Consider the following 68,285-nt stretch of genomic DNA (forward strand, 5'->3'; position numbering starts at 1 on the left):
GTCTGCATCGATTACCGCAGACTGAATGATGCCACGAGGAAAGACCACTTTCCTCTACCTTTCATTGATCAGATGTTGGAGCGTTTGGCGGGTCAGCAGTACTACTGCTTCTTAGTTGGTTTCTCCGGGTACTTTCAGATTCCTATTGCTCCCGATGACCAGGAGAAAACCACATTTACCTGCCCATACGGTACGTTTGCCTATCGACGTATGCCGTTCGGACTGTGTAAAGCTCCAGCCACATTTCAGAGGTGCATGGTGGCTATATTTCATGACATGATCGAGGACTCCATGGAGGTGTTCATGGACGATTTTTCTGTATTTGGGAGCTCTTTCGATCGGTGTCTCTCTAACCTTGAAAGGATGTTGGCCCGATGCGTTGACACCAACCTAGTTCTTAACTGGGAGAAGTGTCACTTCATGGTACGCGAGGGCATCGTTTTGGGGCATCATATTTCGAGTGCTGGGATAGAGGTCGACCGAGCGAAGGTCGATACCATCTCTAATCTTCCCCCGCCCACTTTCGTGAGATCCATCCGGAGTTTTCTGGGTCATGCTGGGTTCTATCGCAGGTTCATTAAAGATTTTTCTAATATTTCGAGACCCATGACCAAACTTTTGGAGAAGGATGCCCCGTTTGTGTTTTCTGAGCAGTGTGTCGAGGCGTTTGATCTTTTAAAAGACAAACTCGTTAACGCCCCGATCATCATTTCTCCCGATTGGTCGCTTCCTTTTGAGTTGATGTGTGATGCGAGCGACTTCGCAGTCGGAGCGGTTCTTGGACAGCGGAAGGATAAACACTTCCATCCGATTTACTATGCTAGCCGGACCCTGAATGGTGCACAGGAGAGTTACACCACCATCGAGAAAGAGCTTTTAGCTGTGGTGTTTGCATTTGATAAATTCAGGTCCTATCTTGTTCTGTCCAAGATGATTGTGTACACGGATCATTCTGCGATTTGTTATCTCTTTAGCAAACAGGATGCTAAGCCACGTCTTATCCGTTGGATCCTTTTGCTTCAAGAGTTTGATATTGAAATCCGTGATAAAAAGGGGGCCGAGAATGTGGCGGCCGATCATCTTTCGCGTCTTGAGGGAGCTGAGTTGGGAGAGCCGGGGGTCAGGATTAATGACCACTTTCCGACAGAGAGTATTATGTTTGTTTCGGCTCAGGATGAGGGTTTACCATGGTTCGCCGACTTCGTGAACTATCTTGCGGACGAGTTCTACCCGAAGATGTCTTACCAGCAAAAGAAGAAATTCTTTGCTGATGTTAAGTTTTACCTGTGGGACGACCCGTATCTCTTTCGTATTGGTGCTGACCAGTTGATTAGGAGGTGTGTTGATGTTAAGGAGGGACGGCAGATTTTGAGCCATTGCCATTTTGGACTGACAGGAGGTCACCACGGTGCGAGTTTGACGGCGAAGAAGGTGTTTGATTGTGGTTTTTATTGGCCTTCGAATTTTAAAGATGCGCACGCGTTTGTGAGGAGTTGTGATCGTTGCCAGCGGGTCGGCAACATCTCGTCGCAAAATGAAATGCCCCAGAATGCTATTCAGGTTTGTGAGGTTTTCGATGTGTGGGGCATTGATTTCATGGGACCGTTTCCATCTTCGCGTGGGAACAAGTATATACTCGTGGCGGTTGATTATGTCTCGAAGTGGGTTGAGGCCAAAGCCTTACCAACTAATGATGCCCGAGTTGTACTCCGTTTTCTCAAGAGCCTTTTTGCTCGTTTTGGTGTCCTGAAGGCGTTGATCAGTGATAGAGGAACTCACTTCTGCAATGTGCAGATGGAGAAGGCGTTGCGTCGCTATGGGGTCACCCATCGGCTTGCAACCGCCTACCACCCACAGACTAGTGGGCAAGTAGAAGTGAGTAATCGGGGGATCAAACGTATTCTTGAGAAAACGGTTGGTTCGAATCGTCGGGATTGGTCCGACAAGTTAGATGATGCGTTGTGGGCCTTCCGTACAGCCTACAAAACTCCGACCGGTTCCACACCGTTAGATGATTTATGGGAAGGCCTGCCACCTGCCTGTTGAGTTAGAGCACGGTGCTTCTTGGGCCCTACAAAGGGTCAACTTTGATATGTCTGCCGCAGAGAGCACTCGTTTCCACCAGTTGCATGAGTTAGAGGAGCTGAGAGATCACGCCTACGCCCAGTTGTTCAGGTATAAAGAGCGGACGAAGGAACTGCACGATAGGAAGTTAAAAGGTAACAAGAAGTTCAAGTGTGGGGATTTGGTTTTATTGTATAACTCCCGGTTGAGGTTATTCCCGGGAAAGTTGAGATCCCGATGGTCGGGACCGTTCACGGTCACTGAGGTCTTCCCGTACGGCACTGTCGAGATAGAGGATAAAGGCGGGAAGTTTAAGGTGAACGGTCACAGACAGAAGCACTACATAGCCGGTGACTGATCAGACGGTCGAGGTATTCTACCTTGATGCGCTCTATGAGACGTAGACGTGATGGATGCACCACTCGGGAGACTGCCCGAGTTGTAGAGTTTGTATTTTTGTTATATGTTTGTGCTATCTGTTTTATTTGTTTTGTCTATTTCAGGATGTTCCAAGATGAAACCGCTCGTACTCAATCTCCATTCGAGTCGGTCGATTTAAGGGGTGTTTCATTGAAAAAAAATAAAAAATAAAAAATAAATAAAAATTATAAAACCAAAAACACAAAAATATGTTTATTTGTTTATGTTTTTGTTTTCCGTGTTGTACGCCGCTACATGCCAGCGAGTTTGAGTTCTGCAGGTTATATTATGCGCATGGTAGCTACGATGGCGTTGTGGAACAGGTTCTCCCGAGGTTGCGGCCGCGAATGAAACGCTATACGGTCATTTGGACACTACTCAGCTGTTGAAGATTTTGCACACAAACTAGGGGAGTAACCCGTTCTTTGTTTTAGTCTTGTATACTTTATTTTTATTTTCTCTTTTAATTTTATTTTTATTTTATTTCTTTTCCTTATACTCATTGAGGACGATTTCGTTCTAAGTGTGGGGATGGGGTTTATTTTACTTAGTTGTAGAAAAAAATTTTGTTAAAAAAAATAATAATAATAAGAAACAAAAATTAAAAATTTGAAAAATTTTGAAAAAATAGTCCCTTGAAATTTGTTTTCTCTATGTTAAACAGGAAATGATATTATTACCGAGTAGTGGTTATTTTATAACTTCTTGGTGTTTTCAATATATATATATATATAATAAATAAGAACAGTGTCCATTAGACCCGCACGTAATGTATGATAACCGAACGGTTTAGACTCAGTAATCGTGTGTCGGTAGGCTCAGCTTTTAAGAATGAAAGGGCGGTTTGGTTGTTGACCTAATTGAACCTTTTAAATGGCCTGACTTTAGTGGGAAACATCTTAGGGGTTTTGTTTGTTTAACTAAGCTCGTGACAGGACTGGAATGAAAAGTCGGGTCATACTCAAGCCTCGAGTCACATGATCGTCTGTATATTATTTGTATAATCTTTTGTATATGTGTTTATTCCTGTGAAGCTCCGTACTTTGTTGTGCGGTGGCGCAGACCTGAACGTTGATGCTAGCAGAAGACAGTTTTGCCCGGCCCTCTGTTGCGCGGTGGCGCAGGTCTGAGCCTTGATGCATTTCTATAGTTTCGTCCAACATGGTGTATATATAAAAAAATATATTTTAAATCAAAACCACCATGAAGGAAACTACTGTCGGTCGATCTTGACCAAGCTAGAGTTTATAGGTTGTATATGAGTTGAAATGTTTAATCATGTGGCAAAAGGTTTAAGTCAAGTTGGGGTGGCTCGGCCCGGTAAAACCATAATGGAATTGGTGAAGTGGCAGCATGGCTTTTAGGTGTGGGTTCCACTTAGTCATACAAATTAATAGAATTGTCACGCCTTATTTTCCTCGGTAAGTATTAAGGGCATGGGTTTAAAGTGGACAGCAATACCGGCAATCGACCTGATCTAGCTTATTAGATGAAAGTTGGAAGAAATATTTGGGTAACGGGTCATTTATTCTAATACTTTAAAAAGAAAAAAAATATATTAATAATAATAATAAATAAAGCCAAGAGTTATCGGTTGAACTCGGATATGATCCTGTGTAGAACTCTTTTTCAGGGACGAAAAAGTCTTAAGTGTGGGGATATTTGATGTGTTGTAAAACACACGTATTTTCCGCACCTTTTATCTACGTAATATATTATATTTTATGTGTTTTAACTCGTTTTATATAGGTTTTACATAAGTTTGTTCATATTGTAGGTTATGGGTTACAAGGAAGAAGAAACCGAGCTTTTCGAGCATTCTACGAGCCTTTTACGCATACAAGTTCAAGACAAAGCTCAAGGCCCGGCCCGTATGCATCATAGAGGCCCAAATCTTACATTATAATATAATATATAAAAAATTAAAAAACCCTAGGGCTGTGAACAGGTTCCGATCGGCAGGCAGCAAGGGGAAAAGAAAAGGAGAAAAGTTTTGTGGAACTAGGGTTGGAGCTTGTGGCGGCTAGGGAAGGAAGAAGACTCAAGAATCAAGCCTCGGGATCATTCATCATCAGTTTTTACAGCCAAGGAGCAGCCCGGAAACATCCATATCCTTACATCTTTTTCATTGTTCATACACTTTGATTTTCTTGTTTAATTGTTGATTTGTTTTGCAATTGATTGAGAGATTGAATTGTTATTGATTATTGTTAATCATTGGATGATTGTTAAGATGTTTGGTATGAGATTAATGATGTGTTTATTAATTGTTTGCTGCTGTCCAAACATGATTCTCGGCTAAACTTGTCAGTTCTACCTAGGAATGATGATTCTTGTTAGTGTTTGATAGGTTTTATGGATTGTTTGATTGATAGACTTGAATTGTTATTGTAAAGTTTGATTTAGACATGAAATAGGTTGTGTTTAAGGGCTGGAAATTTTAGTGATTCATTGCATAAACCCCGTGTGTTGATTGATTAGTTTTGTATTGATTGATCGGTGCATTGTTTGATTCTAGACTTTGTGTTTAGGGTTTGTTTGCGGTAGGTACCACCGTAGGGTTTTGTTGCGTGATTATTTGGATTAAGTACAGCGGTTAAACACCTTCTTTGAGACCGAGAGGTGATAGGAAGTTAGGGCCGTCTCATTATCTTTGCATGCTAGAATAAGAATTGCGCGAGAGCGAGTTCGTTTCTTGTCAGGTTTAGGTGTTTGAGCGACTAGTTGATCTATTTTGGTTTAAGTTGAATTGTTCCTCTATCCTTGGTTGTGTAGTATTCATTGCCATTAGGGTCGAGTGTTGGTGAGACCGAGAGGTGATCCTTCATTAGAACACGTTAGCAATTTTTTCCCGGTTTGGTCGTTTTAGCCGATTTTGAGTAGTTTTAGGCTTGTTGAGTGAGACCGAGAGGTAATCCAGTGAGCCCGAGCGATCTCTAGTCGTGTCATCTTTAGAGACCGGTGTCTTGAAGTCATTCAATCCATTAGCTTGTTAGGCCTACAATTTGATTCAGACCTAGGTAGACGTTTTTCTCCAACCAAAGTTAACACAGTTAGTTCCCCGTTAAGTTTTCTATTTTAGGTAACTTTTGTCAGTCAGTCTAGTTAGTTCTGTTAAGTAATCAAAAATCAAAAATTAATATATTATTATTCTAAGGTAGGTCTCATCTAGGGTTAGTAATCGTTAGCGTCTTACGTGTCCACGTGTTCGATACTCGGACTTCCTAGGTCTATACTACTTGCGATCGGTACACTTGCCGGTTGTGTGTAGTTTTAGGATTTTCGTTTTAATATTAAAGCTTAGTTGTGAGGGTCATTATAGATAGGGTTATTAGACACACATCAGTTTGCTACTGTCTAATTATGTTGGTGCATTTTGTGACCGTCGCTATGCAATTCTGACCAGCGGAACGCCACAGGCGAAGTTAGCACAACTTCGCCTTAGGCGAAGTTAGAACAACTTCGCCAACGGCGAAGTTGTAACAACTTCTGCCTTAGGCGAAGTTATCACAACTTCGCCTTAGGCGAAGTTAGCACAACTTCGCCTACTGAAGCCCAGGCCCGAGAATGTTTGGTCTATATATTGTTGTGTCATGTTTAGTTTTAGATTAATCTAGAAATCAGTGTGTGTTTGAGCAGCTTGTTTATTGAGAGAGAGTAAGAGACTAGAGTCGTGTGAGACGACCCGAGGTAGAGCTCACCTCGGGTCAGTCGTGTTTTCTGTTTTTGTTACGGTATGTAACGTGATTATTTTATATATGAATCTGCAGATTTGTTTATCCCGTTCTAGTATTTGTTTGTGTATTTGATCGTGTTCGTGTTTGTGTTATTCGTCTGTACACCATAAACGAGTCTAGGAGGATTCCGCACTCCTAGACCTCGTGCGGATCTCGTATCGATCGGCGACGCCCCCGGGGGGACCAACAAGTGGTATCAGAGCCTTAGGCTCTTACGCTATGGTTCGAGATCTGCGTTTTGGTGTTTTTGGCACGTTTCTGTGCGTTTCTGGCCGAACAGTTCTTCAGGCGAAGTTATTGTTCATCAGGCGAAGTTGCCGTCACTGTTCGTAGGGTTTCAGCGAAGATATAAGGTCAGGCGAAGTTATGAACATGCGAAGTTGACTTTAGGCGAAGTTGACTTCTCGGCGAAGTTATGGCCAGGTGAAGTTATAGCCAGGCGATGTTAACTTTCGGCGAAGTTAACGAGATTAAAAAAAAAAAAAGTATTTTGGAATTTTCCGTCTGTATGGCCAGTGTACACGATTATTGTGAGACCGAAGATGTTGTTCCGTCAACGAGTGATCTTGTTATCTTTTGGTTTTACGTGTGAACAAATACGTGTCAACTCTGATTTGGAGTTGAGGTTGTGAATGGGTTATTGTTTGTAACTGGATATTGACACATATTCGGGTGTTTGTGGGCAAGGAAATTGTTGTTGTTCGTGGTGACCAACCGAAGAAAGTCAAATTGAACTGAAGGTTTTTCGTCATTACTGGATTGCGGTCAGAGCATATTATTTATGTTATTTTCAAGGCGTTCGAGAATTGGATCCTGAAACGTGATGCTGATTTATTAGAGTGAAGATTATGGAACAAGTTGGATTTAACCGGGAATTAAAGTGTTTATGTTCCTGATCTTTATCCCTGGTGATTGAAGATGCTTCAGATTTTTTAATGGTCATGTGTTAGATTCTGTCAGGGTGGTTTTGTGATGAAATTGATCACTTGAAGTTGAGTAGTTGAAGATTAAACCTTATCATATGCCGACGAGTTGGTGAAGTTGTGGAGGATGCCCAACTTCATGTATTGGTGAAGTCAGATGGACTCACGTGATTGGTTGAGATGATCTATTGGCACGGGGATGCATGCATTACAAAGACCTCAATCGTTATAGTCGGAGAAGCTTACACTGAAGGGGAGATCTGATATGGAAGACGCTGGGTGATTGGTAGATTTGTGAAGCTACAGGACAGTTTAAGACACGGCTGGTTGACTGCAAACAGAAGATCATCAGTTAAGAGGGAGTCTGTTGGTGCATGTTTTGTAACAGATGATCTTTCGTGTTTTGTTAGAATTGAGAGCAACGGTCAAAGGGGAGACTGTTGGTGCATTTTGTGACCGTCGCTATGCAATTCTGACCAGCGGAACGCCACAGGCGAAGTTGTAACAACTTCTGCCTTAGGCGAAGTTATCACAACTTCGCCTTAGGCGAAGTTAGCACAACTTCGCCTACTGAAGCCCAGGCCCGAGAATGTTTGGTCTATATATTGTTGTGTCATGTTTAGTTTTAGATTAATCTAGAAATCAGTGTGTGTTTGAGCAGCTTGTTTATTGAGAGAGAGTAAGAGACTAGAGTCGTGTGAGACGACCCGAGGTAGAGCTCACCTCGGGTCAGTCGTGTTTTCTGTTTTTGTTACGGTATGTAACGTGATTATTTTATATATGAATCTGCAGATTTGTTTATCCCGTTCTAGTATTTGTTTGTGTATTTGATCGTGTTCGTGTTTGTGTTATTCGTCTGTACACCATAAACGAGTCTAGGAGGATTCCGCACTCCTAGACCTCGTGCGGATCTCGTATCGATCGGCGACGCCCCCGGGGGGACCAACAAGTGGTATCAGAGCCTTAGGCTCTTACGCTATGGTTCGAGATCTGCGTTTTGGTGTTTTTGGCACGTTTCTGTGCGTTTCTGGCCGAACAGTTCTTCAGGCGAAGTTATTGTTCATCAGGCGAAGTTGCCGTCACTGTTCGTAGGGTTTCAGCGAAGATATAAGGTCAGGCGAAGTTATGAACATGCGAAGTTGACTTTAGGCGAAGTTGACTTCTCGGCGAAGTTATGGCCAGGTGAAGTTATAGCCAGGCGATGTTAACTTTCGGCGAAGTTAACGAGATTAAAAAAAAAAAGTATTTTGGAATTTTCCGTCTGTATGGCCAGTGTACACGATTATTGTGAGACCGAAGATGTTGTTCCGTCAACGACTGATCTTGTTATCTTTTGGTTTTACGTGTGAACAAATACGTGTCAACTCTGATTTGGAGTTGAGGTTGTGAATGGGTTATTGTTTGTAACTGGATATTGACACATATTCGGGTGTTTGTGGGCAAGGAAATTGTTGTTGTTCGTGGTGACCAACCGAAGAAAGTCAAATTGAACTGAAGGTTTTTCGTCATTACTGGATTGCGGTCAGAGCATATTATTTATGTTATTTTCAAGGCGTTCGAGAATTGGATCCTGAAACGTGATGCTGATTTATTAGAGTGAAGATTCTGGAACAAGTTGGATTTAACCGGGAATTAAAGTGTTTATGTTCCTGATCTTTATCCCTGGTGATTGAAGATGCTTCAGATTTTTTAATGGTCATGTGTTAGATTCTGTCAGGGTGGTTTTGTGATGAAATTGATCACTTGAAGTTGAGTAGTTGAAGATTAAACCTTATCATATGCCGACGAGTTGGTGAAGTTGTGGAGGATGCCCAACTTCATGTATTGGTGAAGTCAGATGGACTCACGTGATTGGTTGAGATGATCTATTGGCACGGGGATGCATGCATTACAAAGACCTCAATCGTTATAGTCGGAGAAGCTTACACTGAAGGGGAGATCTGATATGGAAGACGCTGGGTGATTGGTAGATTTGTGAAGCTACAGGACAGTTTAAGACACGGCTGGTTGACTGCAAACAGAAGATCATCAGTTAAGAGGGAGTCTGTTGGTGCATGTTTTGTAACAGATGATCTTTCGTGTTTTGTTAGAATTGAGAGCAACGGTCAAAGGGGAGACTGTTGGTGCATTTTGTGACCGTCGCTATGCAATTCTGACCAGCGGAACGCCACAGGCGAAGTTAGCACAACTTCGCCTTAGGCGAAGTTAGAACAACTTCGCCAACGGCGAAGTTGTAACAACTTCTGCCTTAGGCGAAGTTATCACAACTTCGCCTTAGGCGAAGTTAGCACAACTTCGCCTACTGAAGCCCAGGCCCGAGAATGTTTGGTCTATATATTGTTGTGTCATGTTTAGTTTTAGATTAATCTAGAAATCAGTGTGTGTTTGAGCAGCTTGTTTATTGAGAGAGAGTAAGAGACTAGAGTCGTGTGAGACGACCCGAGGTAGAGCTCACCTCGGGTCAGTCGTGTTTTCTGTTTTTGTTACGGTATGTAACGTGATTATTTTATATATGAATCTGCAGATTTGTTTATCCCGTTCTAGTATTTGTTTGTGTATTTGATCGTGTTCGTGTTTGTGTTATTCGTCTGTACACCATAAACGAGTCTAGGAGGATTCCGCACTCCTAGACCTCGTGCGGATCTCGTATCGATCGGCGACGCCCCCGGGGGGACCAACAAGTGGTATCAGAGCCTTAGGCTCTTACGATATGGTTCGAGATCTGCGTTTTGGTGTTTTTGGCACGTTTCTGTGCGTTTCTGGCCGAACAGTTCTTCAGGCGAAGTTATTGTTCATCAGGCGAAGTTGCCGTCACTGTTCGTAGGGTTTCAGCGAAGATATAAGGTCAGGCGAAGTTATGAACATGCGAAGTTGACTTTAGGCGAAGTTGACTTCTCGGCGAAGTTATGGCCAGGTGAAGTTATAGCCAGGCGATGTTAACTTTCGGCGAAGTTAACGAGATTAAAAAAAAAAAGTATTTTGGAATTTTCCGTCTGTATGGCCAGTGTACACGATTATTGTGAGACCGAAGATGTTGTTCCGTCAACGAGTGATCTTGTTATCTTTTGGTTTTACGTGTGAACAAATACGTGTCAACTCTGATTTGGAGTTGAGGTTGTGAATGGGTTATTGTTTGTAACTGGATATTGACACATATTCGGGTGTTTGTGGGCAAGGAAATTGTTGTTGTTCGTGGTGACCAACCGAAGAAAGTCAAATTGAACTGAAGGTTTTTCGTCATTACTGGATTGCGGTCAGAGCATATTATTTATGTTATTTTCAAGGCGTTCGAGAATTGGATCCTGAAACGTGATGCTGATTTATTAGAGTGAAGATTCTGGAACAAGTTGGATTTAACCGGGAATTAAAGTGTTTATGTTCCTGATCTTTATCCCTGGTGATTGAAGATGCTTCAGATTTTTTAATGGTCATGTGTTAGATTCTGTCAGGGTGGTTTTGTGATGAAATTGATCACTTGAAGTTGAGTAGTTGAAGATTAAACCTTATCATATGCCGACGAGTTGGTGAAGTTGTGGAGGATGCCCAACTTCATGTATTGGTGAAGTCAGATGGACTCACGTGATTGGTTGAGATGATCTATTGGCACGGGGATGCATGCATTACAAAGACCTCAATCGTTATAGTCGGAGAAGCTTACACTGAAGGGGAGATCTGATATGGAAGACGCTGGGTGATTGGTAGATTTGTGAAGCTACAGGACAGTTTAAGACACGGCTGGTTGACTGCAAACAGAAGATCATCAGTTAAGAGGGAGTCTGTTGGTGCATGTTTTGTAACAGATGATCTTTCGTGTTTTGTTAGAATTGAGAGCAACGGTCAAAGGGGAGACTGTTGGTGCATTTTGTGACCGTCGCTATGCAATTCTGACCAGCGGAACGCCACAGGCGAAGTTGTAACAACTTCTGCCTTAGGCGAAGTTATCACAACTTCGCCTTAGGCGAAGTTAGCACAACTTCGCCTACTGAAGCCCAGGCCCGAGAATGTTTGGTCTATATATTGTTGTGTCATGTTTAGTTTTAGATTAATCTAGAAATCAGTGTGTGTTTGAGCAGCTTGTTTATTGAGAGAGAGTAAGAGACTAGAGTCGTGTGAGACGACCCGAGGTAGAGCTCACCTCGGGTCAGTCGTGTTTTCTGTTTTTGTTACGGTATGTAACGTGATTATTTTATATATGAATCTGCAGATTTGTTTATCCCGTTCTAGTATTTGTTTGTGTATTTGATCGTGTTCGTGTTTGTGTTATTCGTCTGTACACCATAAACGAGTCTAGGAGGATTCCGCACTCCTAGACCTCGTGCGGATCTCGTATCGATCGGCGACGCCCCCGGGGGGACCAACAAGTGGTATCAGAGCCTTAGGCTCTTACGCTATGGTTCGAGATCTGCGTTTTGGTGTTTTTGGCACGTTTCTGTGCGTTTCTGGCCGAACAGTTCTTCAGGCGAAGTTATTGTTCATCAGGCGAAGTTGCCGTCACTGTTCGTAGGGTTTCAGCGAAGATATAAGGTCAGGCGAAGTTATGAACATGCGAAGTTGACTTTAGGCGAAGTTGACTTCTCGGCGAAGTTATGGCCAGGTGAAGTTATAGCCAGGCGATGTTAACTTTCGGCGAAGTTAACGAGATTAAAAAAAAAAAGTATTTTGGAATTTTCCGTCTGTATGGCCAGTGTACACGATTATTGTGAGACCGAAGATGTTGTTCCGTCAACGACTGATCTTGTTATCTTTTGGTTTTACGTGTGAACAAATACGTGTCAACTCTGATTTGGAGTTGAGGTTGTGAATGGGTTATTGTTTGTAACTGGATATTGACACATATTCGGGTGTTTGTGGGCAAGGAAATTGTTGTTGTTCGTGGTGACCAACCGAAGAAAGTCAAATTGAACTGAAGGTTTTTCGTCATTACTGGATTGCGGTCAGAGCATATTATTTATGTTATTTTCAAGGCGTTCGAGAATTGGATCCTGAAACGTGATGCTGATTTATTAGAGTGAAGATTCTGGAACAAGTTGGATTTAACCGGGAATTAAAGTGTTTATGTTCCTGATCTTTATCCCTGGTGATTGAAGATGCTTCAGATTTTTTAATGGTCATGTGTTAGATTCTGTCAGGGTGGTTTTGTGATGAAATTGATCACTTGAAGTTGAGTAGTTGAAGATTAAACCTTATCATATGCCGACGAGTTGGTGAAGTTGTGGAGGATGCCCAACTTCATGTATTGGTGAAGTCAGATGGACTCACGTGATTGGTTGAGATGATCTATTGGCACGGGGATGCATGCATTACAAAGACCTCAATCGTTATAGTCGGAGAAGCTTACACTGAAGGGGAGATCTGATATGGAAGACGCTGGGTGATTGGTAGATTTGTGAAGCTACAGGACAGTTTAAGACACGGCTGGTTGACTGCAAACAGAAGATCATCAGTTAAGAGGGAGTCTGTTGGTGCATGTTTTGTAACAGATGATCTTTCGTGTTTTGTTAGAATTGAGAGCAACGGTCAAAGGGGAGACTGTTGGTGCATTTTGTGACCGTCGCTATGCAATTCTGACCAGCGGAACGCCACAGGCGAAGTTAGCACAACTTCGCCTTAGGCGAAGTTAGAACAACTTCGCCAACGGCGAAGTTGTAACAACTTCTGCCTTAGGCGAAGTTATCACAACTTCGCCTTAGGCGAAGTTAGCACAACTTCGCCTACTGAAGCCCAGGCCCGAGAATGTTTGGTCTATATATTGTTGTGTCATGTTTAGTTTTAGATTAATCTAGAAATCAGTGTGTGTTTGAGCAGCTTGTTTATTGAGAGAGAGTAAGAGACTAGAGTCGTGTGAGACGACCCGAGGTAGAGCTCACCTCGGGTCAGTCGTGTTTTCTGTTTTTGTTACGGTATGTAACGTGATTATTTTATATATGAATCTGCAGATTTGTTTATCCCGTTCTAGTATTTGTTTGTGTATTTGATCGTGTTCGTGTTTGTGTTATTCGTCTGTACACCATAAACGAGTCTAGGAGGATTCCGCACTCCTAGACCTCGTGCGGATCTCGTATCGATCGGCGATGCCCCCGGGGGGACCAACAAATTATGATTCTCGGCTAAACTTGCTAGTTCTACCTAGGAATGATGATTATTGTTAGTGTTTGATAGGTTTTATGGATTGTTTGATTAATAAACCTTAATTACTATTGTAAAGTTTGATTTAGACATGAAATAAGTTGTGTTTAAGGGCTGGAAATTTTGGTGAATTATTGCATAAACCCCGTGTGTCGGTTAATTAGTTTTGTGTTGATTGATCGGTGCATTGTTTGATTCTAGACTTTGTGTTTAGGGTTTGTTTGCGATAGGTACAACCGTAGGGTTTTGTTGCATAATTTATTGGATTAAGTACAGCGGTTAAACACCTTCTTTGGGACCGAGAGGTGATAAGAAGTTAGGGTTGTCTCGTTGCCTTTGGATACTAGAATAAAGATTGCGCGAGAGCGAGTTCGTTTCTTGTTAGGTTTTAGGTGTTTTGAGCGACTAGTTGATCTACTTTGGTTTAAGTTGAATTGTTCCTCTATCCTTGGTTGTGTAGTATTCATTGCCATTAGGGTCGAGTGTTGGTGAGACCGAGAGGTGCAATTGTTTCCCGGTTTAGCCGTTTTAGCCGATTTTGAGTAGTTTAGGCTTGTTGAGTGAGACCGAGAGGTGATCCAGTGAGCCCGAGCGATCCTTAGTCGTGTCATCTTTAGGGACCAGTGTCTTGAAGTCACTCAATCCATTAGCTTGTTAGGCCTACAATTTGATTCAGACCTTGGTAGACGTTTTTCTCCATCCTAAGTTAACACAGTTAGTTTTTCGTTAAGTTTTCTATTTTTGGTAAGTTTTGTTAGTTAGTCCAGTTAGTTCAGTTAAGTTAAAAGAAATCAAAAATCAATATAATATTATTCTAAGGTAGGTCTTGTCTAGGGTTAGTAATCGTTAGCGTCTTACGTGTCCACGTGTTCGATACTCGGACTTTCTAGGTCTATACTACTTGCGATCGGTACACTTGCCGGTTGTGTGTGGTTTTAGGATTCGTTTTAATATTAAAGCTTAGTTGTGAGGGTCATTATTATAGGGTTATTAGACACACATCACTCTGTTTGTGCCTTTTAGGCCACCTTTGTGCCTTTAAGCCACCTTTTGGGCTCTATTTATGTCTTTTACCTTCCATTTATGCCTTTTCGGTTCCATTTATGACTTCGGCTTCATTTATGCCTTTTAGGCTCCGTTTATGCCTTTGGGGCACCATTTATGTCTATATGGGCTCATTCCAGTCTTCTTTTACCATTTATGCCTTTATGGGTTCCATTTATGCCTTTCGGGATTCATTTATACCTTTTCGGTTCCATTTGTGACTACAGCTTCATTTATGCCTTTTAGGCTCCATTTATGCCTTTTGGACACCGTTTATGTCTTTATGGCTTCATTTATGCCATTTGGGCTCTGTTTGAGCATTTTAGGCCACCTTGGTGCCTTTAAGCCACCTTTTGGGCTCTATTTATGCCTTTTTCATTCCATTTATGCCTTTTCGGTTCCATCGTAGCCTATACGACCGCATAGGCCTATACGAGCCGTATAGACATATGAGGGTGGTGTAGGAGGATCACATCCCTTTATATTATGTTTATGAAGTGCATGGCCGTCTCCGAGAATGTGAAAAAATTTGGGGCCAAAGGCGAAAAAAAAATTTGGGCCTTAAATTAGTTGGGTAATTGAGTTTAAGCATTAAAAATACATATTTTTTTCACAAAAAATATATATAATTTTTTTAAAAACATTCGAGCCTATCGGGGTGTCTAGGTGGGGTCAGTCGACCACCCGACCCTGCCTCATAGCCGGCCTTGATGAAGTGTTCGTTTATATTTTTAACGAACGACAAAAAAGAACATGAACGTTTTCTTATATATTAAACGAACGAACCTGAACATAAATATTCGTTCCATTAACCGTTCATGAATGCTTAAAATGAATTATATATTAAACGGATCATATATATTCATATTCTTTATCTTTCTGATTTTGTAAGCAAAAGATAGAAACCATGACGAAATCTAATAAAATAAGTGATTTTATATTATAATAACAATAATAAATAAAAAACTAAATATGTCATAATCATTATATTAGTTTGTGCCGACCAAAAAGATATGCATTAAGCATTATTTAATCAACCGTGGATTTTACTTTATACCATAACCACGAGGGTTCCTACGTGCAACGAAGTAACAATAATTTTATTTACACCTGGTTATGAAGGGTAACTCAGTAGAAAAAGGTGACTTCATACGTCTGCGGTCTTAAGACAGCATCGGGCAGTCCAAGTATTTTCCCACTGTCCGAAGGCCCTCGAGCTTGATTAGGGGTGATGTGTAAGAGATTAAGAGGGACCGGGAGTGACTATGGCCACTGCCATTTTTTTGCTTTGTAAGGTATATATTCACCATTTTGTTTGAAAACTTTTTAGGTATTGAACACGTTCATTCCCATGGTATTAGGTCCGTCACTTCGGTTACTACTGTGGCTAAGCTCAAGCTTTACCATTGAACTTGATACCTTATGGGCTGTATTGTTATACAAAGGCGTATAATATATAAAAACAGATGAAATGTTTTATGTTATTAATTTTTTTTGTTATTTTTTTATATTTTAAAATTTTTAATTTTTAATTATTATTATTATATATATAAGATAAATATTGGTGCCTAGTGGCGCAAAACCCTCATGGAGCCACGTGGCAGCAAGCATGTGTCATGTCATCCAGTATTATTTTTTCCTTTAAAAATGTAATTTTAATTTTGTTTTAGTTTCGATACTTTAACGAATGTAACTGAAACCGACCCAATTTACGTCGATTCTCCTCCTAAACATCCGGAGTTACCGACCGAATAACATTGTTTTAAATATGTTATTTATTTATATCATAAGCTATACGAGTATTCAACGCATTCACTAATTTAACTTTGGGTTTCCCCACTATCATAACGAAGCTAACCAATACCATCCGACTTCGTGTTGCTTTGATCATAAACCGTATTTATTTATTTATTTTTATTATTATTATAAGCCATACGAGTCACAAGTATCGTAATATCGTTGCTGTTTCCTACGCTGACAAATTAATTTTTTTCAATCTAGTATCAACACATTAATAAACTTAATCTATAACAACTGAATACACGTTAACACACCGCCACGACATGTCGAGTACAAGCCAAATTACATTAATTTGTCTTTTAAACCAAAAACAATTTATTGGATCCTCAAAGAAAGAGAAATGAAATAGAGAGTTGGGCTCCATTTTCACCTTTATTATTATTATTATTATTATTATTAAATCTCAAGCTTTTAACCTGAAAATTATCTCTCTCACTTGCATACCATGTCCATATTTGTGCCAGAAAGCCCAGGTATATTCTCTCTCCCTATATAATATTATAATTTATACATATAAATATACATGTATATATTTATATATGTATAGATCTTCTGTCAACACCACCTGATTCTTCAGTGCTCTGACTTTAGATTATATAATTGATGACTTCTTCAATCTTTTAATGTTACCACATGTTGCTATTTGACAAAAGCCTACTGGCATTATGAAATTTATATTTTTCTGTATCAGTTTGCTGACACATAATTGCTAAAGAGCCTAAAGTTGTAACTTTTTGTTCAAATTTTGGTGGTTTAAGGCTTTTTATGATCTGGGATTTGTTACCAGTTTATGTTTCACATTTCTTTTAGGTAAGTTAGTAGATCATGATCTTGGTTTCATTTCAGATCTACAAATAATAGTAATACTATTCTGTTTTTTTTTTTTATGTTTTTTGTTTTTTTTTATTTTTTATTTTTTATTTTTTTAGATCTATGGATATGTTTCTGATTATATGAACTAAAGGGTGTTACTGTTTTGGGTTATCTTGAAATATTTTCTTGAAAAGTTGTAAAATTTTGTTGTAAAATAAGATGACAGCAGTCAATATTTGATTTTCTAGGAAAGGGTAAAGTTTATAATTTAAGATGAGTTATCTTTCATACATATTTTCTTGAAAAGTTGTAAAATTTTGTTGTAAAACAAGATGACAAGAATCAATATTTGATTTTCTTGAAAAGGGTAAAAATTATGATTTTCTTGAAAAAGGGTAAAAATTATATTTCATACATATTTTCTTGAAAAATTGAAACTTTCCCTTATGAGATGAGATTATAGTATTATACTAATGAGTATTATTAGCTTTTCTTGAAAAGTTTGGTTTTTTTCTTATTGTTAGATGAGACCAGTCAGATCATAGCTTTTCTTGAAATATTTTCTTGAAAAGATGTAAAATTTTCATATAAAATAAGATGACAGCAATCAGTATTTGATTTTCTTGCAAAATTCAAAATTTCTCATTTTTGAATTTTGACAAGGATTAGCTTTTCTTGAAGTAGTGACATTATGATTGAAATTGTTTTTGATTGAGGTGATCATTTTGCTCAATAAATGGTGTTTAATATGACAATTAATTTTAATAAATTTTCCAAATTTGTTAATTATGAATATGAATTTGTTTTCACCTTTATAATCTCTGCTTATTTTGCTAATAATGAATTAATGATTCTGATATATGTTGCATTTCAGGCTTATTATTGGCTGCAAATTCAACCATTTCTACTATGCTCAAACAGATTCTTGCGAAACTCCCCCGTAAATCATCAAAACCGAATCAAAATCATTCAGACGGAAGCAATGCGACTGCAACCGCTGATCCAACCAACAATGGCAGCTTCACAAACACTTGTAATGTCATTTCAAGTAAATTAAATGTTGTTAAAAAGATGTCATCATCTATATTCCCAACATCCAATGGTGATATGATGCAGCCTCATATACCCTTTAAAGATGTCCAAAACTCGGAAAAATCGAAACTTTTGATTGTTAAGTTGAATCTTTGCTCGGTTATATACGATTTTAATGATCAAGATAAAGAAAGTGCTGAAAAAGATAAGAAACGCGAGCTTTTAGCCGAGATTCTTGAGTTTCTTGTCTCGGATTCGATAAAACTCACCGAGCCCGCCATGTCAGCGATCTGTAAAACATGTGGGGACGATCTTTTTCGCGAGCTTCCTCCTAAAAACTCGAACTTGCCACGTGGCGATTCGGAAGATGAAGACCCGTGGTTTGATCCATCATGGTCACATTTACAACTTGTTTATGAAATACTCCTTAGATTTGTTAGTTTAACGTCCCTCGACCCGAAAGTTGCTAAACAGTATGTTGATCGCGCGTTCTTGTTAAAGTTATTAAATCTTTTCGACTCTGATGACCCACGTGAACGCGAGTGTTTGAAGTCGGTTTTACATAGGATTTATGGCAAGTTCATGGTTCATCGATCGTTTATTCGGATGGCAGTCAGTAATATTATCTACCGGTTCGTGTTTGAAACCGAAAAGCATAACGGGATTGCTGAACTGTTGGAGATTTTTGGGAGTGTGATTAGTGGGTTTGCGTTACCGTTAAAGAAAGAACATAAAATGTTTTTGTCACGGGTTTTGATTCCGCTTCATAAACCGAAATCTCTGGGTAGTTATCATCATCAGTTAACGTATTGCGTCGGGCAGTTTATAGAAAAAGAACCCAAACTTACGAGTGTTGTGATAAACGGGCTGTTAAAATATTGGCCTGTTATCAGTAGTAAGAAGCAGTTGATGTTTTTAAGCGAGTTGGAAGAGTTGCTCGAGTTGATCCGGACCGATGAGTTTGAAAAGATCATGGTTCCGTTGTTTCAGCGTATAAGTTGTTGTCTAGATAGCTACCATTTTCAGGTACTTAGTTATTTTTTTGTAAAATACTTTAGTTATCAGTTTGTGCATAATGTGTACGGGTGAACCCGTCTTAGTAAAACTGGTCGTGTTTGGGTTGAGGCTGTTTAGTAAAACGGATCGTGTTCGAGTTGACCTGTTTAACCTGTTTAGTTAAATAGGTCAACCTACCAACCTGTTTACTTAAATAGGTCGGCCCACTGGTTCGTTTAGCCTGTTTTTCTTTTTACAACTCACCAACATGATTAACACATTTACAGTTTGATATTGCCTGTCAAGCCGTTAAAATATGGGTCGCGTTCGGGTTGACCCATACAACTTGCCAACCTGACAGGCTGACACGATTGACACCATAATGGGTGAATTGGCCCGACTGCCCTAAACTTTTTGTGTTATAATCCAAACTTGTTTTTGAAGTGATGACTCGTTTAACCTTGGTTTAATTAGTTTAGCTGGACTATGACTATGAATCCAATAGTGCCAAGTGGCAATTTCGACCAGTTAACTTATAAACGGGCCAACGTGTCAAGAGTTGCAGATAGTGTACTTTTAGTAAATCTTACTAACTATTTATTGGCAGAAATGCAAATTTTGTCCTTTAAACATAGCTGATTTATGGATCAGGTCGTTTAAAAAGTTTACTTTCAGGCGTTGTCCTTTATATATGACACCTTTTCTTTGCTTTTCGTCCTTTACATTAACGAACGTTAAGTTTTTCTGTTAAAGCACCTCATGAACATTGCACATGAGGGCATTTTAGTCTTTTACCTCTATTAATTTATTTATGACTAAAAATAAATAGATATACTATAGGGGTAAAAAGACTAAAATGCCCTCATATGCTCTGCACATGAGGTGATTTAACACAAAAACTTAACGTTCGTTAGTGTAAAGGACGAAAAGCAAAGAAAGTTGTCATATAAAGGACACCGCTTGAAAGTAAACTTTTTAAAGGACCTAATCCATAAATCAGCTATGTTTAAAGGACAACATTTGTATTTCTGTCGTTTCGTCACGTCATGTTTTGCGTGTGTTTGGGATTACTTATTAAAACTACTAATCAATGGTAATAATAATAATATTCAGGTGGCCGAACGAGCGCACTTTTTATGGAACAACGAGCACATCCACCATCTAATAATGTGCAACCGCCAAGTGATCATGCCAATCGTCTTCTCATCACTACAACACAACTCAAGCAACCATTGGAACCGCACGGTGCTCAACCTAACACAGAACGTCTTAAAAATGTTCAACGACGTTGACGAACCACTAGTGGTTTCATGTCAAAGCAAGTTCGAGGACGACAAGTCAGCCGCTAGTGTGACGGCTGACAGGCGGCGGTTAACATGGGAGCACCTTGAAACTGCCGCCACCACAACCGCCACATGTGTTGTGTCATGCTAATGCTAATGGTTTGCATTATTGTGTATTTGTAGTTTTGAGAGTGTTGGTGTAATGTTATGTGTGCATATTAATGGTGTTGTGTCAATTAGTTTGTAACATAGTGGGCATGACTATTGACATAAATGTATGTCACATGGGGCAACATATAACATGATTGATGTGTTGTCATATGACAATTGTCTCCTCTTACATATCTCAAGACACCTTTTTCTTTTTCTCTTTATGGTTTCATTATTATTACTGATTGTCCTATACAAGGACACTGTTTTCTGTATAGTGTTATCATATTTCATTATTGGATATGTATCAAGTTTATTTGTCACCAATACTAAGTTAATACATAATGTAAATAAAAAAAATAAAATACAGTGTTGTATTTTAATTTTTTTTTTTGGTCAAATTACCAATAATTTTATTGCTTCTATAATATATGATTGTTTATTTTAAACAAAATGTAAAACAAGCCATTATTTTATATAATATAGTTAACAAGTTTGGTGTTGTAAAACCCCTGTTGGGTCACTTGGCAAGTTGGCGGCACCATGTTGGTATTATTTTTATTTTCTTTTTGTTTTGTTTTAGTTTCGGTCGTAATGAAAGTAACGAAAACCTACCGAATGTGATTTTTTTTTATTATTTTGTTTTAGTTAAGGTACCGTGCCGAATGCGACGGAACCGATTGAATTTGTAGAGACTCACCGCGTTGTTTTAGTTCTAGTACCATAACGAAAACCGACCGAATGCTGATTTTTGTTTTTTAGTTACGGTACCATAATGAACAGGACGAAAACCAACTAAAATCGCGTAGACTCAACCGCCTCAAAGCCCGGGATTGATAACGATCTGGTTTTACAAATGATCGAGGTTTACCGACCGAAGCCACGCCGTTGGTCCACCCCAATTTTTATACTTTTTTTGTTTAATTTTGTCTTAGTTCTGATACAATATCACACGTAACTGAAACCGACCGAATTCGCGTCGACATACTATGTCAACGTTTGTGTTTTACCAACTTGCCCGGCACAACGCGCCGGGAAAACACTAGTTTCAAACAAAATGTAAAGTAATAGTGATTTTTACTGCAGCTAGGGGTTGTATGGTAGCCACTAGCCTCTTATTAATTCTATTAAAAGGCTATATTAGAATCATTCAGCATTAAATGTGTTTTGGTTCATCAGAATGACACATATGAATCAGTTAACAAACATCTTAGGGTGTTTGGGATTCCTTAATATATCTCTTTACAACTTTTTAGGATAAGTTAATAAGTCAAAACATTGTGACTTATTATCTTACAACATAAGCAATCCTAACACCCCATAAGTTTCAAAATTACTTTGAATGGAAATTTTACCCCCTTGTCCATTCACATGTGTTTATACCATTAGTCTGCCATTCACGCACCACCTCCTCTTCCACCAATCACCAGCACGTCGGTGCACTGAATACTTACTGACTCAAGTCCCTTAACCATCAATGTTTGTTACTGGCTTAGCACTTACTGGTGCAGATGTTGTCAAAAAGCCCTGTTAAGTGTCATGTCAAAAATACGCAAAGTTACTCAGCTTTTGGATAATAATAATAATAATAATAATAATAATAATAATAATAATAATAATAATGCATATTTCTTTTAATAATAATAATCACTTGCAATCAAATTTATATTATTATTGTTAGTTCTTATTTGATTTCATTATTAATTTAAAAACCAAAGGAATTAGAGCTGCACAAATATGGCATTTTCAAGAAATCGGGTATTTGATTAGGTAAAGGTGAAACTGGTTCCGGCGAGTCCAGGGCTTCAGGTAGGTGTGCAAACGAGCCGAGCTGCTCGTGAGCCATTCGAGATCAGCTCATTAAAATGCTCGATCGAGCCGAGCTTAAGCTCGAGCTTAAAAGTAAGCTTGTTTAATAAACGAGCCTGAGCGCGAGCTTCACTAATCAAGCTCGAGCCGACTTGCGAGCCTGTCATTTATATAATTTTTAAAAATATATATTTAATAATTATTAATATATATATATATATATATAATGTTATGAAAAAATAAATAAAAACAACTAAATATTATATATTATTTAATACATAAAATTACAATAGAAAAAATATATAAAAATAATTATAATTATATAAAAATAATTGATATATAGTAAACGAGCCGAGCCCGAGCTGAGTTTGAGCTTGAAAATCTACTCACAAGCCGAGCTCAAGCTTTGCAAAATTAAGCTTGAAACGATCCTAGTAGAGCTCAGACTTGGCTCGGCTTGACTCGTTTACACCCCTAACTCCAGGTACGATTCTTCTGAGGAACCGGCCTCTAAAGACTAAAAGTATAAGGAGTGAATATTATTTGGTTTGGGCCCAAGTGTTTGAAACACAAATTACCGGCCCAACGGCCCATTAACGAAACAGGCGTAAAACCCAAAATCTCTTCATCCCTGTGGCAGTAATTTGCCGCAGCTCCGTCATTTCAAACCACCAGGTACTGTCATCCACGGCGGCACGTGCCTAGATCTTCTAATCACGTGCCTGTAGTATTAGGTTAGGGTTTGTTTGTTCAGTTTATAGCTCTGATTTGGTTAATTGAGGCTTCGTATTTGTTGTTGATTGATTGTGTGCAGAAAGTTACCAAATTACTTATTGTATAGCCGAAAATCGAACCTAAACCAAACCGGTTTTGAAACCGATTATGTAAAAACCGTAGGTTCGGAACCGGTTTGTAATGTTTCTCCACCAAAACCGATCATTAACAGGTTTTGACTTTTGTTGACCAAACCGAACCGGTTTTGAGTTTTAAACCGATCTATGTTGGGGCTGTGCACGGTTCGGTTCGCTTCGGTTATTAGCCTAAACCGAAACTGATGTCATCGGTTAAATGAACTGTCCACGAGTGGAGCCAGGGTGGTTTAGAGCTTGAGCTTGAAAATTGAAATTAAACAAGGCAACTCAGCTAGGATCGAGCTCGATTTTGAAGTTAAACGAGCTTAAGATCGAGCCAACGAGCTCGGTTACAAAATTGATCCAACTCAGCTTAGGTTGTTTCTAATCAAGTTCTTTTAGCTAGTTTTCTTTTATCGAGCGAGCCACGAGCCCGAGCTTTTTGAATAGCTCCAGTAGTTTATTCAGTTAGTTTGTTGGTTTTCAGTTCGGTTAATAATCAAAACCAAAACTTGGGCTAAAATTTTTGCTTAGAAATACTTGAAATGAAGGTATGAAAGCTAGAAATATATGAAAATATGAATGGTTCGATTCAGTTAATTTGGTATTTGGTTAATTTCAGCTCCTTGTTGTCGGTTTTTGGTTCTGTTTCAGTTAGCAGTTTAGTTATTGTAAGTTGTTGGCAATGTTATTGTAAGTATAGCTTGTGTAATTAGGTATATTCAGTTTGGATTGAACTGTCTTATTAGAAAAATGGTATTAACTCTTAAGTTAGGGTGCATTATAATTTATAAGTAATTAAGTATTGATTTAGTCTTTCTCGTATAGGGTAATGACGAGCCAAGTTGTGCATAGTGAGTAATTTAGATTACCTTCTAGTGACTCAAAAATGATTTTACATTTAGTTCTACCAGTTAGTCTATGGTGTTTTGAGTATTAATTTGGGAACTCTATAATTCGCATTAGCATTTTATATAGTTTGTCAAGTAATTTGATTTCTCATGAGGTATTAAGTTGGTTGAGTCTGCAACTTATTATCTTTTGAGGTTTCGTTGGCCGTATTAAGTTTCGCACACTGGTGAAAAAATTGTTAAAAATTTGCATGTTTTTACTGATCTATCTGAATTAGGGTTTCTGCTTTTTATTTTATTGTTCTACTTAAAATTAGGGTTTATAAGTTCTATTAGAGTTGGCACTGCCTATTTAGTTTTCTTTCTGAATCTTGGGCTTTGATTCAGACATCATTAATGATAATATATTAATCATCTGGAGTGTTTTTCTATACTGGTTTTCAGTTTTGTGAAATGATTGTTTGTTAGTTTTGCATCATTACATTCTTTTCTTTTGAAAGCCTCTCTTTGAAAGTCTGAAGATTATCTATTCAAAATCAAAGCTAAAGCTCTGTCATCCAAACAGTTTTCTTTTAATGAGAGCTTTTTAATTCAAAAACAAAAGTTGTGCTGAAACTTTGAAGTATTTTCCCGGTCAGGAGATTTTATAATTCTTGTTTGGAGTACAAATTTGATTAAATCTCAGTCGTTAACAAACTTGAGATACTACTATTACTATATTTAATTTGTATCATGTTTTTGTATAAAGTACTTATATCTGAATAGTTATATTGAAATTGATAGTTTTTGGCTAATCCGAACCCGATAAAAGTCATTTTTGCATCTGGCACTTGTGCTGAATAGAACGGTAACATGGCGATTTTTGACATTGAAACTGGTCATTCAGTACAAAACAGATAGCGATTGTTCATTAACGACTTAATCCAGAATAAATACCATATAACCCTCAGTTTTACATTTTTTTTTTGCAGAAAACTAGTTCTTTGCACGAGAGTCAGCTAATGGGTTACATGTAGACCAGTTTAAAACTAAATGCGCGATCATTAAGCTTAAAAAATGAGTTTGTTTATAAGGCTTAGGCATCATTTACCCTATGGACTCTGTTCAAAATCCATGCATTCTCCAGTTATTGCACTCAATTCCATAAAGTCAACAGGTTTGACCAGAATGTTCAGTCAACCTGCAAAACAAGAGGAACAAGAAGAAGTAGAGATTGACCAAAGGACACTCCCAACAGATTATGACCCTGCAACATTTGACTCGACCAAGCACCACAGCCCGCCAACCGAACGCGTATGGAGACTTGTAGATGAAATGTCATCACTCACATTAGTTGAAGTAGCTGAACTTTCTTCAATAATGATGAAAAAGATGGGTATGAAATCGGCACCAGGAGCCGCCACGGGTGTGGCTGCAAAAGGTCAAACTGGAGCGAAGGAAGAGGCAAAGCCCGAAAAGTCTGTTTTTGAACTGAAACTCGAGTCGTTTGGAGACGGCTCAAAGATCAAGATTATTAAAGAAGTTAGAAGTGTTACTGATCTTGGACTTAAAGAAGCGAAAGATTTAGTTGAAAAAGCGCCCGTTGTTTTCAAGAAAGGCGTGACTAAAGAAGAAGCCGAACAAATAATCGAGAAAATGAAAGCCGTTGGTGCCAAAGTTGTGATGGAGTAAACATCAAATGCAAAAAAGAATGAAAAAAGATTAAAAAAGGTGAAAGCTTTGGCATCTTTTTATGCATTTAAGGTATAATTCAATCTTTAAATCTCATTTTCTTGTAGGATTTATTGAAAAAAATGGGTGGGTTTTGTTAGTTTTAGGCATTTAGCTGCATACTTACACTTATGCATGTTAATGAACCATTTTCAAGTGGTTTAAGTTTGGGCTTGCTTTTATGTTATTGTTATTTTGAGATGTATGCTAATTGCTAAGAACACAAATTTAATAATTATGATACTCTTTTTGATGCTAATGATTTGGGTCTTCATATGGATCATGAGATGGTTCCAAACATTGTTACCTATGTGTTTTGTTACAAGCAATTATATGATTCTTTTGATGCTATTTCATGTGTTGAAATTAGTGTTGCAGTGTTTGATAAATGTGATTATGGCTCTTTAAGAGCTAAAATGAATAGATTATGATGAATATGTAAAAAGTTGCTACAATAATCTGAGTTAATGTGACTAGAGGTGAAGAAAAACCCTGACCACGGAACTGGACCGAAAAAGAAATCTAGAACAGGGTTTTTCTATACCCGGGTTTTTACTACCCGAACTCGTACCTGACCCTACCCGGAACTGGACCCAATTTGTATCCGGTAATACCCGAAAACAGGAACCAGGTTTGTATCCGGTAATACCGAAAACAGGAGCCGGGTTTTTCTAATACCTGAAATTGGGTTTTTCAGATACCCAATCTATACCTGAATTTACCTAAGAAATATCTGAAAAATATATGAAAAATATCCTAAAAAGGTGCTACCTCTTAAAAAACTCAATCTATAACCGAAAATACTCTTAAAAAAGCCTGAAAAAACTGAAAAATAGGGTTTTTTGACTTTTTCAATACCCGGAAATATGGTATTCAAATGCCCGGTTTTAGAATACCTGGTTCTGTACCCGACCTGAACCTGGTGCATAGGGTATAGAGACAATATCCGAAACCGAATCTGACCCGGGTATTGCCCCAATACCTAATTTTTCAGTACCCAATCATACCCGAACCTGGTTTAATACCCGGAACCGGGTATTAGAAAACCAGATTTGTGCATCTCTAGATGAGACCCCTTTCCATTGAAAACACATAAATTTACAAGATATGATAAAAGTAAGGTGGCAAAACAAACCCAAATGGGTTGTTTTGGGTCAGTTTGGATAATTTTTAAAATTGAGATAGGTCATGATGGATCAAAAGAATTTTACAAGAAGGTCAGGATGGGTTAGATAGATGCTAGTGACTTTTGGTTATGGGTTAGAATGAGTTTGTTTATGGGTTAGAATAGACTAAAACAAGCTTTATTCAATTTTATTTCAAACAAAACCCACGCAACCGAATAGCAACCGATAAATCAAAACCGAAACCATTGAAACTATACATATACCGAAACTGACCGAAATGAAAAAAAGCAAAACTGAAGCGAAAAAAGAAACCGAAAAAAACCGAACCTGAGCCGAGACGAAACCGAGTTTTTTTTATGAACGAGAAAGACGGAAGAAACATTTTAGTTGTTTTATTTTTTGCGTTTTCGATTTATATTTTGAGTTATTATTTTTTTTATTAATCTTTTTGAGGGGTTTTTAAACCCTTTGTATTTTAGCATTTGTTTAGTTCAAGATGGGTTAACTTTACCCAGCTTGACCCATACTCATCCTAAAACAAATAAAACCGACAAATCAAAGCCGAACAAAAACTGAAAACATTGAAACCGAATAGATACGAAACGAAAAAAAGCAAAAATGAACCGAGTTTTTTTTATGAACGAGGAAGACTGGAGAAACATTTTAGTTGTTTTACTTTTTGCGTTTTCGATTTATATTTTGAGTTATTATTTTTTTATTAATTTTTTTGAATATTTTTTTGAGGGGTTTTTAAAACCCATTGCATTTCAACATTTACTTGGGTCAAGCCCATACCTATCCTAACCCTCTATTTTAAAAATCCATCTTGACCTATACCCATTCTGACCCAAACCCATTCTAAGCCATCACCCAAATCCAATCCAACCCACTCTTATTGTCACCTCTAGATAAAAGGTATAGATGGTTAAGATTTGCGATCCTAAAAGTTTGCTCATTGACAATGTTTCTGAGTGAATCATGCATGGAGCGTCATACGATTAAAATCCTGTCTCAAGAATGCTTATTATCAATTTAGAAAGTATATCGTTACTTCACCAAAAATGGTTAAAAAAAATTGAGATGTCTCATTAAATAACAATTATTTAATGAGATTGTTGTAAAAATAACTTTTATAAATTAACTTTACTTTATTGCATTAAGGGTTAGGTTCAAATAAAAAGTTTGATTTTTTTAAGAAGGCTAGTAAGGAGGGTATTTTAGTCTAACACTTAAAAAAACACAATTTGTAAAAAAAGTTTGAAAAAACACAACGGAAAACAATATGAAAAACACAATATAAAAAACACAATGGAAAAAAACACTATAAAAAAACACAATGATAAAACACAATAAAAAACACAATTGTATGACACAATGTAAAAAACACAATGAAAAATACTATTGTATAACACAATTTTGTAAAACACAATTTGTAAAAAACCCACTAATTTTTTTTTATTTTTTATATTACAATATTGTACTCATATTAAAGATAAAAAGAGACTCGTTATTATGGTGAATTTGCTTTTCAATAAAAACGTAGTAATAAAAAATTATGGACGTTTTAAAATGATGGGAGAATTTGGCATGTGCCTTGCATGTGGAGAGAGAAAGTCAACAAATGAGTTATTCCTTTTATGTCATTTCCCTTATTTTCACACTTGATTTCCACCTAAACTAAACTCAACCCTCCATGTTAAAAATCAATGAACAAAATTACTTCATATCCTTCCTACAAAAACTATACTTCCTATTATAACCTAACCCTTGCATTCAGTATTTATAAACATATAAATTTCATAAAATACAATAAAGGTATAATATAAAAGAACAGTTTTATTATTTTTTTTACATTATGGTGTTATATTAACAAGAAAACTAGCAACTACTAGTTCCCAACAAATCGAATTTACATCAACTATTCCAATCGACTACCAATTTATTCGATTTTGAATCCATTTATAGGAAACTTTTTGGTTTTATGTTCTCCACAATTTATCTCAAACACGTGTTAATTGATATATCTAATGTATCAATTCAAGTTGAACAACATGTTTCTTACTACAATATAAATATAAATCAAATCCTACAAATCTTTACTCAACTACTCAAGGATCAAACATGGCAAATTTGAGGTTGAATCTTGTGGTGGTTACCACCATCATGGTGGCATATACGCTCCTCTCCCCTGTCGCTTCTATTAAGTCTAAATATGTAGTCGGTGCTCAGGGGTGGATCGTGCCACCAAATCCTGATTATTATGAAGAATGGAAGAGAGGAAAGAAGTTCGTCGTACGTGATGAATTCTGGTTCAAGTTTGAAGACGGACAACATACCATCAGAGAAGTAGAAAATAAGGTTGCGTATGACACATGCAACGCCACAGGCTCCGGGGTGGTCAGTGACGAGCATACTATGGGTATCACCATGTTGTCACCTGGTGTTTTCTATTACATTTGCAAACTTCGTTGTGAAAAGGGTCAGAAAGTAATAATTGAAATAAATGAAAAGGTGTAGTTTGCAATTTTATAAAATCGATATGATATAATATGATATGATATGATAATATGTTTTGTAGTCTTTTATTACATAAAGAAAAACAATTTAATGTTTGAATCATCCATCTATCTATAATCTATAATAATATATATAAATGAAACCTTTAACAGCTCTCTGGTTGCTTTCTAAATTCTCTCAAGCTACCAGATTGCTTTATTGTGAATGCAGGCTTCTCATGCATTTTACCCGAATTCATGGGTATGGGTCTCATCAAACCCAAATAGCTTTTAAACGGGTTATAACAAATATTTGATATTAAAAATCCTATAAAATAGGGATATACTAAAAATTAATATCTGATTTTTTTAAAAAGATATTATTTATAATTAAGAAACAATTTATAGTAAAAAAATACACGGGTTATGGGTCTCCAAACCCATATAGCTTTTAAACAGGTTATAGCATCTCATTTATTTGTGAAACCATTTTATAATCAAACCCTAAGTATATTATTAATTCTCTTACGATAAATAAAATAAAATAAATATATATATATATGTATATATAAATATTATAAACGAAAAAAACTAACCCCATAATACGGGGATAAAACCTAGTGTAAACATATTTAAACTCTTTGTTATTATATTATATCCAAGGGTTAGGTTCAAATAAGAAGTTTGATTTTCCTAAAAAGGCTAGGAATGAGGGTATTTTAGTCTAACACTTAAATATCAAAACCCACTTAATTTAATTTCAAAAACTCACTTACATTAATTTCAAAAACCCACTTACATAAACCCCAACTACATACTTACTCTCTACAACCACCACCACTCCACCGCCTACCGCCACCACAACCGTCACCCACCGCCACCACCTCGCCGGAAAAGTCCGGAAAAACACAATGGAAAACACTATGAAAAACACAATGGAAAAAAACACAATTGTATGACACAATGTAAAAATATCATGGAAAAAACACAATGAAAAAAAAAAACACAATGTAAAATACTGTTGTATAACACAATTTTGTAAAACACAATTTGTAAAAAACCGACTAATTTTTTTTTAATTTTTATATTACAATATGGTACTCATATAAAAGATAAAAAGACACTCGTTATTATGGTGAATTTGTTTTTCAATAAAAACGTCGTAAAAAAAGTTATGGACGTTTTAAAATGATGAGGAAATATGGCATGTGCCTTGCATGTGAAGAGAGAAAATCAAGAAATGTGTTATTCCTTTTATGCCCTTTACCTTGTGTTCACACTTGATTTCCTCCTAAACTAATCTCAACCCTTCATATTCAAAATCAATAGACAAGATTACTTCTTATCCTTCCTACAAAAACTATACTTCCTATTATAACCTAACTCTTGTATCCAAAATCAAAACATACTTTGATCTTAATAAGTTATAATTTTAAATATTTTTTTATTGAATATAAACTTTTTGAAATTTGAATATATTTTGAATCTACTTTAATTTCATATCTTTTTCAACAAACAAGCCTAAAATCATAGATCTTTGAGTCTCCCTTATATATATGCATACACCAGCATTAAGGGAAATCCTTTATGCAAGTTCCTTCGATATCAAACATACGTCGAACAACTATCTAATGAGCAAACTCGATACGGTAGGAAAGTTTTCTGCTGCAAAAATTAAATTAAGAATCAAATAGTATACAAATGATGAAACTTAATCTGCAGCGGGCGGGAAACTGTCCTTAAAACCGTATTGAATTTGTTTATTCGACAGTTGTTGAAACTTCTAAACGGAATCCGGATTGGTAGCATCATTGGTTCTACCAAACGTACATGATTGTTATAATCAGTAAATGAACCTTGTATAACTACAGCTGTAATATGCAATTAGTAAATTAAGATCATAATGAATTCATGGTAGCTATGCTAATTATGAAAGATGTAATAGAAGACGGAATATTACATGTTGTAGTACCATTAGTGTCGCACCCGGAAATTATTTTTTTGGGATTTGAAATTTTTTGAGTCGATTGACTATCGCCAAATACCGTTATTTTTTTTCATTTGATTCGATAGGGTCAGGTCACATATAACAAAAAGATGAAACCCAAAATTTTTGGTCCGACTTTTATTTTGAGAAAATGTTCCATCACATTCGTATTTCCTAATTAAATTTATAAATTTAAACTCAAATCAACCGTTTTGTTAAGGGTGGTTTTGATCAGGGTGTATACGGGCACAACATTCGATGTTATATGCTATTTTGTTCAAATAACGTGTGAACCCGATGGTTAGTAAATTCGGTTCCCCCATCGCTTTGAAAGATTTTGTTTTTCCTTGAAAACTGAGTTTGGCAAAGGCTAGAAAAACCGATAAAGCATTATAGAACTCCGATTTGGCTCGTAAAGAGTAGAGCCACGTGAATCTTAAAAAATTATCTATATATAAAGGACGCATAATATATATAACCATCAATCGAGTTGATTGGTGAGGGTCCCCATAAATAACAATGTATAAGTTCCAATGGTGCTGAGACTAGTTGTTATGTCGAGTTAAGTTTAACAAAGAAAAAGAGACCAAGACCGCTAGCTTAGTCTCCAGATTCCAGTCGTGTGTCTTTGTTTGTTTGTTTGTTTGTTTATTGATCTAGCTAGCCAACTAAAACCTTCATCATACATTCATACCACATCAAAATCAAATACATCATGTAATTAATAAGAAACATGTATCTTACAAATAAACTAGAAAAGGAGAACAGTTATATATTACAACCAATGACTTGAACAGTTGAACTTATTTTACAAATCAACTAGAAATCAAAATACAACGTACATTAATTCGATCTCGTAGTCCACCGGAATCATATTAGCTTCGCCCTGTGATTCATAATCAATTGTTATATATGTATAATAGGAAATCAATATTAGAGAAGAATCTAGCTAAATGAACTTACTTCAATGCATGCGGAATGGATATGATTCAGGGTCTCCAAGACACGCACACCATTTATCGATAAGTGGCAAGTCGTTTGGAGCAATATGTGGAACATGCCTGGAAGGGTCTTGAAGGGTTTTGATAATCTCCTTAGTCTCCCCTAGAAGTTGGGCTGCAGCTTTGACACTTGCCTCTCTTTTCTCTATCACACTAGTATGGACTTTCATTGCTATAACTTGGGGTAGGTTGGTGAGACATGCAGCCATGATGTCAGCGATCCTTGATGACAATTCGTCAAAGAGTTTTGTGTGGCTTTCCTTATAATCGATAATGCTTTGAGCGATATGATACATTGAGTTGGCACAAATAGTTATGCTTGTCCTTCCCTCTCCTTCGATATTCTTCTTGCTTTTAGCATTGTCCAAGAACAATTGAACAATTTGTGGTGGTGTATTCCCTCGAGAAGCAATATCTTTCAACCTGATTTCTAACCATGTGTGGCGGAAATCAACGTCTTCCCACAACGTTTTAGCAGCCTTCTGAACGCTTTTATAGTCGTCCGTAGCATTGGGGTTTTCTTCTACATGTGTGATGTATATAAGACCTTCCCTCACACTTTTCAACAAGCTTTTAACTTCTCCCTTCTCGATGTTAGGAAGAGTAACCGCAATGGTTGTTAAGGTTACCACCGCTAGGCTCCAGCAATCAGGTTGATCATTATCGTCATACAGCTTTTTAACTCCCTGAAAATCTTTAGTTGATCTTTTAGTAATTAGATTCATAAGATTTTCGGGCTGCTTTTTTTCGCTCTTTTTGAGCAATTGGTTGAAAGATTTTGAAAGACCTTTCAATATGGTCACAGCAAGTTCGTTTTCATCTTCGAGTTGCAAAACAAATTTGCGTTGTTCAACGGTTTCGTTACTTTCCACCGATGAACAAAACAAGGCCTGTATTGGCCACGCCAAACAACGCAAAAATTGTGTTAACAAGAAAAAGTTCAACGCTATTATCTTGCATACTACCACAACTAGCACCTGAAGTATTATACAAATGTTGAGAGCTAGATTTCTCAAATTCTTGTTGACCACCTTGAGTGTATGGCTTCCAAATGAGAGTGAAATACCACCATATTTCAAGTCATGTAACTTCTGAGTCCAGTATTTCTCTACTTTAAAGACCTTTAAATGGTTAAACACGCTTTTGAACGTTAGCTTAAAGCTTAGCGATGCCAAACATCTAAAAAGCGGCGCAACTGTACCAAGTATGATTCCCACAAATTGTACTATGAGAATCACTAACGTTGACCACTTATAATCTGAATCATAGTTGTCAGACTTTATTTCTGGAATTGCCCAAATCATAATAAGAAGATGAAAGATGACGGATAAAAAGCATATTACCCCCGAAGCAGCGGTTGTCGCAGAGCAAGCTTGAATAAATTGGGGGTTGCTACTTCCTGCCATGATCCAGTAGTTGCTCACATGCTGATGTAGCTTCTCAACTGTCAATTGATCATTTTCAATTGATTTCGAAGCTTCTTTATGTTGTTGTTTGTATTTCGATTCTATAATCTCTTTGGATCTTAGAATCGCTAAAGATGAACATACATATATTATCAACAACAAGAGTAACAAAGCCACATAAATTGCCGCTACTGTGGTATAGAAAAAGAAATCTAAGATGACCTTTAACTAATCAGGGTTAAGATCTTGTGAAGTTAATCGCGTAGAAATAGAACGAAGATTAGTGGGAACTTTCCCAACAACACCAGTATCAATTTCGATGCAAACATTGACCACCAAGGTGATTACTAGAACACCCAAAGCTGTGACGTTTGCCAAAAGCTCGGCGTTGTCCATTGTTGCTAAGCAAGGCAATAAATTGGCCATCATGGTGCACATAAAGGCCAGGCTTCCGAGCTTTGCGGCTTGGTCCACATCGCCAGGCATGCTACCACTTAGATCCACGGGCAACTTCATTGCGACAGCTATCACCGTGAGAGAAAAAGCATTGATAGAAAAGTACTTGCACCGAAACAATAGCTTTTTCCTTCTTAAGCCACACAATAAGTCAGCCACCATTGCAAGGATGCAACACAGAGATGCTACAGCGATGTACATCCCAATCGTTGTCATTGGTTCGGCGTATGTGTCCTCCAAATCTAACTTTAATATGGATTTTTCGTAATTCTTCAACTCGGTTATAGTACCATTAGAAGTATTGGTATGCAATAGTTGATCCATAAGATCGTGATAAACAATCGTTTTGTTGAAAGCCGCCTTTTCGTTGGAAACCATAATTGTTGCATTCATGGCTCCCCGGAACACAAAACTGATGATTTGATGGTTGATCAAGTTGGGATTAGTTGTGAAAAAGGGCTTAATTGTGTTGTTTGTAGTATGTATGTCAAACCATGCATGCATGTATATATAGAGTCCAAAGAATTAACAAAGAAGGATTTAACAAGATAATTAATTAAGGGAACATCACTAAAATATGTGTTTGAAGAAGACATTTAGCAATTCTAACAACCATGTGACTGCCAACTTCAAGATTACAACTTGTTTGTTTTTTAGTTCATGTGTTAATATTCACATTTTAGAGTTAAATATTTACATAAAAAAAATTGTGTCATTTGTTATTTCTAATTTGGGTTCACATATTAGTGTTAATATTTGCATAAAAGAAGTTGTGCCACTTTTTATTTCTAATTTGTGTTCCTTCATGTGTCTTTGAAACCCCTTAAAAGGTCCCTACTAAAGCATAAATTCTTTTCACAATTATTATCTTTATAATTTTATTGATTGTAAGTTGGGATGTAGGTTTTATCAACTGTTTGGCTATGAAAAGAGTATCTAGTGTTGTGGAACTGATGAGGTTGTCTCCTAAGGCTTCGGGACCCTTAATGCGAGCTTCTTTTGCTTTACTCATTATTGTGAGTTGCAAAGTTGTTCGGTCTGAGAACGTGCCAACCTATGTATGTAGAGAAAGTTGCTTTTATTTTTGACAATGGCCTTCGAGGGGCGATTGAGGACATTGTGGTTTGTGGGGATCCATTCTTCGGGGTTCTCCAATGGAGGTTGACATCACTTCCGTCCCATTTTTGGGGTTGGGTTTATGTTCGGTCGAGGATATATCTAGATATGCTTTTGTGGCTTCGAGAGCATAATTATGGAGTTTACAGGACCACATTCTTCGGGGCGATGATATTGATGGGTTGAACTCTGATTATGGATACGCGATGAATCGTTTACGTACTTCACTTGTGTGAAGCATTACAATGATTTATTAAGAAAATTGTTTACATGCTATGAAACAACCATTTTGACAAATTACCCAGCTTGCCTGATTTACCACCATTAATAGCCAACAGGCTATGAAACAGTAACTGAAAGTCAAATCTAGTTCTCTTCAACTTTAGGTATTCGTGTCAGTAATGATTAATGATTTACCACCATTAATGATTAATCATCTTAAACAAAAAAAAAGTGATTTATAATTTCATTAAAAAAAAGAGACAATTCTACGTGTCGTCACCATGCTTATGTCATCACCTTTAATAGCTCTGTTAATATATTCCCTACAGTTGGGATGCAAACTACATTTATAGAACTAATTAGTTATATAAACATATAAAAATATATGCATATACAATGAGAGACTGGATCAAATAGAAAATATGTTTTGTGTGAGAATGGTAAGAACCAATCATATGTGAATAAATAGAAGTTATTAATTAAATAGAAAAGGGTATTATAGTAATTATCAAATCCAATTCATTCCATTTTCATGCAGCATGATCGGAATCAATTATAAACTTAGTTTTTCCTCTTATTGCTGCAACAAAAGAAAAACAAGTTGATGCCATCAACACAACTTATTTTATTAAAATAAACACACAAATAAGAACCACAACGCATCATACAAAATTTTCAACCAACACATAAATTTGAACATCAACACATTAATATCAACACAAATTTACGAAAACAACACAATTGTTTACGACATCTACACTTCACTAAATTCATCATTAGCATCACCAACAATACTATTTAAACATCACCATTAACATATACACAGATCTTAAAAACATAAAAATCATCAACGCCAACAGCGACAATTTGAACATCAAAGCATAATTCAGAGCACCAACAAGAACAATATAAGAATGTCTAACATAAATTTAAATAGAAATAAATAAATAAATAAAATCTAACAATACCAACACATTTATGTTTAACAACACCAATTTTATGAGCATAATACATCTATGATGAATACCAACACCTTATCTAACATCGCAAACCAACAAAAAAAAAATTAAATTCAAGTTATACGTTCATCATCAAGACATACCAAATTAAGATCCAATTACAACTTCGACATACAACATCATCGACAAAACATGCGATTAAACAAGCAATTGGGTTTTTAAAAAAAATCGAAGGCTAAATGTACATGCACCGTCGACAATTTTGTCATTCGCCATCACCGTTTCACCACCAATCACGCTACAATTTTAGTTTTTTTTCTTTTTCCAAATTAACTATAATCAACACTTAATTAAGGGTCTCACGAGTTGGAATTCCATGGATTATCTTCGAATTCATCATCTTAAGGTTCAACTGGGGAGTTTGTACTGGTTTAGGAGAGGTTATAAGAGTGTGACTGATTTTGTGGGTTTTTTTTTTTTTAAGCAGAACTCTTTACATTTTTACCCTTCTAGCCCACATTTTCTAAAAAGAAATCAATATTGTTTAGTTGACAAAATCTAATCCATTGGATTTTAAATTGAATGGTCAAGATTGTTTCTTACTATTCTCACATAACACATGTTTTCTATAGTATCCATCCTCTATACAATGAAACATAAAAATCTAGACACATATATCCTCTTCCTAATTCTCCTTATTACATATTTTCCCAATGCTAAACCTTTAATTACATATTTCTCATTCCTAAGTTATATATATTACATATCTCCTTATTTCATTAAAATTAGCTTACGAATTAACCATTTTACCCTTAATGAACTAATGCCCTTCTGGCGGTGCACGCATATAATGTATATATGTGTGAACTCTCGGGTGGGCAAAAGTAAAATTGCACTAATTTTGACGTTATTTTACTAATCTCATGAAAATAACGTTAAAAGTGGGGGAAGGTTAATCAGGCATCATGTGGTGGCGTTGATAGCCGAAAGACAAGGGCACATGCATCAATCAGCCGGTGTCCCGATGATTGAGTGCTATGTGCCTTATGTCCAAGGCTTGATGCAAAACTACTATCGAGCCGGGGGTCTCATCGGAAGCAGCCTCTCTATCCCTATGGGGTAGAGGTAAGGTTGTCTACATCTTACCCTCCTCAGACCCTACCATAGCATTGCTATTGGTGGGATATACTGAGTACGATGATGATGATGATGACCCTTAATGAACTACTTTACATATATCCCCATTTTAATAGTAACAATTACATATATCCCAAATTTAAACCCAAACCGAGTCGGTTTTAAGACGAACATATGCGATCCAACGCCGGAAGGAAAAATAGACATACTAGACAAAAAACCGAGAAAAAGAAACCCGATGTTTGGACATTACTGCGATCCAACGCCGGAAGAATGGAAGCCGCTGATGTTTGTAAGTTACTGAGCGATGGAACACCGGATGAATGGAAGCCGATGCCGTTGTTTGTCTGATGTTTGGTTTTTCATTAGAGTATTGTCAATTGAAAAGGGTAAAAGGGTAATTGCATATAAGAAGGGAAAATATGTAAATAAATATTTAGCTTTGGAAATATATGTAATAATGGAAGTTAAGAAGGGAATATATGTAAAAATCCCAAATTCAAAAGAGTTTTTTCGGATCTATTATTTTAATTTTTAATAGTTCAACCGATAACCTTTAAATTTAGGGCTATATCCAATAAATATTCACGGTAGACTTCCTGGTGCAAGCTTGTTTGGTGCATAATCACTTAAAAGAAGGTATACACAACTGCCAAAAATATATAGTGAAGCATAACTAGGCGTGCAATTGTGTAGTAATTCAAAATGTGATTTGCCATTTAGTAAAGTAGTGGGTGGCCAATTAATGATATATAACCCACAAAAACACCAATACGATTTTGGTAATTTGGCATTAAATAACTTAGCCAACCCAATTTCCACAATGTGTCGTTGTTTCCATTCAACTCGGCCGTTTTGTTTAGGGGTGTACGGGCACGACATAACGTGCTATTTTGTTGGAATAATGTGTGAACCCGATGATTAGTCAATTCAGTTCCCCCATCACTTTGAAAGATTTTGGTTTTTCTCGAAAACCGAGTTTGGCAAAGGGTAGAAAACCCGACAAAGCATTATAAACTCTGATTTGGCTCGTAAAGAGTAGAGCCACGTGAATCTTGAAAAATTTTCTATAAAGGCCGCATAATATATATAACCATCATTCAATTTGATTGGTGAGGGTCCCCATCTAACATTCGTTACCTTTCAAACTCGAAAACCCGACCCATTTTGAATTTTTATTTTGTTATATATATATATATATATATATATATATATATATATATATAGATATATATATATATATATATATTATTCTCAAGTTTCGTGTCGTATATCATTCGTCAACGTTTATTTGAATTTGAATTTGCACTTATATTTTGTGTTTAACGTTATTCGTTAATATATTATTCACGATGAGTTACATTTATCCATAGCTCATTTTCTGTTCATTTGTTCAATTCACGAAATTCCGGGATTTAATTTCTTAATTAAATGAGCTTCAAACAATACGAGTATAATATAACAAAACAATTCTAGTATATTAACAAATCATTCGAAGTTTGGGATCCAGTTTGTAAACTTTGTTTTAATTTCTAATCTTTAAAACATCTTTGATACATTTACAAAGTTCAGGGACTAACTTGTGATTTCACTTATAAAGAATCTAAGAAACTTGGGGGGGGGGGGGGGGGATAGTGTAAAATAATTTAAAATATAATATTAAAATGAAAACCCAGCCCCTACCCACCCCTGCCCCGTCTTTCCGACGTGTTCTCCGGCCGGCAACCCGGTACACTCTGGTGACCACCAAAGACGCCATTTAACGCGTAAACTAAATTAAGTAACGGCCAGAAAAGGTATTATACTATAAAGGAAACACGTTTAAAGCATCAATAAATGTCAATCAATCCCTAACTGCCGTATAATTGACCGGAAATCTCGTAAAGTTCCAATAATGAGCAATTAACCTGTTACGCTCCAATTGAACCTATAAATAGGACACTAACCTTCATCTATACCCATCCCAAACATCAATTCAACATAAAATACTCTCTACAACTCGTGTTAATCCGTCCAACCGTCGTTCGTCGCCTTTCCTTAACTATCCCAGGCAAGTAATACATGTTTTATGATCATACTTAACCAGCAAACAAAACCCCTAACTCCAATTGATCGAATATGGAACCAGTTTCTGAATTTGGGGTTCTAGGGTTTGAAGAAGATGAACTGCATATATTATATAAATATTTTTGTCTCCATATATTTACTAAGTGGAATGGTAGCCCAACTGGTTAAGCTGTGTGTATGATATATGAGAGTCAGCTAATATGGTTTTTGATATATATATTTTTAATCTTTATCTTACTATGTAAAACTATATGATATTTAATAAATTAATTAAAAATTATCATAAATCAAATAAAATTATTTTAAAACAAATAAAAATTTTATATATTAAAAATAAATTATATTTCCCCATTTTCCATGCAAAACCGACTTCCAAACTCGTTAAAACCGTTCGTTAACCTTAAACTCGTTAATATAATATTATATTATTATTGCATTCGTTAATCTTTATAATACACCGACATAATCGTTTATGATAAAACTTATACCCTTAAAATCCATATCCCATAAATATTAAAGTTCACTTATTAATAATAAATTATTAATTAAATAATATGTAAATAACATTGTTTGTTAATCCATTTAAAATTAGTTTATATCATGATTCATAATTCGTTAAACTTTATTTCGTCAGCTTAATATTCGTTAAAACCAGTAAGATTTAGACTAATATTAAAATAACCCATGCCTTAAAATAATAAAATAACACATGTTCCCAACAAATAATAAACTTTAATATCTCGTGGGATTAGTCTTTAAATTTCGTATTTATTTCATTTATAGTTCGTGACGTTTGACCGCTTCGGTTACGCTATTATGCTTTCGGTTTCCATTGCAATGTTTATCTTCAATTTCAATGTGAGTTTCTCACAACCCCCTTTTAAACGTTTTCATATTTTGGGGTGGCATATGTAATTATTATCAAACTTCAAGATTTATAATTTTGCTTACAAACTACAATTCATATCATGGACTTGTGTGCTTACTTGCTTATTTGTTTTATACGTGGATTTCTAGTGGATGTCTCAATAAGTATGATCATACGCCCCCCTTTGCACTCAGGTCCATTTGTATTGAGTGGAAAAGGGACCTCATATCCGAGTACGTTGGTAGCCCCAACTGGAAAGGACATTCATTTGTTCTTTACACTCAGGTCCATTGCATCGAGTGTAAAGAACCCTTATGTGCTCATTTCACAAGTTTCATGGAATTGTATGATTTTTATATATTATATCAAACTGTGGGAATCTCACCAGCTATGTTCGTAGCTGACTTTATTTTATACATATGTTACATGAATAGAGATACGAGGATGAAAGTTAGAAGACACATAGCATACTTATAGGATATTCAAAGAAAACTTATCTTTTTGTTTATTTATTTGTTACAACTTGTATTATTTGATAAATTTGTGTTACATGAATATTTAAATGAAATAATGTTTTTATGGTCACCTAATAGTGTCACGTGTATTTGGGCAATATGTACGTCACACTCAAGCGTTTCCGCTTTAGCCGGGGTGTTACACCCCATAATCATAATGTATAAGTTCCAATGGTGCTGAGACCGGTTGTTATGTCGAGTTAAGTTTAACAAAGAAAAAGAGACCAAGACGGGCTAGCTTAGTCTCCAAATTCTGTTTGTGTGTGTTTATTTGTTTATCGATCTAGCTAGCCAACTAAAACCTTCATCATAGCAGACTAAAAATTAAAAACACATCATACTACTATACAAATGTTGATAGCTAGATTTCTCAAATTCTTGTTGACCACCTTGAGTGTATGACTTCAAAATGAGAGTGAAATACCACCATATATCAGTCATGTAACTTATGAGTCCAGCATTTCTCTACTTTAAAGACCTTAAAATGGTTTAAAACGTTTTTAAAATCAGCTTAAAGCTTAATTAGGGAAGCAAAACATCTAAAAACGGCGCAACTGTACCAGGTATGACCCCCACAAATTGTACTATGAGAATCACTAACGTTGACCGCTTATAATGTGAGTTATAGTTGTCTGGCTTTATTTCGGTCGTCTTCATCTAATAAGAAGGGAAAATTACTAAAATATGTGTTTGACGAAGAAATTTAGCAATTCTAACAACCTTATTACTAACTACCTCAATATTACAACTTGTATTTTACAATTCTAACAACCTTATTCACATTTTAGTATTAAATATTTACATAAAAGAGTTGTCACTTGTTATTTCATTAAGAAAGGAGACAATTCTAGGTCGTCGTCACCATGCTTATGTCATCACCTTTAATAGCTCTGTTAATATATACCCTACAGTTGGGGAGCAAAATACATTTATAGAACTAATTAGTTATATAAACATATAAAAATATATGCATATACAATGAAACATAAAAATCTAGGCACACAAAATTCAAAAGAGTTTTTCCGGATCTATGATTTTAATTTTTAATAGTTCAACCCAGCATGTCGAGTGACATATACACGGGAGGTGCATCCATGCATGGGTCCACACAACGATAACCTTTAAATTTAGGGCTATATCCAATAAATATGCACGGTAGACTTCCTGGTGCAAGCTTGTTTGGTGCATAGTCACGTAAAAGAAGGTACACATGACTGCCAAAAGTATGTAGTGAAGCATAACTAGGCGTGCAATTGTATAGTAATTCAAAATGTGATCTGCCATTTAGTAAAGTAGTGGGTAGCCGATTAATGATATATACCCACGAATATGCATCAACCCAGTAAGACGTTGGTAATTTGGCATTAAATAACTTAGCCAAGCCAGTTTCGACAATGTGTCGTTGTTTCTGTTCAACTCGACTGTTTTGTTTAGGGGTGTACGGGCACGACGTAATGTGCTATTTTGTTCGAATAATGTGTAAACCCGATGGTTAGTAAATTCAGTTCCCCCATCACTTTGAAAAGATTTTGGTTTTTCTTGAAAACTGAGTTTGGCAGAGGGTAGAAAAACCGACAAAGCATTATAAAACTCCGATTTGGCTAGTAAAGAGTAGAGCCACGTGAAGCTTAAAAAACTATCTATAAAGGCCGCATAATATATATAACCATCAATCGATTTGATTGGTGAGGGTCCCCATAAATAACAATGTATAAGTTCCAATAGTGTTGAGGCCGGTTGTCATGTCGAGTTAAGTTTAACAAAGAAAAAAAGACCAAGACGGGCTAGCTTAGTCTCCAAATTCGGGTTGTGTGTATTTGCTTGTTTATTGATCTAGCTAGCCAACTAAACCCTTCATCACACCACACCAAAAATTAAGCACACATCATACTACTATACAAATGTTGAGAGCTAGATATCTCAAGTTTTTATGACCACCTTGAGTGTGTGGCTTTGAAATGGGAGCGAAAGACGACCATCTTTCCAGTCATGTAACTTCCGAGTCTAGTATTTCTCTACTTTAAAGACCTTAAAATGGTTAAACACGCTTTTGAACGTCAGCTTAAAGCTTAGCGATGCAAAACATCTAAAAAGCGGCCCAACTGTACCAGGTATGACTCCCACAAATTGTACTATGAGAATCACTAACGCTGACCACTTATAATCTGAATCATAGTTGTCTGTCTTTATTTCAGTCGTTTTATCTAATAAGAAGGAAAAATCACTAAAATATGTGTTTGACCAAGACATTTAGCAATTCTAACAACCTTGTGAAGTTGTGTTTACCTATGTCAATATTACTAACTTGTATTTTACAATTTTACGACTCATGTGTTAATATTCACATTTTAGTGTTAAATATTTACATAGAAGAATCTGTCACTTGTTTCTAATTTGTGTTCACATTTTAGTGTTAATATTTACATAAAAGAAATTGTGTCACTTTTTATTTCTAATTTGTGTTCACATTTTAGTGTCAATATTTACATAAAAGAATTTGTGCCACTTGTTATTTCTAATTTGACATTTTTGTGTCAATATTTACATAAAAGAATTTGTGCCACTTGTTATTTCTAATTTGTGCCCCTTTACATTTTTACAATCAATAATGATATAAGGATAATAATTAAGAAAATAATTTATGCTTTAGCACGTAGGGGCCTTTTAAGGGGTTTTTTTAATATTTCTAAACAAATCAAACTAAATAAAAACCAAATAATATAACTAAAGTCAAGATTAAACCCAAAAGTTTCACCATCGATGGGTTTTGATGGAATGATGGAATATGGCTACTATTTGCCGGATGCTATCACTAAAAACGTTTATCAACGTATCGAATCTGTTCATTCGATAGTTTTTTAAACGACCCCGGGTTGACAGTGTTGTTAATCAAATAGCTAGTTGGTTGATTCAAGGATTAAATAAAAAGAAGTTTAAGTAATATATTTCATATTAGGCAATGTGTTAATAAGATTCTTCTAATTCTATATTTTTATATATTACTTTTACTTTTTTATGTTGTATATTTTGCAAAACATGTCAATAAAATATGGGTTTGATTTCTTCTTGTAGGATTCCTAGTAATTAGGTGTGAATTCATGTTAAAAAACCAAAACTTCTTTCTTTCTTGTTACCTAGTTCTATAAGTAAAAATTAATTTATGTTTGAGGTCGAATTTTGTGGTGATTATGACCATCGTTGTCGAGTACATGCATTTTCCTACAACACTGACGCTTCCCACTGCCGCATCTAGTCGGTGGTGCATATGGATGGGTTATGCCTATAAAACCCCGATCATTATGAATCATGGACTAAAGGAAAGAAAGTCATCAAAGGCGATAATTTCTGGTTTATATTTGAAAAAGGAAAGTATACCGTTTGAGAAGTGTCAAAGGCGGGGTACGACACATGACATGTAAGAGGTGCAATTATAACAAATCCTATCTAATCTACACATCCATGTCAGTTTGGACCTAAAAACTAATTTTAAAAAAATTTGAATTTATTCTCATATATGTATCATATTCACAAATTTGAACTTATTTTCACACTTAAAACTAAGTACATTAAACACTTAAAAACTAAATTTACTACACTTAAATCAATCCAATATAATAGCATACAAGAGCACCAGATTAACTACCAAAATCCCTACTCGTACCAAATCAATCAAAAACGGTCTTTCGACATAAAACAACGCATAATCACCTAACAATACTCGGTCTTTCTTCCAAGAAATCTAAAAATGATCGAAACCGAAAACAAGAAAACAAAAGGCTACAAACTTTTGCTTTTTTACTCCTTGAAATCGTCTTTGTCATCAACAGGAATTGGTTGGTTCCTCCAATACACAGCCAACGCACTTCCACCAAGCTGCATTTTATCAAAATTTTAAATAAATTAAATTATGTTTATGACATTAATTTATTATTTTAAGGAAAAGGGAAAGTGTTCATACCGCCATACAAACAACACTAACTGCAGAAGGTACGGCTACAAGCGGATTTGTGAAATGTTTTTGAGCAAGCAAAAACCCTAGAGCCGAGCTCTGTATGGATAGCAAAATAAAAAACAAGTTAATATTATGCTAAAAATGGAAACGGGTCGAAGCCGATGAAACATGAAAGTGTATTTTTTCATGCTTAAAATCTTTTAAATCATTTGATACTAGAAGAATATATTATTATTATTATTATTATTATTATTATTATTACTATTACTATTACTATTATTATCATCATTATCATCGTTCCGAGATAAGTTTTATATCAGTTGACTCGCATCTTTCTTCCGATCAAAAGTCCTAAAACATCGGTTTGAAACTCGGAAAAAAACGTAACTGCGTTAAGTGTTTTTTAACGGAGGACCATTGAGATAAAAATAGTTTAAAGGTTGGACCGTTGGTAGTGATTTTTAAAGGTGGGATTATTATCTGCCAATACACAAAAGATGGGATTATTATCGGCCAATACACAAAAGATGTGATATTTATTATTATTATTATTATTATTATTATTATTATTATTATCATTATTATTATTATTATTACTATTATTATTATTACTACTATTATTGTAAAAGTATAGTTTGTGTAAGCATATTTAACAGATTAATTAATCATTTGTCCTTCTAAAAAAGGGGCAAACAACCCTTTGACTTTTGTTGACTGACCAGTTTATGACTTTTGGAAAATAGGGAACACAATAAAATGAAAAAGTGAACTACCTGCATGCCACATTCTATGGAGATGGTACGAGACGTTGATTCACCGAATGACAATTTAGAAATTACATAACCAAGAAAAAACGCAGCCCCGTGTAGTAAAGCAACTGGAAGTAGCAATTGTAAGCCTTGTGTTTTCAAAACGTCTGCAACTTGCCCGATCTAAAACCGAAAATGTAATAATAAATTTGTTAACTTTTTAAGAAAAATATAATCAATAACATGCGTTGTAGAAGATATTGTTTGAAACTGAATATTCAAAAACTTATAAAGAATTTGTATTATCCAAACATTAAAATTGAGAAGTAGAAAGAATTAGATTATCAGTATCAAAATGTATAAGAACGTATTGAGAACTAACCGGGCTTGCACAAAGAAGAGTTGTAAGTAGAACTCCAATCAAAGGTGTCACCGTGATGATTTTTGAGGTAAATTTAGGGAAGAATTCATTCATCAATACTGCAAAAAAATAAAAATAAAAAAAAATGCTTAACACAGTTTATAAATGACTATATTTTATAGATCATTGAGTGCACCATTGAACCATTTTCTTGGTAACGACTTTGACCGATCAACCCATTGAGTCCCTGGTTTTACATTGTTTTTTTTTAAATCTGGGTTTCATTTATGACCCGCAGACCCGGTCTCGCTTTCATTATAATAATCAGGGCGCACTCGGTTCGGTTGGTAAATATCGATAAAAAAGAATCTTGGATTTAGATATAAGTTTCTTTAAATTACCTCCCAAAATTGTCGGTACCAATACAACCTGAAATGTGCTTATGGCAAGACCCTGAAAAGAATTTAAAAGCAAATTTATAAATATAAGAAAAGTTTATAACTTTAGACCTTGGCAGTTTGATCACTTACTGCTGCATCGACCGGAACAAGTTGACCAGCTAGAACTTTAGTGAGGAGTGGTGTCATGATAATAGCTCCAATAGTCGAACACCTGTAAAAACCGACATAAAGATTGCTTGTTAAGATTCTTTATATTTATATAATCACTAAATGGAAAGATGGTGTTTATGGTTTTAGTCATAAACTCAAAAGATTATGTCCTTAACTAAAACAAAATGTTTATTGATAGCTCGATAGTTGAACATGTGTAAAAAGTAAAAACCAACACAAAGATTGCTTGTTAAGATTTTTTTTGGTCATATAAATACTAAATGGGATTAGGGATGTAGACGAGCCACGCCGCTCGTGAGCTACTTGAGATCAGCTTGCTAAAAGCTTGAATCGAGCCGAGCTTAAACGACAACGGGCCTAAAAATGAGCTTGTTTAGTAAACGAGCCCTGTGAGCCTAAACAAACCTATTATTTATATAACTTTTATTTAATATTATACACACACACACTCATATAATTTATTATTATTATTATTATTATATAATATTAAAGTAAATAAGAGACGGAAGCTTACGTTGTCATGAGAACAGAAAGTGCTACATTTCCTTTAGATATATAAGTTGCAACATTTGATGCTTGGCCCCCGGGGCAACATGAAACTAGAATCAAACCAGTTGCAAGTGGGGCCGACAATTTTAGAGTCTGTCAATACAAAGTTCAAATTTTTACATCAATAACAGAACCAAAAAAAATATTGAACATAAAAAAAATAAAAATTAATGCAAACCATTGCAATGACGAATCCCAACAAGGGTTTGATCAAGTACTGAGCAAGAAACCCTACGCCTACCTGAAGAACCAAAAATATATTCATCTTTAATATTCAATAAAGAAAATAAACTCCCACAAAAAAAAGAGGGGGGGTGGGGGATTGGGGGGATGCTTACGGTCCATGGATTCCTTAAACAACGTCTGAAATCCTCAAATGTTAGTGTAAGTCCCATTGAAAGCATGAGAAAACCCAATCCAACTGTAAAAAGATCTGTTTCTAACCATGTAACCTGCATATTGACCCGTTTAAGATAATATAAAGTCTGGCCCATTTAACTATCATAACTAAAAAGGGGGTAAATAATGACACAAAATGGTACACTTACCGCAGAAGGCTTGTAAATCCCAAGTATTGTACCCAAAATAACCTGTCAATTGCATACAACTTTAGTCAGTGGAATTAAAAAATACTAAAATTAAAATTGTGATGAAAACGCCGTATTGACATACCCATAAAGGAAAAAGGGTTGTTAAAGTTTCAATTATTTTTTCATATGTTGACATTTCAGTTGAGGGAGTTGCATTGGTAGGAACATCTCCTGGTACATTTGTTGCTGCGTGACACCGAATTTTTGAACTCCTAACGAAAAAATAAAACATTATTTTACAATTCAATAAGCCAAAGAAACATTATTAGCATAACATTTCTTTTAACATGGATTGTTCAATAATATCATATAATCACTTTAAAATCATATCCAATTGACTTGTGCTTAAAAGCAGAAACAGATAGCCAGCTTGTTGAGAACAGTTTATTTCACAGGGGTAAACATGTAATTTTGAATCCACCAAGAATAAAAAGTTTGAAATTAGCAATCTCATTCTGCTAATGAAACCAACTTATTCACCCTAAAATAAGCATGTAACTATACTAGGGAGTGGGGCTGCAAACGAGCCAAGCCAACCCAGGTTGGGCTCAGGCTCGGCTCGTTTATCTTAACAAGCTGAAATGTTGAGTTCGAGCTCAGCTTGTAAAGAGCTAGAGGCAGCTCGCTTTTATTTAACAAAAATCCTTAATCCTATATTTTACATATATTGATGATATATTAAAAAAATAATAATATTTTTAACATACATAACAAAAATTATAATGTATATACTATATACATATTAAACTTTGGGTTATAATTTATGTATATATATTAAAATTTGAGCTTTAAATTAAATTGGCCAGCTAAACGAGCCTAATGAGCCAGTCAAGAAGCCAAGCTTACCTTGGCTCGGGCCCAGCTCGTTTACAAACGAGCGAATTCCAAGCAACAAGCCGCGAGCTTTTTGAACAACCCTAAACTATATGAGCATAAGCGCCTTTATTTATCCAATTCCAAACACCAAAAATTCTTATATCAAACTTTTTATTAAAAACAACTTATTCACCCTAACATAAGCAGATAAGCATAAACACTCTTCTTCATCCAAACACTAAAAAACTCTCATCCTCTTCATAAATAATAATTCCCAAACATTTGAATACTACAAATTTATTTTTAATCATTTCTTCACCAATTCACATTACAATTACAAAAAATAAATATATACACTAAATTAACCACATACCTGGAACCCAAAGATTCAAGAATTGCTGAACCAATTCCTTTATTCTCAACAACCAAACACCTTTTACCATCAGATGAACAAAACCCTTCTCCAAAAGCTGCAAAAAATCAAAACTTTATGCATCACATATAGCCAACAAATATTAATCAAAGAACAAAAGTTAACCAACAACATACAAACATGACTCTGAACCCCTCTTGCAGGCAAATCATATCTGGGTCTATGAACAAGAGACCTAAAGTTACAATCTTTAGCCACAATTCTTGAAATAGAGGCCATTGGGTATCAAGAAAATGGGTTGAGAGTGATAAAGATTGAAGCTTTATTATTATTTGAGCATGTGGGTTTGATTTAAAATGGGTCCAATGTTTGCAGAGAAGATATAGGAAGGTATCCGTGGAAACCAAAGGAACCACACACACAAGATTTTGGGCTCATCCAATAATAATACATACAAAACAAGTGTCACATGATGTGTTGTTATCAAGTTGGAAAGTTTTAGTATGGTACAAATATTGTGGAAAGTTTGACTTGGTTTGTGGTTGGCATTGGAACCCGAGGTCTGGATGATGTGGCTTGAAGGCGGACGAGTGGTGGGATGGCGTGATGGACTCTGTCGCTGTGTAGGAAAGTCTTGTGGCTGATTGGCTAGTGGACGAGGAGTGTGGGTCCATGTAGAGGTGGGTTGATAAACTAGTTAATTGAATTGACTCGAAAATCGAACTGGTTTGAAACCGATTATGTAGAAACCGGTTTGTAATTTTCTCCATCGAAACCGTGACTGGTCAAAACTGGGGGAAAACTGGTCAAAACTCGAACTGAAATTGATCGTAATTTAATCAAGAAACGGGTTTCAACCCGGACTAAGACCGATATAAATTGGTTTTGACTTTTGTTGACCAAACTGAACCGGTTTTGAGTTTTAAACCGGTTTGTGCACCTCTAGGCCCATGAGTCACTCCTCACATAGTTGTGAATATGAGGTGGGGGATGATTTGACGGTTTGTAAAGGTTTGTTGTTGCGAGTGCTCTTAGACCAATTATGTAAGTATCGTATTTGATTGGCTTTCAATTGTAACATTAGTTCATGTGTTATGGGAGGTGTGCATGAAAAGGGTAATTTATGACATGTAGGCGTCACCAATGGGCAAATATACTTCATATTTTACACATAGATGGATGTGTTACAATGGAGTGAAATATGAAATGTGATTGTAGGGTTAGACGGAAATAAACGATCGGTTCATCTATTAAATAACAATTCTAAAGAAAACTAATTGCTTAGCACTAGCACAGCAGCACACACTGCTCTGATCATGATGCCGTCCGCACATAGGCCTGTCACGTATAACAACAACACAAGGCCCGACCCAAAAAACCCTAACTCAAACCAAAAACCCGAACTCGAATTGCAGTAGTTCGGTTCGGTTATTGGGTTTGAAATCTGGATTTCGGGTCAATCTGAATTAAGTTTTTGTTTTAAAAAACCTAATATTAGATATGCCGATTTAGCTCGCATTTCATCCGAAAAACCCTACAAATTCTTCTTATCCAGTCTTGAAAGTCCGGTTATATTCGCATTCTATGCAATTTATGGTTGAGCAATTGTTGTGTGTGTGTATATATATGTACATACATCGGTCTCAAGCTAGCTTTATATATTACATACAAAGAAATAAAAAGTTAGTTACAATTTTTGTGTTTGGTTTTGATTTAAAAGTTTTAAGTGTTGAAAATCTTAAATGAAACACCACCACATAAAGTCATAAATATTTGATTTGATACAATCAGTATTTGTTTGTTTTTAGAATCTTTCCAAGTATGTTATTTTCGCTCTATTTTTAAGTCAACAAAGAACATCTCGTGGGCCCACTTGAGAATAACATTAAAATAATAAAATCACATAACCCAAAAGACAACCCATTTAACCCATTAATCTAAAGTCTAAACTTATCAAACAGGTTGACAAACAGTAACCAAATTGTAAACGTGTTAATCGGTTGGTGGGTTGTAATAAATGACTTACACAGGTTAACATGTCGGCATGGTTTACTAAACAGGTTAAACAAGTTAACCCGAACATCACCCATTTATTAAACAAGCAAAACTAACACATGGCCCGTTTATTCAACGTGTTAGAATAATAACCAAAAACCTGATTATTTTCGTGTATGCTTTCACTTCTAAATATACCTATCCTGACTCGACTATTGAACCATTTGAAGACGGTCCCTCGCCTCGCCTCTGGACTCGTTTCTTTGTTTGCAACTTAATCCGACGCGAAGCATTGACCTAGCCCGACAACCAAGCTCAACGCGACATACCATTGCAAAAATCTATTGTTCTTGTTAAAACGCAACAAAGAATGATCGTTTTTGAAGAACGAGCGCATCGTATGGTGTATTATTTCCATTTATATTGTAACAATTAGTCTAAAAATTAGTTCAAACTACATAAGTAAAAAAGTTAACCTATGAAACTTTTGGCTCTCCTAGTGAACCTTTTCACGGACTTGGTATTAGAAAAGGTTAAAGGAAGCTCTTCCTCAGCGAACTCTGCATGATCACACCACCCATACCACTCCCTATTTCCTTCATTTTTTTCGTTTTCCGTAAACTCATCCGACCCTTCGGGCTCCTCTGGTATGTCGCGATATAAATGTTTTAACACGAATAATGCAGTATCGAGGTCCTTCCAATAATTTCTGTGAAATCAAAAAAACATCTATAAATTATAAAAGCTATATATGTATGGGTCGGTTTTGGGTCAAACTTGAGCCATTCAAAAAGTTCGTGGTTCGTTGCTCGAAAAAAGATAGTTCGGAATCGGGTTGGTTCGGTTTGTAAACAAGCCGGGCCCGAGCCCAGGAAAGTTCGAGCTGGCTTGACGAGCCACAAGCTGGCTTAAGGTTAATATTTCAGCTCATTCAAATAAATGAGCTGAGTCGAGCTGGCTTGTTTAACTTCAAGCCTGGGCCTGAGTCCGCTTCGGTTCGGCTTGACTTGGCTCAGCTCATTTACAACCATAGGTCAAACCGAACTAAAAATGGGTTTTTGGGTTTTCGAAAACCGTTTAGTTTCACTCTTTTCGGTTTTCGGGTTTCAGTTTTCACAATGGGCTCGGTTTGGTATTGATTTTACCATGGGCTTGAAAACTTTGTGATGAAAAAAAAACTCTCAAAATAATGAATTTGTGCCTGCCACTTTGGGCCAAAATTTTATTGTTAATTAATTATTACACATTGGGACCAATAATTTCTGGGCTAGACCATTTATTAATTTCTTATAAATTACTTTAAAAATGTTTTTTTTTTGGGTTCAGTTTGGCTTGGTTTTTTAACTGATAGCAAAAATCTGAAACTGAACCCAAAAATCAGTATTTGAAAAAACATAAAACCAAACCATCGGTTTTTGATTGGGCTCGGTTATGTTGGTTATTCTGGTTTCGTGCAAACCTAATACATGTTATGAAAAGATGAAAAAGTAATTAGAAATTAACATATCTCAAAATCAACATATACACTTACGTGTGTGCCCCCACAGCGGATATGTACTGATGTTGAAATGTTTTATCCTGCATTCAACAATTTAAATAAAATAAAGTAAATCAAAGTATAATCCAGTTGATTAGCTAAGAATCTTGATTTAAAGATTGATAAGAAATTAAAAATACATACTTGAAGAGCATGGTCGATTCGTCCATCTTCACTACCCGTTAACGTCTCCAGCATTATCGAACCGTATGATCTTTCAACCACTTCTGGTTCTTCTATCGTCTCTCCTAAACATAAACAAAATCCATGTTTATATATTAACTAATAATGCATTCAACACAAGAAAATGGATAAAAGAATATATGTACACTTAAGGTACCTCCTCCAACAATATCACCATCCTTAGCTTGACATAAGGCCAACATTTTTCCCTACAAAAAGTAAGAATATTTATAGTTAATAACTAATTATTTGACATATATGAGTTGCCCAAAATCTTGGTCAAACATATAACACATCTATTATTTCTAGAACAACACACAGTATACCGACCTTTACCGAGCTCATGCGATCCATTACCCCTTGGGAACTTGATGCAAAATCTTCTACAAATTCCTGAATCATTAAGCAATATCACTATAATAACTTTATAATTGAATTGTGCTAAATACAATATTATTCCAATAATAATAATAATAATCTAAATGTTTAAATAAGATTTAGAATGTTGTATATGTTAAAAATAGACCGTGGGCGACTTTCAACATGTTGAACCCCGACCCGTTTGACTCATTCCCTTTTAAGCTAATTTTTTTATTTGACACCAAAAAAAAAAAAAAATTAGCTCATTCATAAGCAAACAGGCCGAAATTGACACCTCTGCTAACACCTATAAATGGTACCACTATATGGGGCCCACCTTAAATCCAATATGCAGTCGTTTTCCCCCTTTATGATAAGGAATAATGACTGGACGTGTGTTGATATATTCTCTACAAACAAGTGGTTCGATTCTGTCAAAAACGGGCAACTTTTAGTGTGGCTATGACTAAAAAACTATATTATTACATAATAATTTAACTTATATTAAACTTTTAGTGTTTACTAAAATACCTATATGCCACAGGATCGAAAGGATGAAAAATGTTGACCATTTGGTGACAAGATGGCATTTCTTCAATTACATCTTCATTATCCCAGTAGTCTTTTCCTTTCCCTGTGAAAAAAAAAATTCAAAAACTATAGTTTTGTAAAATAAAAAGATAAATTAATAAAAAGGACCGAAGAAACAAGAATTTACCGATTCCTATACGAACGTTTCGAAGGGAAAGAAACACACCAAGAGGCGACCCCACAGCAAAGAATGTGTCCACCTGGCATGAATTGAAAATAGAATTATGATCAAATCAAATTAAGATATTAAATATGTTCAATATTGATAAATAATTAATTACCTTGAATTCCAGCTTTGTGTACTTTATAAGGGGAGTGTAACTCTTCAGTGTGTCATTTTCGGGAGATGAAATTTTCGTAACACCATCACTTTCCATTTCTGTAACTATGATTATAAAACTACCATCTTAAAATAATAATAATAATAATCTAAATATTCTGAATAACCGTAAATCAGAGTCTAAATGTACCTCCAGCCTTATTTGATTCTAGCTCTTTAATTCTGGCATTCAAACGGTCAATCTGCAAGCAAACAAGTGCTATTACATTATCAATTAGGATTAAAAATAATAATAATAATAATAATAATAATAATAATAATAAATTGCACAAATGGAAGATTAATATTAACTTGCCTCTTCCCTAAGTGATTTAGTTGTAGCATTTTCATCATGCTGAAGAACATCCTCATCGGTTTGATTCAATCCATCATTGTTAGTGCAATCAGCTGAGCCATCTTCCTCCCCGGGCACCGCTTCGCTTTGATCATGGTCAACTCCAAGACCATCTTGATCCAACGTGACATTATCAGGTTTCGTGGAATCAATAGTTACAATCTCATTAAAATCCTTGCCCACTGAATCATCTGATTTCATGTCATTTGGTGTACAACTTTCATACTTAATCTTATCTTTGTAAATCCATTCCATTGGAAACGGCGAAGTCAAAGTTTCTTGATGACAAAGAATGTCATAAGATAGAACACTTCCTAAAGAATGACCATATAACGAAATCTGCAACCAACTTTGTCAATTTAAAATTATTAAAAAATTAACTAAGTATAATACTATAATTATATCTAAACCAACCACTCACTTTTCCGTCATAACCAGGATTCCTCTTAAGAAACTTTAAATATAACTTGTTTAATTGATTGGAAACCTGCCCAAAAGTCCATTATATCATTATAAGCATAAGTCAATGATATCTTTTTAAGCTAAAGTCTAAAAATGTTAATTAAAACCTAAGCAGTTAATGCGGAAAAATATCAGATATTGGTCAAGAACCGATTTTTGAAATATCGGTTATCGCGGTAGATGTCGGTGGGACATCGGTAATTCTAATATCATGCATATATAGCAATTTAACACTAATAATTCAGTATACTCTCCTACCATTTTAACTAATTAACCTTTTGCAACTTGCAAAACACTAAGTCACTAACAATCGTAGCAAGTAGGAACTGATTAAGACTTAAAACACTAACGTTAAACACTAAAATTTGATAATTAAGACTTAAAACAATATATCGGTCAATATCGCCGATACTATCGGTACCGATATTTTGACCGATATATCGGCGATATTGACTGCATGGATTAAAACATACCGAGTCAATAATATCTTGGCAGTAGATGGGGCTCATGTAGTACAATACATCATGAACCGTTGCACTTAATGTTACACGCAATCCATGTACACCAGGTAATGTACACTTTTCTACAGCAGATTCACCACTAAGCTTTAAATTTTTCCTCCACTAGTAACACAAAACCAGAAACATCTAAAAAATTAATTATTTCACAAGATTATGTGAAAACATATATACGATTACAAACCTGGCATGGAATGAAAAGAATCCTCTGAGTTCTACATTGGTAGGATGTCAAGTGTTGTTCTGACAGGATGGAAGTTATATGACGGAACATGCCAACATCATCAACTAAATTGGCTTTTTCCAGCCTTTGACCAATGCCGTGAACCATGAACACTAGATGCCGAACTGGAACCTTATACAAATTAAAATTAAAAGCATTTTATATTAACATCTATTTTATAAAAAGATATAATTATGTTTTAACAGCAAGAGTCTCGGTTATAAGTATGATTGTATGAAACAACTTTCATAGTTTTTTACCTGGGAACAATAATCATCCATCTCTTCTTCCTTTTGTTGTCGTAACTCATCCTACAAATTAAAATTTATTATTTAACATGATTATATACATATGCATATACATAATATATGTATATATGTGAGGTTTGGATCTCTTCAGAACTCCAAAAAAGTTTAAGAACCTCAAGAACTCCCAACAACCAATAATTTTATTTATTTATATTAAATTCAAAATTTCATAATATATAGTTACACTTTCAGAGAAGTAAAAGTATTAAATTTACCCATTTTATGATAAATCAATAAATAATAAACCAATCACTTATATCAATCTGTTTCACTAGATAAATGAGTAGAATAACAATGTTATCAGAGTGGATCATCTCAGCATATAATTTTCTTTTCCTTTATTTAGTGAATGAAGAGGTTATAAGAAAGTGATTTTATTTAATTTTTATAGAATGAGTAAAATGACTTTTTAGTGTTTTGACGTGTTACCTATGTATAATTTGCAATGTGGTTGGGTGTTAAATAATTTAATATGATAAAAAGTGGATCTAGACCTGCGTCAGCTTTGGTGACTTAGATGGAGCATAGCCGCGTCTTAATTTAATCCCTTTGCTACCAAACTTAACAATGCTCGAGATTCCTGATGTATCAACATTCAACCTAGCCTCCCATGTATCATCCTCTCCGGTAAAAAGACCATGAAGCCCCTTCAGGCAACAGGCAAGATGCAGATATGAAACAAAGACCTCAATTATGATAACTAACTTAAATTAGCATTAAACAATAACATACAGGAGTAGACCCTTGCATATCAACTCGGGCTGCAAATAGTCCGGACGGTTGAAACGTTCTTCGATGCCAAACCTACAAAAAGAACGATCATTACATCTAAAGGTTCAATGAACCAAACATTCATTGAACCGTTCGGCGGAAAGTTCGTGTATTTTGTTCTTTAGTTAAACAACAAACATGAGCACATGTCTCATTCATTCATTTATGTCTGCTAGTTTATGTCTGGCAAAGTTCTTTCGTTTATGTTCGTTTAATATATTCATTTAAATGCTACAGGCCCGCTACAATTTACTCTAGATTTAATAAATTTGTAGGCGCAAACCTTGTCGTTCACATTTACTTTTAATTGGTTTCACCTCAATTACGTTTGTTCGTCTATGTTCAGTTATGTTCATTCGTTGACATTCGCGAACCGTTTATTTATACTGTTAACAAACGAACATGAAAACCCCGTTTGTTTAATTATTTGTGTTTGATTGTCTGTTCGGTTGAATTTAAACGAACGAACATGCTCAGTTCGTGTTAGATCTGTTCGCTTAGAGGCCCGCACGAGAGGGTTGGATAAAGAGTCAAAATGGTAATTTTTGTACAAGTCGGGTTGATTTGACCTTTAAGACATTATGTTGATTTTTTTTTTACTTTTTTTTATAAACAATTAGCATGTCATAAATGACTTTCAAGTTTCAACCAATTTGACCGATTTCCTTTAAACCTAGCTTCTTTATCAGCTAATTTACCCGTGTTGGATAAAACATAACTTGAACTTATAGATGGATCAAAACTACCACCTAAGCATTCATGGGTTATGAGTAACTTACTTTACCATGATAAGCAAACTCCAATTGTTCAGAAACATCTTCACGAAGTGGCAGCCAATCAAAACCCCCTTTACGCGCAAACCAATGGCCTCTTAAAACACGACGATTTTCTCCATCCCAATAAACAGGAAAACAATGCCTTCTTACTAAATCTACCTACAATTTAAAGAATATAACGATTCACAAGTTAACATAATAAAAAGTCTTCAATGACCCATTTTGACCCGAAAAATAAGCATTAACCCCCCCACCCCCCCCCCCCCCCCAAAAAAAATCAATAAGTGATCGTCAATGATCCATTTTGACCCCCACGGCCCCACCCCTCTTTTAAAATGACCCTTTTTGGCAACGCTTGAATCCTAAAAATGACCCCGTTTTGACCCACTCATAAGTCACTACCTAATACAAGCCTCCTTTCACAGGGACACCAACTCTTTCTTCCTCAAAACATGGTTTTACTGCTTTTGAATTATCTAAAGGAAACGGTTTAAGAACTGGATCTGATTTTGAAGCGGAAGCTGGTGACCCTTTTGGACCTTCACTGCATTCAGCATACTCTTTCCACCAAATAGATAACAAATTCTCTTCTTGCTGTATGTGCATAACAGATATATAATCATTCATTTGTATACTATAGTCTAAAAATGGATAAAGGGAAGTGTTTGTATAATAATGATGAACTTTAAGAACTCCAAACACTTATTATATGACCTGCAAAAATGATGCTTCTATTGCAAGTGAATCTCTCATACCGAACCGAAAATAATCACTTTTATCTACTGTTTCTGCACGTGGGACAGCAGCAGCTACCTCTGCACATAATCAAGATCCCAAGTAACTAAAGAGATCATTCTTAACAAGAACGTCATAAAAACACAAAATAACATAGAAACGATGAGAAAAAGAAAAAATCACCAAAATTGACATCTTTGACCTCTTTTTTTCCTCAAAAATAGACATCGACTTTTAGCCTATAATACCATAGACACTTTCTGATTTAGCCAATCGGAAGTCACCACATAGGCTAAGCCTTAGACGGCGCTTTTTGGCACTTGAACTGATAAAAAGTCAGTAGGCCCCACTCTCTGACAGACCAGGAGTTGACACATATCACGTGCAGGCTAAGCTTAGCCTACAAATGCATTTCCTTAGCCGTTTATCTTGTAGGCTAAAAAGTTCACACCGGCTTAGCCGGCTTCTCTCTTCTTAACCGTCTGTCTTGTAGGCTAAATACTGCATTGATAGGCTAAAATGAGCATACTTGTGCCACATGTCAACTCCTGGTTGGTCGTATGGTGGGGCTCACTAACATTTTATCAGCATTAGTGACAACAACGGCCGCCTAAGGCTTAGCCTCCTTAGCCAGTTAGAAAATTGTAGCCTTGTACGCTAACAATGGATGCTTATTTTTGAAAAAAGGGTCAAACATGTCTATTTTGGTAATTTTCCCAAATAGAAAACTTGCTATGACATCAACCTCAAATACCAAGTTTGCTACTACACATATTAATAACCAAGCCAGAACGCTAAAACTAAAAGTTCAGGCAAAATGCAACTTCAGCTTTAATACTAATTAGGTAAATTAACCATGAAACATAATTAGCCTATTGATGCCACGTGTCAACTCCTGATTGTCAGTAGGTGCTACCCATCTTACTTTTCATGATTTTCTGTGCCAAAAAACACCAACTAAAGCCTAGCCTACTTAGCCTAAGTGGCGACTTCTGATTGGCTAAATTTAAAAATGCCGTCTATTTTGAAAAAAAAGGTCAAACATGACTATTTTGGTAATTTCCCAAAAGAAAACTTGCTTCGACATCAACATCAAGTCGTCATACCAAGTTTGCTACTTTACTAATTAACAATCAAGCCACAACCCTAAAAAATCAAACTTTCAAACAAAATACAACTTAATATTCATTTCTAATTAATAAACCAACTATAAAACAGTTACATTCGAACCAAATCCGGTAAAATGTTGTCCATTTACCATTTTTCTCCATCGGAACCTTATGAAAGTACTACCTAACTAATTAATAACCAAGCTACAACCCTAAAAACTCAAACTTTCAAACAAAATACAACTTCATCTTCATTTCTAATTAATAAACCAACTACAAAACAGTTACATTCAAATCAAAACCTGTAAAATGTGGTACATTTGCCATTTTTCTCCATCGGAACCTTACGAAAGTACTACCTAACTAATAATTAACCAAGCCAGAACCCTAAAAACTCAAACTTTAGGCAAAATGCAACTTCATCTTTATTTCTAATCATACAAACCAACTTTAACACAGTCACATTCGAACCAAAGCCTGTAAAATGTTGTCCGTTTACCATTTTTCTCCACCGGAACCTTACAAAAGTACCACCTAACTAATTAACAATCAAGCTACAACCCTAAAAACTCAAACTTTCAAGCAAAATACAACTTTATCTTCATTCCTAATCATACAAACCAACTTTAAAACAGTTACATTTCAATCAAAGCCTGTAAAATGTTGTGCATTTACCATTTTTCTCCATCGGAACCTTACGAAAGTACCACCTAACATCACCCCCATCAGATGGGCTTTTGGTATGTGCAAGATACTTCTTTCTGCCCTCACACTGATGTATTTCATCGGCCAATCTCCTTATATTCGATGCAGTGTTCTTTAACATATCAGCACAAGTTTTCCCATCGGTTTCCCCCATTGGAAATGGCTCAATAAAGATTCAGGCTTCGTTCAGGCATTTCGTCGAACAGGTGGTGTGCAATACCAAGAAACGCATATTTTTGGGGTTAATTTGAATTGGTTAATCAAGATTCGTGTGCAAGAAACTGGGTATGATTGAAAACACGTGACCTGTTTATTTGCATGGTTCCGGAACGAAGGTTGCAGTTGGAATTGATTTGGTGTTTGAGGTGTTTGGACGTGAATTGGAAAATGTTATTATTATTATTATTTTTATTATTATTTTTAATCTTTTAGCCGGAGAACGTATCCACCTAACGGGCTGCCGGCTAAATTTATTACATCGATATGCACTCGTTTCTGATCTGGAAAAAACTCTCGTCTAAGGCCAACGCCCGTGAATACTCGCTCAAAGACACGATGATACGGTAAAATAAAGCCCGTTCAGTTCAAGATTCCAAAAAAATTATTAATGGGGTGTTAAATTATTTACAAACTTAGAAATTTGTGAAGTAATATTATTTTGGTAAACCGAGTTTTAATAAGCAAAAGTATTATTTATTGGCGGATGATAATTTATACCGTCTATGTAATGTTATTGGTGAGACATCTGGTATTACATACGCACTACGCTGTCAAGTAAAATTATATCTTAGTGGAGAAATAACTATGATTGATCTTAACTTTTATTTATATTGTTTAAAGACATTTTATTACATTCTGGTTGAAATAAAAATAATAATTAGTTTCATGGTGAGTATATTATAAAGTTATAAGTATCAATGATTATATTGCTGGTACAGATTAATTCAGCTAAAAGAATCATAGCTTGGGTTATCAAAAATTCAATTTCTATCTTTTATCTTAATCTTATAAAGTAATAATTTTTCATACAAAGTGTAATATTTTTTGTATCATATTACTAGACCCTTTTTTATGTAAACTTCATTTCTTACTATTGAAAAGACCATTCCTTTCCATTTTCCAAGTTTGGCAGGGATGAGTTTAAAAGTGCCATGTATCTCACACTTTTGGCAGTACATATGTCAAGGTTGTAAATTGTAAAAGTTAGATTTTACATGATTTATTAAAGAGTTGATGTATTCGGAGTATTCGAACATGTCAAATATAATAAGTTTATCATTATTTATAATAAAATAGGTGAATACATTAATATAAATAAGAGAAGTACATTTTAAATAATAAATTCTCAAAATCGCTAATCATTAATTTAAAAAATGATACTCTTTCTTCAATATTATAGAAATATGAATTATATTTTATTTTTTTACGTCAAAATCAGACCAAGTTGATCGACTAGATCTGATTCTGGTCGAGATTAACCATATTTGATCGACTCATAGTAACTAGACGGAGTTAAAAAAAAGTCATCTTGGTGCCATACCTTTTAAAACGTCGGTTTAGAATTTGGAAAAACACTTAACAACGTTAAATGTTTTTTTAACGGAGGTGCATTGAGAGAAAAATAATCAAAATTTTGGCACGCTAACAAAGTTATTTAAAAGTGAGATTATTATCGGCTAATACACAAAAAGTGGATTATTTATTTCCAATTAGCTTATTATTATTATTTTTTTAAATTACACAATAAAAACGAGCATTTTATTCTCTTTAATTTTCGTGCATGATTACCGGTTAGAACTAGGAACAGGTCGAGCCAGGTGAGCTCGTTTATTGTGTAAAACTGGATTAAGTATTTGATACAAAAATGGGTTAATTTGGTTTAGGTCGTGTCAGTGCAGGTTCGAGTCAAAAGGGTTCACATAAGAACAAGTTTCAGGTTATAATGGTGTCGGGCAGAATGAGATTCAGCCCAAAAACGAGTTGGTTTACAAAATTATTTATTTAAAATTACTATATATTTCAACTTTGCTTTTTGATTTTCGCTACCGGTTACGCGGATGCCCATTGTTTACATGTATCGGTGCGGATAAAATCGTGTCCAGCACCACGTAACGCGCGTAACCTAATCTTGGTAAGAGCCCAACCCATCACCCTACATCAATAATCAGTTTTAATTACGCGCGCGATGTTTGTTAAGCATGTTAATGCTGGTAACGTGCAGTCTGATGACCGTCATTTGAGTCATGCAAAAACCTAATTAACCTAAGCAGCTTGGGTAAGTCAGGTATCGTATCCACCAGGAGTATGTGATCAGTGTGAAGTGAAATCAATTCCTAAACTTATGAAGTAATTCAATTAAAGTGTTGATCACACTAGCAAACGATTTATATGTCATAACAAGCAACCAAGTAATCACGTATTCAATCAATTAACAAAGACAAATCACACTCGGGAATCCAAGTAATTAACCTAACAGCAAACTCATGCAACTTAATAGATTAACAATCACTGATCAATACCGATTGACTAACTAGATAAACCTTAGGCATCAACGCTTACTAACACACGGCACTGGTTATCAAACAGTCCCTGCCAGTGTGACTCAACTAAGGGAAAGCGTATGCTTCATCACATTCAACTAGTCAAAACAATCCTATAAGCAATTATCATAGCAACTGGCAAAATAATCGTTCTGATCGAAATAAACCTAAACTGACTGAGTGCACAATAATACTAGATATCAATACTCATAGATTAATCAAAGATCATTACAATCAATTCTTTCTAAATACATGAGAAAAACTGAAAGATACAATACTCTACATCCCGGGTATGACTCGAAGAAACTAGCCGCGTATCGGCATCTCTCGGGCCTCGGTTATAATCTGGTAGGCCATGTAGGACACTTAGAGATGATTGGGGATGATCGGGACTTGCTCTTCTACTCTGGAAATCGCCTGGAAGGTGAAGAATGGCGTCCCGGGTCGTCAAAACGTAATATAAAACAAAACCATAACTTTCACGATTCCGGGGACCATCGCGTAGCGCGATGGCCTCCTCTCTTGGTCCATCGCGCTACGCGATGGACCAAAAGTCAACACAATCATTTACAGGGCATCGCGTAGCGCGATGCCCCACCATCAACACCCATCGCGCTACGCGATGGGTTTCCTTTCTCAGCAACTTCACATGATTGCCTCGGTAAGCATGCTGGACATCCCGGGTCTTCATTCCATGCTCGTACAGGTCCAAATTAAACGCGTTAAGTACCTGTGACCTGAAACACAACAAACACGTATGGAGTACCAAAGTTCCTAAACTAAACACGTAAAACAAGTACGTTAACACATTTAAATATGTACAAATAAACCGAACATCACATCCCCACACTTATCTTTTGCTTGCCCTCAAGCAAAACTCTAAAGTAAACATTAACCGCCATCATAGGTCAACCAATTATCACCATTAATACTAGCAAGGTTTAAGGTCATACCCAGTTTCCCAGACTGACACTTTCTAGATTGACAACCCACAAATAAAGTTAATGCTACCATAAAACTATAGAATCGCCCAGACAAGTGTACTTTGTTTCCGGTTAGAGCATACATGTTCACACCCCTCACACTATCAACACTCCTCTCGGTTTATTATCTGAATTGACAAAAAATGTGCCAATATATGTCTCTGCCCTCAATATACCTAATATGAGTTACAACTTAATATGCTTGCAGGTCAGTCTTATCTCCACCCATTAACCACCGGTTGCATAAAGACTCGGACTAGGGTTTTGCTGAGGCTTAGGTTTGGGTGTGGATTAGGCTTATTTAGTGACTCAGGTGGATGAAACCCAGTTAAACAAACCAATATACAGACTCACGAATACAAACGAACTAATTACATAATCAACTGCTATTTACAACTGAAATACTAACTGATAACTTCTTTTTGTCTTTTTCCTGATTTTTCAATTTTTTTTTTGCATCAATACTAACTGAAATGACTGATAATTACAACTCAGAACTTAACAACTTTACAACTCGTCTGACTAAGTACAACTCGATATATATACAACTCGATAACGAACTAGATTTCATCACACGGGTAAAAATAAAATAAAGGCCAAGGCTGAAATGGTGTGTAATGTTTAGTTTAACAAACGAAAAGGAATAAGGTCCAAACGGGCTCCTAGGGGATAATGTCGGGTAAGGAAATTATTTAGTGAGGAAAATATGTACGGAATGGGTTTTCTAAAGTCCTAATCTCCATACATGTGGTGGTATTAAGATCTCGAAAAGCATGTGACAAGCAAGTTCTAATTCTGTAAAACATACCGGTTTCCCTCAATAAATGGTAAGACATGTTTTATATCTATTATTTAATATGTGTATTAAGTATATGGGCCAATCTCACAATATGTCTGGAAATATGGGCTTCCGATATGAAACATGTATACCCGTCCCCTTGACTCGTTATCCCGGCCTAAACGATTCCATTTTCCAACTTCTCATTTTAAAAACATTTGTCGGGAAAACTATCGAGAAGCTGAAAAACCAACCATGACTAAAAACCTCTAACTTGGCATTAATAGAAATAGGTGGCAGTTAACAACTTAAGTTTCTGAATACTCTTCGAGGTACTATTGGGCTAAAAATTTTCAATTTTTCCCCATCTCCACACTTGAGGTTGACATTGTCCTCAATGTTAAAATAATAATAAAACAATTAATAATCATTTGGGAGACGGGGTTGAACTGACAGTTTTACTACTTAAAAACCCGGGGAACAAATGTGATGAACTAGTGCAAATATACAATTACAATTCTAAAAACTAAAATAAAAATAACAAAATAGTTTATGAAACTGAAATATCTGATAATAAAGACAATGCAATGCGAAACTCGGCCCACAACTCTCAACACACTCGTGACACATGTCTCCATCACTGACCAATTCTGTCTAACCAAATCTGCACAACTCTCGAGACATGTATAAGCAACCACTCATGTAACACCCCGACCAAAGGCGGATTATACATCGGGGCGCCACATATTGTTTCATTACTCGTGACACTATTGGGTGTCAATATTTAATAAATACATTCATTCGCGCACGCGCAGAGTAAACATAAGATAACATAAATCATCATAAATCAACATATTATAAATCATAATATTCGAACAGCAAAGACTTGTCTTGATACATTTTAATCTAGGTCCAAAATAAAGAAAACTTCCTACGTGTTCTCAAGCTCCAAAACAGCTACTACAAACCTGAACATGTGTTAAAATAAACGTCAAACACTCCCGTGTTGGTGAGAAATCAAGTTTAATAGATAATAATAGATAACAATAAATCTGCGCGCAACACGTGTATGTCTGGTGTTTAACAAGGGTGCAATCAGATTGTGATCAAGCCTAAATAGATCATAGCTCATAGTTCATAGTTCAATCCGTGCTCCCAAATGAGCACAAAAACGAGAAAACATCTGTGCAAGTGTAAACAAAGAAAACCGTAAACGATAGGTCTCCCGTGTTCATCTAATGGATCTATGAAAACTGCGGAATAGGCCGAACAAAGCGGTTAATGATGCACACATACAAATAAACAGCCAAGTAAACGTCCTCAACACATGGGATACTGCGCGACTAAAGTTCATAAACAAGTTAAGACTCAAGTTTGTACGAACACATGAACATCCCAAAACATTAAAAGCAAAAAGGGATTAGGTACGAGATTACTCACTTGATAAAGATGCGGTGAAAGATAATGCAAGAACCAACTTTAAACAAGTACAAGTTAACCTATAAATAAGATTATTGTTTTAATGATTTGTTTTAAGTCTTGATATAAGTTAGCATAATTAATAAGTAAATTATTATATATAATATATATTACCGGAAAAGCAGGGCAGAACAGGGAGGAAGACGGAGGCAGAGAGGAGGACGGCAGAGAGAGCAAGGGTCAAGAGAGAATAGGAGAGATTAAGTGTTTGTGTGTGATGTGTTAGGAAAATAATATTATTATTTATAGAGAAACCCTAGGGAACACAATCCCTAGAAAAAAGGGGAAAAGATCTCAAAAAGCAAAAGATTCCAAAAGCAAAAGATATCAAAAGATATGGCAGCTGCAGGGGACAAGAGAAAGCTGACAGGGAACAGTAAAAAGGCATGGGCGGGTCAGAAAAAGGTACTGGTCAAGCATGGAAAAAGCAGATCTCCAAAGATAATGTCAGTCACTTTTTCTGTCAACCAATGGGGTTGGTGCGCATGCTGCGCCAAAAGTGGCTTTTTCAGACATAAGATAGGTCAGGTCAACAACACAGAAGATAAGACAACACAAAAGCAAACGGCTAGATTAAACAGAAGAAAACTCAAAGGGTTTAGCGCGAGATGGCTAAGGCGCGCCGCGGGAAGAATCACATTTCTTAGCGCGCCGCGAGAGGAACTAAAATTCCTAGCGCGCCGCGGGAAGAACTATAATTCTTCGCGCGTCGAGGGATGAACTACGATTCTTAGCGCGCTGCGAGAAGAACTACAAATCCTTAGCGCGTCGCGGGAAGAACTACCGTTCTTCGCGCGCTGCGAGAAGAATTACAATTCTTAGCGCGCTGCGAGAAGAGTTCGTCTCGCGTATCGCTGGAACAGATGGTCTTCATGCAGGCTTCCTTGTAAGGTGTCTGGCGCGTGGAGCTGCGCAGACAACCTTAGGCGGGAAGGAACAAAGGACAAGCAAAGAGTTAGAAGAAAAAGAGAGAAACAAGGCGTAAGGGCGGGACGGCGACAAGAGGGAAAAGAAAGCGGAAAGAGAGAAGAAGAGGGACGGGACGGCGGAAAGAAAGAGAGAGAAAGAGGCGGGAAGGAAAATATATTATTATTATTAAAAGTAAAATATAAGTATAAATAAATATTAAATCATAAAAGAAAGAGATCGGGTCAGAGAAACGGGTACCTGGGTCGGGTCGGATCGGGGCAGATGTCACAGTCTCCCCTACTTTAAGAAATTTCGTCCCGAAATTTATCTCGAAGTAGGTTGCGCAGAGAACAGGTGCGGGTACTTGATCTTCATCTGATCTTCCCTTTCCCATGTAAACTCGGCTCCGCGCTTGGACTCCCAGCGAACTTTCACGATAGGGATGCGACTGCGCTTGGTTTGCTTAACCTCGCGATCCATAATCTCAACAGGCTTCTCAACGAAATGCATAGATTCATCAACTTGAACTTCATCAAGTGGAATGTGAAGGTTCTCGTCAGCTAAACACTTCTTGAGATTGGATACATGGAACGTTGGATGCACATTACTGAGCGCGGGCGGCAGGTCTAGTCTGTAGGCAACTTTTCCTACACGCGCGAGAATCTTGAATGGACCAACATAACGAGGAGCAAGCTTACCTTTCTTCCCAAAGCGGACAACACCCTTCCAGGGCGACACTTTGAGGAGAACAAGATCACTAACTTGAAATTCGAGAGGCTTCCGCCTACGATCTGCGTAACTCTTCTGTCGGCTTCTGGCAGTCAGCAGATGATCACGGATCTTGGCGATTTTATCGGTTGTCTCTTGAACAAGTTCGGGTCCTGTGATTTGAGTTTCACCCACTTCGCTCCAACAGATCGGGGAGCGGCACTTACGACCGTAAAGTGCTTCAAATGGGGCCATACCAATACTGGAATGATAGCTGTTATTATAAGAGAACTCAATCAAAGGCATGTGTGAATCCCAATTACCTCCAAAATCAAGAACACAAGATCGGAGCATATCCTCAAGAGTTTGAATAGTTCGCTCAGACTGACCGTCAGTCTGAGGATGATATGCCGTACTCATGTCCAAGCGAGTTCCTAGCGCAGATTGGAGAGATTTCCAAAAGCGAGATATAAAACGGCCATCGCGATCGGATATGATGCTCAAAGGAGTACCATGGCGGCAGACAATCTCTTTGACATAAAGCTGCGCGAGCTGCTCAACACGGTAGTTTTCACGAATGGGCAGAAAGTGAGCAGACTTAGTCAAACGATCCACTATTACCCAAATGCTATCATGTTTGCTAGCTGTCAAAGGTAACTTGGTAATAAAGTCCATCGCTATACTTTCCCATTTCCACGTAGGAATTTCTGGTTGTTCGAGCAAACCAAATGGGCGTTGGTGTTCAGCTTTTACCTTAGAGCAAGTCAGGCATCTAGCTACGAACACAGCAATATCCTTTTTCATACCGGGCCACCAATAAGTAATGCGCAAATCCTTGTACATCTTATCAGCGCCAGGATGAACGGAATACCGAGATTTATGCGCTTCACTCAGGATATCAGCGCGAAGATTCTCATCACAGGGAATCCAGATGCGATTAAGATAGCAGAGAATTCCACTCAGATTAGGGACAAAGTGCGCTTCCGCGCCACACGCTAACTCGGCGCGAAGGTT

General features: G+C 36.2%; 3 protein-coding genes and 3 pseudogenes across 6 annotated transcripts; 3 read left to right on the plus strand and 3 right to left on the minus strand.

The window, feature by feature from the left end:
- Window positions 1–16,559: 16,559 nt before the first annotated feature.
- On the plus strand, window positions 16,560–20,389 carry LOC143556213 (serine/threonine protein phosphatase 2A 57 kDa regulatory subunit B' kappa isoform pseudogene; annotated as a pseudogene). Its single transcript, XR_013139346.1, has 3 exons — window positions 16,560–16,587; window positions 17,802–18,985; window positions 20,069–20,389. The product of XR_013139346.1 is annotated as a serine/threonine protein phosphatase 2A 57 kDa regulatory subunit B' kappa isoform pseudogene (transcript).
- A 2,506-nt stretch (window positions 20,390–22,895) lies between these two features.
- LOC143556193 (uncharacterized) lies at window positions 22,896–25,849 on the plus strand (annotated as a pseudogene). The gene is made up of 2 exons (XR_013139340.1): window positions 22,896–22,915; window positions 24,871–25,849. The product of XR_013139340.1 is annotated as an uncharacterized LOC143556193 (transcript).
- Window positions 25,850–28,857: 3,008 nt separating this feature from the next.
- LOC143556219 (early nodulin-like protein 5) lies at window positions 28,858–29,253 on the plus strand. The gene has a single exon (XM_077045603.1). The coding sequence runs from the start codon at window positions 28,858–28,860 to the stop codon at window positions 29,251–29,253; it is 396 nt and encodes a 131-aa protein (XP_076901718.1).
- A 2,929-nt stretch (window positions 29,254–32,182) lies between these two features.
- On the minus strand, window positions 32,183–33,625 carry LOC143556220 (uncharacterized). The gene has a single exon (XM_077045604.1). It carries the CDS (start codon window positions 33,623–33,625, stop codon window positions 32,183–32,185), a length of 1,443 nt encoding a protein of 480 aa, XP_076901719.1.
- A 10,934-nt stretch (window positions 33,626–44,559) lies between these two features.
- On the minus strand, window positions 44,560–49,282 carry LOC143556194 (sodium/pyruvate cotransporter BASS2, chloroplastic-like). Its single transcript, XM_077045589.1, has 13 exons — window positions 49,104–49,282; window positions 48,928–49,024; window positions 47,821–47,950; window positions 47,697–47,738; window positions 47,487–47,600; window positions 47,327–47,389; window positions 47,114–47,241; window positions 46,558–46,639; window positions 46,429–46,480; window positions 46,049–46,146; window positions 45,691–45,849; window positions 44,924–45,013; window positions 44,560–44,838 (listed from the first exon to the last, which is right to left on the minus strand). The coding sequence occupies exons 1-13, from the start codon at window positions 49,204–49,206 to the stop codon at window positions 44,761–44,763; spliced, it is 1,236 nt and encodes a 411-aa protein (XP_076901704.1). The 5' UTR covers window positions 49,207–49,282; the 3' UTR covers window positions 44,560–44,760.
- A 1,975-nt stretch (window positions 49,283–51,257) lies between these two features.
- On the minus strand, window positions 51,258–60,230 carry LOC143556195 (phospholipase SGR2-like; annotated as a pseudogene). Its single transcript, XR_013139341.1, has 21 exons — window positions 59,845–60,230; window positions 58,040–58,140; window positions 57,728–57,919; window positions 57,329–57,484; window positions 56,511–56,582; window positions 56,273–56,425; window positions 55,731–55,781; window positions 55,432–55,602; window positions 55,203–55,352; window positions 54,689–54,754; window positions 54,229–54,606; window positions 54,064–54,115; window positions 53,875–53,978; window positions 53,721–53,793; window positions 53,534–53,636; window positions 53,340–53,433; window positions 52,973–53,035; window positions 52,800–52,851; window positions 52,604–52,707; window positions 52,454–52,500; window positions 51,258–51,631 (listed from the first exon to the last, which is right to left on the minus strand). The product of XR_013139341.1 is annotated as a phospholipase SGR2-like (transcript).
- Window positions 60,231–68,285: the final 8,055 nt, after the last annotated feature.

The sequence above is a fragment of the Bidens hawaiensis genome, unplaced genomic scaffold, assembly GCF_021521415.1.
Source record: "Bidens hawaiensis isolate Kalapana, Puna unplaced genomic scaffold, B.hawaiensis_p1.1 tig00018484_1, whole genome shotgun sequence".
Lineage (NCBI taxonomy): Eukaryota > Viridiplantae > Streptophyta > Magnoliopsida > Asterales > Asteraceae > Bidens > Bidens hawaiensis.

What these genes read in the sequence shown, in the direction of transcription:
- LOC143556194 (XM_077045589.1), bottom strand. Translation starts at nt 49,206, where the DNA reads ATGGCCTCTATTTCAAGAATTGTGGCTAAAGATTGTAACTTTAGGTCT. An exon ending in TGGGATTCGTCATTGCAATG is followed by an intron (nt 47,242 to 47,326) that starts GTTTGCATTAAT and finishes TTGTATTGACAG; the next exon opens with ACTCTAAAATTGTCGGCCCC. An exon ending in TTAGTGTTGTTTGTATGGCG is followed by an intron (nt 44,839 to 44,923) that starts GTATGAACACTT and finishes GATAAAATGCAG; the next exon opens with CTTGGTGGAAGTGCGTTGGC.
- LOC143556220 (XM_077045604.1), bottom strand. Translation starts at nt 33,625, where the DNA reads ATGGCAGGAAGTAGCAACCCCCAATTTATTCAAGCTTGCTCTGCGACA.
- LOC143556219 (XM_077045603.1), top strand. Translation starts at nt 28,858, where the DNA reads ATGGCAAATTTGAGGTTGAATCTTGTGGTGGTTACCACCATCATGGTG.